A 72,089-nucleotide genomic window follows, 5' to 3' on the forward strand; every position below is an offset into this window, starting at 1 on the left:
GTGTACCTTACTAATACTCGCAGTAGCACCTGGGTATTTGATACTGGTTCTGTTGCTAATATTTGCAACTCAAAACAGGGGCTACGGATTAAGCGAAGTTTAGCTAAGGACGAGGTGACGATGCGCGTGGGAAATGGTTCCAAAGTCGATGTGATCGCCGTCGGCACGCTACCTCTACATCTACCTTCGGGATTAGTTTTAGACCTAAATAATTGTTATTTGGTGCCAGCGTTGAGCATGAACATTATATCTGGATCTTGTTTAATGCGAGACGGTTATTCATTTAAATCAGAGAATAATGGTTGTTCTATTTATATGAATAATATCTTTTATGGTCATGCACCCTTGAAGAGTGGTCTATTTTTAATGAATCTCGATAGTAGTGATACACATATTCATAATGTTGAAACCAAAAGATGCAGAGTTAATAATGACAGTGCAACTTATTTGTGGCACTGCCGTTTGGGTCATATCGGTGTAAAGCGCATGAAGAAACTCCATACTGATGGAATTTTGGAAACACTTGATTTTGAATCACATGGTACTTGCGAACCGTGCCTTATGGGCAAGATGACAAAAACACCGTTCTCCGGAACTATGGAGAGAGCAAAAGATTTGTTGGAAATCATACATACAGATGTATGTGGTCCGATGAATATTGAAGCTCGTGGCGGATATCGTTATTTTCTTACCTTCACAGATGATTTGAGCAGATATGGGTATATCTACTTAATGAAACATAAGTCTGAAACATTTTAAAAGTTCAAAGAATTTCAGAGTGAAGTTGAAAATCATCGTAACAAGAAAATAAAATTCCTACGATCTGATCGTGGAGGAGAATATTTGAGTTACGAGTTTGGTCTACATTTGAAACAATGCGGAATAGTTTCGCAACTCACGCCACCCGGAACACCACAGCGTAATGGTGTGTCTGAACGTCGTAATCGCACTTTACTAGATATGGTGCGATCTATGATGTTTCTTACTGATTTACCGCTATCGTTTTGGGGTTATGCTTTAGAGACGGCTGCATTCACTCTAAATAGGACACCATCGAAATCTGTTGAGACGACGCCTTATGAACTATGGTTTGGCAAGAAACCAAAGTTGTCGTATCTTAAAGTTTGGGGTTGCGATGCTTATGTGAAGAAACTTCAACCTGATAAGCTCGAACCTAAATCGGAGAAATGTGTCTTCATAGGATACCCAAAGGAGACCGTTGGGTTCACCTTCTATCACAGATCCGAAGGCAAGATATTTGTTGCTAGAAATGGATCCTTTCTAGAGAAGGAGTTTCTCTCGAAAGATGTGAGTGGGAGGAAAGTAGAACTTGATGAGGTAACTGTACCTGCTCCCTTATTGGAAAGTAGATCATCGCAGAGATCAGTTTCTGCGACACCTACACCAAGTAGTGAGGAAGTTAATGATAATGATCATGAAACTTCAGATCAAGTTATTACTGAACTTCGTAGGTCAACTAGATCAAGATCCGCACCAGAGTGGTACGGTAATCCTGTTCTGGAGGTCATGTTACTAGACCATGGCGAACCTACGAACTATGAAGAAGCAATGGTGAGCCCAGATTCCGCAAAATGGCTTGAAGCCATCAAATCCGAGATAGGATCCATGTATGAGAACAAAGTATGGACTTTGGTTGACTTGCCCGATGGTCGGCAAGCCATTGAAAATAAATGGATCTTCAAGAAGAAGACTGACGCTGATGGTAATGTTACTATCTATAAAGCTCGACTTGTTGCGAAAGGTTTTCGACAAGTTCAAGGGATTGACTACGATGAGACCTTCTCACCCGTAGCGATGCTTAAGTCTGTCCGAATCATGTTAGCAATTGCCGCATTTTATGATTATGAAATTTGGCAAATGGATGTCAAAACTGCGTTCCTGAATGGATTCCTGGAAGAAGAGTTGTATATGATGCAACCGGAAGGTTTTGTCAATCCAAAGGGAGCTAACAAAGTGTGCAAGCTCCAGCGATCCATTTATGGACTGGTGCAAGCCTCTCGGAGTTGGAATAAACGCTTTGATAGTGTGATCAAAGCATTTGGTTTTATACAGACTTTTGGAGAAGCCTGTATTTACAAGAAAGTGAGTGGGAGCTCGATAGTATTTCTGATATTATATGTGGATGACATATTACTGATTGGAAATGATATTGAATTTCTGGATAGCATAAAGGGATACTTGAATAAAAGTTTTTCAATGAAAGACCTCGGTGAAGCTGCATATATATTAGGCATTAAGATCTATAGAGATAGATCAAGGCGCTTAATTGGACTTTCACAAAGCACATACCTTGACAAAGTTTTGAAGAAGTTCGAAATGGATCAAGCAAAGAAAGGGTTCTTGCCTGTACTACAAGGTGTGAGATTGAGTAAGACTCAATGCCCGACCACTGCAGAAGATAGAGAGAAGATGAAAGATGTTCCCTATGCTTCAGCCATAGGCTCTATCATGTATGCAATGCTGTGTACCAGACCTGATGTGTCCCTGGCTATAAGTTTAGCAGGGAGGTACCAGAGTAATCCAGGAGTGGATCACTGGACAGCGGTCAAGAACATCCTGAAATACCTGAAAAGGACTAAGGATATGTTTCTCGTATATGGAGGTGACAAAGAGCTCATCGTAAATGGTTATGTTGATGCAAGCTTTGACACTGATCCGGACGATTCGAAATCGCAAACCGGATACGTATTTACATTGAACGGTGGAGCTGTCAGTTGGTGCAGTTCCAAGCAAAGTGTCATGGCGGGATCTACGTGTGAAGCGGAATACATAGCTGCTTCGGAAGCAGCGAATGAAGGAGTCTGGATGAAGGAGTTCATAACCGATCTAGGTGTCATACCTAGTACATCGGGACCAATGAAAATCTTTTGTGATAATACTGGTGCAATTGCCTTAGCAAAGGAATCCAGATTTCACAAGAGAACCAAGCACATCAGAAGACGCTTCAATTCCATCCGGGATTTAGTCCAGGTGGGAGACATAGAAATTTGCAAGATACATACGGATCTGAATGTAGCAGATCCGTTGACTAAGCCTCTTCCACGAGCAAAACATGATCAGCACCAAGACTCCATGGGTGTAAGAATCATTACTATGTAATCTAGATTATTGACTCTAGTGCAAGTGGGAGACTGAAGGAAATATGCCCTAGAGGCAATAATAAAGTATTATATATTTCCTTGTATCATGATAAATGTTTATTATTCATGCTAGAATTGTATTAACCGGAAACATAATACATGTGTGAATACATAGACAAACAAAGTGTCACTAGTATGCCTCTACTTGACTAGCTCGTTAATCAAAGATGGTTATGTTTCCTAGCCATAGACATGAGTTGTTATTTGATTAACGGGATCGCCTCATTAGGAGAATGACGTGATTGACATGACCCATTACGTTAGCTTAGCACCCGATCGTTTAGTATGTTGCTATTGCTTTCTTCATGACTTATACATGTTCCCATGACTATGAGATTATGCAACTCCCGTTTACCGGAGGAACACTTTGTGTGCTACCAAACGTCACAACGTAACTGGGTGATTATAAAGGTGCTCTACAGGTGTCTCCAAAGGTACTTGTTGGGTTGGCGTATTTCGAGAATATGATTTGTCACTCCGATTGTCGGAGAGGTATCTCAGGGCCCACTCGGTAATGCACATCACTATAAGCCTTGCAAGCATTGTGACTAATGAGTTAGTTGCGGGATGATGTATTACGGAAAGAGTAAAGAGACTTGCCGGTAACGAGATTGAACTAGGTATCGAGATACCGACGATCGAATCTCGGGCAAGTAACATACCGATGACAAAGGGAACAACGTATGTTGTTATGCGGTCTGACCGATAAAGATCTTCGTAGAATATGTGGGAGCCAATATGGGCATCCAGGTCCCGCTATTGGTTATTGACCGGAGAGGTGTCTCGGTCATGTCTACATAGTTCTCGAACCCAAAGGGTCCGCACGCTTAAAGTTACGATGACAGTTATGTTATGAGTTTATGTGATTTGATGTACCGAAGGTTGTTCGGAGTCCCGGATGTGATCACGGACATGACGAGGAGTCTCGAAATGGTCGAGACGTAAAGATTGATATATTGGACGACTATATTCGGACACCGGAAGTGTTCCGGAGAAGTTTCGGATTAAACCGGAGTGCCGGAGGGTTACTGGAACCCCCGGGGAAGTATTGGGCCTTAGTGGGCCTTGAGGGGAGAGAGAGGGCAGCAGCCAGGAGGTGGTGCGCCCCCTCCCAAAGGAGTCCTAGTTGGACTAGGAGAGGGGGGCGCAGCCCCCTTTCCCTCTCCCTCTCCCTCTCTTTCCTTCCCCCCTTCTTTTCCTAGTAGGACTAGGAAAGGGGAGTCCTACTCCTACTTGGAGGAGGACTCCCCCCCTCTCCTTGGCGCGCCCCATAGGCAGCCGGCCTCCCCCTTGCTCCTTTATATACGGGGGCAGGGGGGCACCTAAGAACACACTTGATATACGATATTTTAGCCGTGTGCGGTGCCCCCCTCCACCAGATTACACCTCGATAATACCGTCGCGAAGCTTAGGCGAAGCCCTGCGTCGGTGGAACATCATCATCGTCACCACGCCGTCGTGCTGACGAAACTCTCCCTCAACACTCGGCTGGATCGGAGTTCGAGGGATGTCATCGAGCTGAACGTGTGTAGAACTTCGGAGGTGCCGTACGTTCGGTACTTGATCGGTCGGATCGTGAAGACGTTCGACTACATCAACCGCGTTGTAATAACGCTTCCGCTGTCGGTCTACGAGGGTACGTGGACAACACTCTCCCCTCTCGTTGCTATGCATCACCATGATCTTGCGTATGCGTAGGAATTTTTTTGAAATTACTACGTTCCCCAACATATATCGCCCACAACTCACTTGTGCTCTACTCGTGCATATGACATCTACGCATAAAACCAGGCTCTGATACCACTGTTGGGGAACGTAGTAATTTCAAAAAAATTCCTACGCACACGCAAGATCATGGTGATGCATAGCAACAAGAGGGGAGAGTGTTGTCCACGTACCCTCGTAGACCGAAAGCGGAAGCGTTAGCACAACGCGGTTGATGTAGTCGTACGTCTTCACGATCCGACCGATCCAAGTACCGAACGTACGGCACCTCCGAGTTCAGCACACGTTCAGCTCGATGACGTCCCTCGAAATCCGACCCAGCCGAGCTTTGAGGGAGAGTTCCGTCAGCACGACGGCGTGGTGACGATGATGATGTTCTACCGGCACAGGGCTTCGCCTAAGCACCGCTACGATATTATCGAGGTGGATTATGGTGGAGGGGGGCACCACACATGGCTAAGAGTTCAATAGATCAATTGTTGTGTCTATGGGGTGCCCCCTGCCCCCGTATATAAAGGAGCAAGGGAGAGGCCGGCCTTAGAGGGGGCGCGCCAAGTGTGCGGAGTCCTACTAGGACTCCCAAGTCCTAGTAGGATTCCCCTTTCCTTTCCGGAGTAGGAGAGAAGGAAAGAGAAGGAAAAAGGGGCTGCACCCCTTGTCCAATTCGGACCAGAGGGGGGGCGCGCGCCTCCTTCCTTTTGGCCTCTCTCCTCTATTCCCGTATGGCCCAATAAGGCCCAATACTTCTCCCGGTGAATTCCCGTAACTCCGTGGTACTCCAAAAATACCCGAATCACTCGGAACCTTTCCGATGTCCGAATATAGTCGTCCAATATATCGATCTTTACGTCTCGACCATTTCGAGACTCCTCGTCAAGTCCCCGATCTCATCCGGGACTCCAAACTACCTTCGGTACATCAAATCACATAACTCATAATACAAATCGTCATCGAACTTCGTGCGGACCCTACGGGTTCGAGAACTATGTAGACATGACCGAGACACGTCTCCGGTCAATAACCAATAGCGGAACCTGGATGCTCATATTGGCTCCTACATACTCTACGAAGATCTTTATCGTTCAAACCGCATAACAACATACGTTGTTCCCTTTGTCATCGGTATGTTACTTGCCCGAGATTCGATCGTCGGTATCTCAATACCTAGTTCAATGTCGTTACCGGCAAGTCTCTTTACTCGTTCCGTAATACATCATCCCGCAACTAACTCATTAGTTACAATGCTTGCAAGTCTTATAGTGATGTGCATTACCGAGTGGGCCCAGAGATACCTCTCCGACAGTCGGAGTGACAAATCCTAATCTCGAAATACGCCAACCCAACAAGTACCTTCGGAGACACCTGTAGAGCACCTTTACAATCACCCAGTTACGTTGTGACGTTTGGTAGTACACAAAGTGTTCCTCCGGTAAACGGGAGTTGCATAATGTGATAGTCATAGGAACATGTATAAGTCATGAAGAAAGCAATAGCAGAATACTAAACGATCAAGTGCTAAGCTAACGGAATGGGTCAAGTCAATCACTTCATTCTCCTAATGATGTGATCCCGTTAATCAAATGACAACTCATGTCTATGGCTAGGAAACATAACCATCTTTGATCAACGAGCTAGTCAAGTAGAGACATACTAGTGACACTCTGTTTGTCTATGTATTCACACATGTATCATGTTTCCGGTTAATACAATTCTAGCATGAATAATAAACATTTATCATGATATAAGGAAATAAATAATAACTTTATTATTGCCTCTAGGGCATATTTCCTTCAAATATGGATGGTAGATATAGGTTTTTGTAATCTGAAAATATAAAAACAGCAAGGTATCAAGTGGTAAAAGTGAGCGTAAACGGTATTGCAATGCTAGGAAACAAGGCCTAGGGTTCATACTTTCACTAGTGCAAGTTCTCTCAACAATAATAACATAACTGGATCATATAACTATCCCTCAACATGCAACAAAGAGTCACTCCAAAGTCACTAATAGAGGAGAACAAACGATGAGATTATTGTAGGGTACGAACAACCTCAAAGTTATTCTTTCTGATCGATCTATTCAAGAGTCCGTAGTAAAATCACACGAAGCTATTCTTTCCGTTCAATCTATCCTAGAGTTCATACTAGAATAACACCTTAAGATACAAATCAACCAAAACCCTAATGTCACCTAGATACTCCAATGTCACCTCAAGTATCCACGGGTATGATTGTACGATATGCATCACACAATCTCAGATTCATCTATTCGACCAACAAAAAGAACTTCAAAGAGTGCCCCAAAGTCTCTACCGGAGAGTCAAGACGAAAACGTGTGCCAACCCCTATGCATAAGTTCAGAAGGTCACTGAACCCGCAAGTTGATCACCAAAACATACATCAAGTAGATCACGTGAATATCCCATTGTCACCACAGATAATCACATGCTAGACATACATCAAGTGTTCTCAAATCCTTAAAGACTCATTCCGATAAGATAACTTCAAAGGGAAAACTCAATCCATTACAAGAGAGTAGAGGGGGAAAACACCATAAGATCCAACTATAATAGCAAAGCTCGCGATACATCAAGATCATGCCAAATCAAGAACACGAGATATAGAGATCAAACACATAGCTACGAGTACATACCCTCAGCCCTGAGGGTGAACTACTCCCTCCTCGTCATGGAGAGTGCCGGGATGATGAAGATGGCCACCGGTGATGATTCCCTCCTCCGGCAGGGTGCCGGAACAAGGTCCCGATTGGTTTTTGCTGGCTACAGAGGCTTGCAGCGGCGGAACTCCCGATCTAGATTTCTTTTTGGGGGTTTCTGTATTTATAGGAATTTTTGGCATCGATCCCCATGTCAGGGGGGTCTCCGAGTCGTCCACGAGATAGGGGGCGCGACCTCCCCCCTCGTGGATGGCTCGGGACTCTTCTGGCCCAACTCTTTTACTCTGGAGGCTTCTTTTGGTCCATAAAAAATCCTCAAAAATTGGCACGTCAATTGGACTCCGTTTGGTATTCCTTTTCTGTAAAACTCAAAAACAAGGAAAAAACAAAAACTGGCACTGGGCTCTAGGTTAATAGGTTAGTCCCAAAAATAATATAAAATAGCATATTAAAGCCCATTAAACATCCAAAACAGATAATATAATAGCATGAAACAATCAAAAATTAAAGATACATTGGAGACGTATCATGCCTCCAACAAGGGAAGGTTATGCGCGGGTGCTACCCTCATCAGGTAGGACGGCATAAGCCTTGTGCGCCCGTAGTTGTTTTAGCCGGCTTGTCCCCGTTTGGGACCGTATTTGTTTTACCACGATGGTGGCCGTTGATGCCTTTGGTAGGCACGGGGCCACCCAGGACTTATCCCAGAGGGGAGTTGGTCGGAGTGGCCGGGGGCGTGTCATGGCAGTAGGACGGTTTTGTCGGAACGTCGTTGGTCCACCCGAATGGGAGTACGAGGCCATGGGTTCCATGGTGTGGGTATAGTGTGCTACCTCTGGAGAGTGTGTATTAAATCTATCGATAGCCGCTCCCGCCAATAAGGGCCCAGTTTGTAGTTGGTCACACTATTGGTCAACAGTAATAATAATAATGTGCTTAATAACAACCCTGGTCCGATGATGAGGAAGAGGTTGATTGTGATCGTGAGATGATCACCGTGGTATCGAAGATACCGAGTTGTTGGATATTTGTGGTGTTATGTGAGAGTCACGGGTTAAGGTCAAGCTCCTTGTGGTCATGAATGATTACTACAGTATTGTAATACCAAGCTTGATTGGATCCTGAGATGATCGTGTGATGTCCGTGATGGTAAGTTTGTGCATGTGATGGTTACGAGGTAACCCGAGCAGAGTAAGTTGGTGCATGGTAGCGTTATCATTTTGCATGTTAGTATCATCATGTTCATATGTTCATGCCATACTCGTATTGGTCTAGTTGTATCACGTTTATCTTGTTCATGCTATGATTAATCTAATAGTATCATGTTAATCCTTGTTAACCTGTAATTGCCATGCTGTTGTCTGTCTTGATTGCTCTTGGTTGCTGTGAGCTTGCAAGTACATTCAATGTACTGACCTGGCGTGTCATGCCAGTTTGCAAGTCATGCAGGATTTGATTGGTTGTCTGCCGTGGATTCCTTGTTTGCGAGATAGGATAAGTGTTCCTGTCAAACTCCTTGCGGAGTGGAGGTCATCACCGTCGTCGCTGTTCCACTGCTAGTAGTGATTCTGCTGCTTCGTGTTGTTCTGCTACTTGCATAGAGCAACCGTGGCCGGCGTAGTGTCGCCATGCCGATGTATCCCCTTGTACCCAATATAGATTGAAATAAAGAGCTGATTTGTTCTATGCTAAGCAGTGTCGTATTCCAAAAGACTTCTCCTCGATCTCTAGGCTGGAATACGGAGCGTTCCGGTTTCTCCGAGCCAGGCTTCCACAAGGCTTGGTATCAGAGCAGGTCTGGCTGTAGGACGCCCTAGCCCGTGCGAACGTTAGAATGCGGTAGTATAGAGCTTAGTTGGTTTGTTGCACTTGATTGCTGCATTTGTTTGTTGCATAGCATGCATATAGATTAGTATCTGGTTGCTGATAGTAATCTTGCGTACGTAGGTGGTTTCGGTTTCGATCCACTACCTACACCTTTCCTCTTTGCATACCCGGTCTTCGGTGTTCGGCGTCACCTTTGTCCCAGTAGGGTGATGCCCTGGTACCGAGTGTTCCAGACACCATTTGTAGGAGTTATGCTTAAATATCACGTCGATATCTTTCTACCATCCACCCATATTGTTTCGGTGATAGACATGTATCTATCCAGAATCGTGCTATCCATCTCGTCCCTTTGGCAACCCTTACTGATCTTTGTTATTACAAAAGGGTGATGCCAGCAAGCCTTGCTTTTCCTCCGCTATCCTACCCTGTCATTCCATTCTTTGGATGTGTATGATTCCCTTTCGTACGCTTGATGATGATGTGGTCGTGACCTTTGTGTCTCGCGATATGATCACCAAGTCCGTCCTCGCCTCCGTATCCATCTAGTTGCAACCAGAGTTCAGCCAGCGCTTGGTGTAGCCTTGGTTACACAAATTCCTTCCACACATGGATTTCACTTTTATGCACACCGCCACAGCATATTAGACCATAGTACCAGAGTTTTCGCGAGATTTGTGTGCTTCGAAATGCGTGCATATTATTGTTGTGAGTAGCAGTAATATGTGATGTTGCTCAATTATTTATATTATTAGTATGCTTGTGTGCTTTTGTTTTTGTCATTTATTTTGTTTCTTTCTTTGGGCCTTCGGTGTTACATATTTTCCCCTCATTAAAGTTGCTCGTCAACCGACACTGTCGGCGTCCTGGGAACGGGGGTACCCAGACTTGCCTGCCTGCGGCCCAGGGCGTGGCTCAGCCAATGGCCTAGTACGGCCCATCTTCAGCAGCAACCACAGAAGACCATCGCGAGGGGCCAAGCCTCGCAAGGCGGACGACGCCAAGACCTCCTCAGGGGTAGCCTCACTAGGTGGGATCGCGAGGAGCGGAGATATCTATGCAAGGGGCACCTCGCGAGGTGCGCGTGACGTGAGCCGTGACGGTCAAGGCCAGCCGGGCGCCAGCGGGCGCAGAGTACCAGTTGCCTCTTTGGTGCTAAAGGGGCAAGCGCACGCGAGGAGTCCCGAGGCATCAGGCAAAGGTTTCCATATCGGTGCAACGAGACCAAGACCAGCAGGACGGCAGGACGGAGGTCACCGCGGAGCCCACTACAACGTTACCACCAGAGCCTTTGGCAGGCAAAGACCACCTTTTGTCAGGATAACTGGTACTGGTTGTCTCCCTTCGAAATTGGCCATTGTGAGATCCCTTCCTGCCTAATATTTGGGAAGAGGACCGGGGCCTCTATAAATAGGGCTAGCCACCACCCTAGAGGGGACAGATCATTTAGACCATTGCCGGTGTCCTCGGAACGGGGGTCCCCAGACTTGCCTGCCTGCGGCCCATGGCATGGCCCCACCAGCGACCCCGTACGGCCCATCTTCACCAGCAAACACTCAAGACCCTCGCGAGGGGCCAAGCCTCGCAAGGCGGACGACGCAAGACCTCCTCAAGGGCGGCCTCACCAGGCTGGCTCGCGAGGGGTGGAGAGATCAAGGCGAGGGGCACCTCGCGAGGTTCCTATGACGTAGGCCATGACGACCGGGGCCAGGCGGGCGCCAGCGCGCGTAGTGTCCTCGTTTCCTCTTTGGTGCTAAAGAGGCAAGCGCAGGCGAGGAGTCCCGAGGCATCAGGCCAAGGTTTCCATATCAGTGCAACAAGACCAAGACCAGTAGGACAGAGGTCACCTTGGGGCCCAAGACGGTGTCACCACCAGAGCCTTTGGCAGGCGAAGACCACCTTTAGTCAGGATAACTTGTACTAGTTGTCCCCCTTCAAATTGGCCGTTGTGGGATCCCTTCCCGCCTAACATTTGGGAAGAGGACCAGGGCCTCTATAAATGGGGCTAGCCACCATCATAGCGGGGGACCGATCACGAGCCATTCAGATCACCCCCAACCACACAAGCTCACCGAGCACAAGAACACCTCTCCTAAGGAGGCTATTCTTCCCTTGTAATTGTTCATCCTCAGCCCGAGAGGCAATCCACCACACCACACTAGAGTAGGGTATTACACCACATCGATGGCCCGAACCAGTACAAATCTTGTGTCCCTTGTTCTGTGAGTTCGACGTGCCGATCTTTGAGATCGCGGTTAGGGCGTGAGCTAGGGGGAGGAGAGATCTTCATTCACACCCCAGTGTTCGAACCTCAAGGGTTTTGCCGGAACCCGAAATCCGACATTTGGCGCGCCAGGTAGGGGTGCGCCGAAGCCTTCCTTACGTCGATCCACGCTCCGCCATCACCGCGCCTTGCCCCCATGGCCGGCGTTGCTCTTCCGGCTGCGATGACGGATGCCCGTGGCGGGGCCCGGCGGCTCCGAGCCTTAGCCCCCCGCCTTGCGACGGGTGTAGTGTCCACCCAAGTTCAAGCCAGAGATGCCGCCGCGCTACAACAACGTGGCGGACCCGTAGGCCTTCATGCTGGCGTATGAAGAGGCCGTCCTGAAGGCTGGGGCGACGACAAGGTCATGGCCAATTGGCTTCCCATGGCCCTCACTGGTGCACCGCGCGCCTGGCTGCTCAGCCTCCCAGGATATACGGTGGCATCTTAGGAGGAGCTGTGTAACCTCTTCGCTGCGCGCTTCGCGGCACCGCCGCCCCCCGCCGTTGCGGCTCTCCTCGGCGGCTCGCAAGCGCCATCCTCGGACCGTCACACCAAGCCATTCTTTCGCCAGATCGGCGCCGCCTCTGCGCGGCAGGGGGCTCCCCCGGGTTGGGCGGCGCCCATGGCCGACCTGACATTCATCAGGGGATCACCCTGTCACCACCGTTGGCTCGGGCGTGCTCCCGATGCATTGCACACCCACCATCTGCAGCGTAGCTGTCACCGAGACCCTCATCAACGGCGGCGCCGGCCTCAACATGCTCTCTGTGGAGGCTTTTAGCCTCCTTCACGTACCGCTCAAGCGACTCCGCCCCAGCAAGCCCTTCTCCGGGGTCGGCGGCGGCTCCTCCAGCCCCCTGGGGCAGATCCGTCTTCCTGTGACCTTCGGCACCCGGGACAACTATCACACTGAGTTGATCGACTTCGACATCGCCCGCATCAGCCTCCCATACAACGCCATCCTCGGGTACCCGGCTTTGACTCAGTTTATGGCGGCAACCCATCGGGCCTACAACCTCATGAAGATGCCCGGGAGCAAGGGAGTCCTCACCATAGTTGGAGATACCAAGGAAGCTCTGGTGGCGCTCAAGCTTGCCCTCAAAACCGCCGCGGCAGCGCGACCGGCCGACGAAGTCATCTCCGGAGTTAAGGAGGCCGCACCAGCCAAGAAGAAGTAGCTGTTCACTCAAAACCGGGTCGAAAACAAGCAAGTACCGGTCGAGGAAGGTGAGCCCTCAGGAGCCTCCTTCACCATAGGCACCGACCTCAACCCAGATCAAGAGGAGGCATTGGTGAAGTTCTTACGCGTGAACAAGGAGGTATTCGCCTGGGAACCCAAGCAGCTGGTAGGGGTCCCGAGGGGGGTGATCGAGCATCACTTAAGGGTGTGCCCCAATGTGCGCCCTATGAAGAAGAAGGCGCGGCAGCAGTCCACAGAGAAGCAGTCCTTCATCGTCCAGGAAACCCGCAAGCTGGAAGCAGCAGGTGTCATCGTGAGGTTCCGTATCCCAAGTGGCCGGCGAACCCCGTCGTCGTGCCAAAGAAAGGCGGGAAGGAGTGCATGTGTGTCGACTTCACCAACCTCAACTAGGCCTATCCCCAAGATCCGTTCCCGCTTCCATGCATCGACCAGATTGTTGACTCCACCGCCGAGTGCGAGCTGCTCTGCTTCCTGGATGCGTTTTTAGTCTATTACCAGATCAAGATGGCGGTAGAGGACGTGGAGAAGACGGCCTCCTGACCCCGTGCGGGGTGTAATACTACACTTGCATGCCGTTCGGGCTGTGCAACGTAGGCGCGACCTTCCAACGGCTGATGCACATCGCCCTGGGTCAGCAGCTCGGGAGGAACGCTGAAGTTTACATCGACGACATTGTGGTAAAGTCTCGGGAGGCAAGAACTTTGATTCAGGACCTGGAGGAGACCTTCGCTAGCCCGCGCCAGGTGGACTTGCGGCTCAACCCGGAGAAGTGCGTATTTGGTGTCCCTTCCGACAAGCTGTTGGGCTTCCTCGTGTCCCACAGGGATATCGAGGCCATCCCGGAGAAGGTCAAGGCGATCGAAGACATGAGCCCACCGCAAACCCTTATGGGGATGTTGAAGCTTGTCGACTGTGTGACTTCGCTGGGACTCTTCATCTCCAAGCTGGGAGAGCGCTCCCTACCATTCTTCAAGTTGATGAAGAAGAAGGGCCCATTTGAGTGGACCCCGGAAGCTGACCAAGCATTTCAAGACCTCAAGAGATACCTGACCAGCCCTCCGGTGATGGTGGCGCCCCGCCCTCTTGAGCCCCTGGTGCTTTACCTTGCCGCCACTCCTTACTCCGCCAGCGCAGCTCTGGTGGCGGTCCGGGAAGAGCGCCAGGCCAAGGATGCGTCGCACCGAGCCACGCCCCCAGCCGGGGCGATACAAGACCCGGAGGACACCGCAAGGGCTGCAGCAACGCCAACGGATGACTAGGCTCAGCAAGACGGTGCCCTTGGACTTGCAGAGGCCCCAATGGGTGACCAGGCTCTGGGGGTCCCATCGCCTTAGGAGGCGCCTCAGCCTCCGACAGACGTAGGCCCCGTCGACGCGCCCGCCCTCGTCAAGCACCCAGTGTATTTTGTTAGCACGGTACTGCGGGATGCAAGGGCACGGTAGCCCATGCCTCAGAAGCTCTTGCTCGCGCTCTTGGTGGCCTCGCGAAAGCTACGGCACTAGTTTCAAGGTCACCCAATCAAGGTCGTCTCGGCCTACCCACTGGAGAGGGTACTCAAGAGCCCCAACGCTGCTGGAAGAGTCGCCGAGTGGAATATCGAGCTGCAGGCATTCCAGCTGGAGTTCAGCACAACCAGGCTCATCAAGGGAGCCGCGCTCGCCGACTTTGTGGCAGAATGGACGGACGCCCCGGGGCTTGAAGCAGGCGAGGATTGATCCCTCTCGCTGGGAAGTGAAGCGCCAGACAGCTGGGTTGTGTATTTCGATGGCGCATTTGCGCGCCAGGGCGCGGGGGCTGGAGCAGTGCTCATCTCGCCCACTTAGGACAAGCTCTACTACGCCGTGCAGCTCTGCTTCCAGCAGGGTGAGAAGGTCTCCAACAACATAGCGGATTATGAAGGCCTCATAGCCGGCCTTCAGGCTGCGGTGCCCCTGGGGTGAAGCGCCTCACCATCAGGGGCAACTCGCAGCTCCTCGTCAACTTCTTCAACAAGGTGTACGAGCCGAGGGACGAGCACATGGAGGCATACCTCGCGGAGGTACGCAAAATGGAAAAGCGGTTCTTGGGCCTAGAATTGCAGCACGTGCCCCGTGGCACCAACAAGGAGGCCGACGACATTGCCAAGAGAGCATCCAAGCGACTACCCCAAGAGCCTGGCGTCTTCGAGGAGCGGCTCTTCAAGCCGTCGGCAGCACCTCCGCTTTCGAGGCCGGCGCCGCGTTGGGAGGAGCTCCCCCAGCCACCTGCCTTGGGAGCCCCGGCCTGCGGCCCGACCTCGGGAGCGCGCCTACTCTTGGTGCTCGAGCCTCAGGAGGGGTGCTGGACCAAGGAGTTCAAGGAATACCTGACGCGAGGGACGCTGCCGGAGAAAGAGGAGGACGCGGTGCGCGTGGCCCGACAAGCCATGGCGTACTGCATCCAGGACGGTGAGTTATACAGGAAGCGGCCGAATGACATTTCCCTGCGTTGTATCTCCAGGGAACAGGGGAAAGAGTTGCTAGCTGACATACACGGCGGAGACTGCGGGCACCACTCGTCGTCACGAACCCTCGACGGCAAGGCGTTCTGCAGCGGGTTCTACTGGCCTACGACGCTCAACGAGGCGACTGCGCTGGTGAAGTCCTGCGAGGCCTGTCAAATCCATGCCAAGCAGATCCATCAGCCAGCTCAGGGCCTCCAGACCATCCCGCTCTCGTGGCCATTCGCAGTCTGGGGGCTGGATATCTTGGGCCCGTTCCCTCGGGCGCCTGGGGGCTACCGCTACCTCTACGTCGCCATCGACAAATTCACCAAATGGGCGGAGGTAGAAGCTGGCACCATCCCGGCCGGATCTGCGGTCAAGTTCATCAAGGGCCTAGTAAGCCGGTTCGGGGTCCCAAATCGCATCATCACCGATAATGGCTCACAGTTTACTAGCAATCTCTTCAAGACATATTGTGCTAACCTTGGAACGCAGATCTGCTATGCTTCGGTGGCACACCCTAGGAGCAACGGTCAAGCCGAACGCACCAACGCGGAGGTCCTAAGAGGCCTCAAGACCAGAACCTTCAAGAAGAAGCTCGAGGCCTGCGGCAGGGGCTGGCACGATGAGCTCTAGTCTGTGTTGTGGTCCATCCGCACCATCGCCACCAAGCCAATGGGCGAGACCCCGTTCTTCCTCGTCTATGGAGCAGAAGCGGTTCTCCAACACGAGGTCAGGCATCGCTCCGCGTGGGTCCTGGCATTTGATGAGACGCAGAAGGACGCCATGCGGCGGATGGACCTTGTGTTGGGGGAGGAACGCCACCGCGAAGCCACGCTTCGAGCAACAAGATATCAGCAGGCGCTGCGGCGGTATCACTCCCGCAGCGTCCGCTCCAGGACGCTCAAGGTGGGCAACCTCGTCCTAAGGCGGGTGCTCTCCAGGGAAGGGCTGCACAAGCTCTCGCCCATGTGGGAGGGCCCATTTAGGATCGCCCACGTCTCCAGGCCTGACGCCGTGCGCCTGGAGACGCAGGACGGGGTCCTCATCCAGAACGCCTGGAACATCCAGCACCTCCGGAAGTTCTACCCCTAAAGCAAGGCCCGACGCCTATGAAGGTCTCCGCTCATCACACTCTCACGTAATAATGAGTGGGGTTGTACACGCCCGGAGTCTCAAGAGTGCCGCCCTCGGGCCTCGGGGGCTCCCTCCCACGTCCTAGTGGCAGCACTTAGCTCCACGCTCGTGAGAAGACTAGACTAGGTGCCGGACACGGCTTTTCATTTGCTTTCCACAGTTGGCTTGCCCCTCTTTAATGAATTTTTGCTTTCTGGGGTTCCTTGCAAGTTTGGTTCCATCTCCTTTTGCCTTCGTTTTTGCCCTCGGTTCCTTGTTTTGACCCGTACTCTCTCTCGCGTGCCTCACGAGGGGGTTGGACAGGTGCCCTCGTGAGTGTTTTTCCTATTCTTCGCGAGGCACCCTCGCTTGAGCTCTCAAGCTGGCGCACATCTCTCAATCCGTGCCCCTCAGGTACCGCGATGCGAAGCGCTGGGTCGTGGCCGGCTGCGCCTGCGACCAGGGCTCGGAAGGGCTTAGAAGAATAAGAGTTTCCTAATGAATTTTTGCAGTTCCTAGACGCCTCCCAAGCCAAGGAGGCCTTGTCAGGTGCTGGGAAATGCATGCCTCACGAGGCGGAAACTACTTCAAGCGCGTCAAGCTAAGTTATTTCTACGCGCCTACATAAAACGTTCATGCTGCAACACAACACAGGAACGATAAACATAGCATAGCAACTTGGAAATCATGGTTCGTCGCACGCCCCTGCGGGGCCCCATACTTGTCTCTCTCTTAATGTAGGAAGAAAAGGAAAAACGAAACAAAAGTGGCGCGCGCTCCCGCGGCTGTTCGCGGGGATGGGCCCATGGCGCTCTCCTGGGCTCAGCCAGACCCCTCCTCGCGCTTCACTAGGGCGCGGCGACGAGACGACCCACTCCCACCCTCGAAGCGAGCGCGGCGGCTGGTCGTAGCCGCCACTGCTGGAGCTGTTGCCGGAAGAAGAGTCGCCGTAGCTGGACGAGTCATGGCCGACACCGAGGACAAGCCTGCCTTCACCCTCGTCGTAGCCGTCGCCGAGGCTGAGCACCTCACCACCATCGTTGTCCTCAGGGCAGCACCCGACGCGGCGACCATCTTCCCCGAACACCCTCACGTAGAGGGTCGCGTTGCCGTCGTACTTGAAGTGGAGGGTGCACCGCCGGCCTAGGCCGCGCACTCGGGCAGACGTCTAACAGCCGCGAGCCAGGGCCGCGTTGCCCGCGACGGAGACCTCCACCGCGACCCATGAAGCCTTGCTGCAGCAGCCATCAACCTGCAGCCAGAGCCCGCCTGGACCTATGGCCGGCAGCTTGCCGGCAAAGAAGCGTGGGAGCTGAAGCCAGGTGCCGGCCGGGTTCTCCGACCACACGATGAACTCCGGCAGCACCTCTGCCGAGTGGTGGCACGACCGGGGAGGCCACGCGACCATGGCACGCCTCCTCTCATCGACAGGGCCGCCACGACCTGGGCGACTCCCACCACACGAAGAGGCGCCGCCACGGCCGCGAGGGACCACGGCGGGGGTCGCGGTGTGCTTGCGGGGGCGGCCGCGCCCCCTCTTGGGCGGCGGTGAGCCGGGCCCCTCCTGGCGGGCCTTCCCCTTCTTTGCGGCCGAGAACCCCTTCGCAGGCGCCATGGGTGTCGCTGCCGGCAGCGAAGCAAGGGAAAAGAAACGAGCGGAGCAGGAAGAGATGAGCAACGGGGGCTCCGCCCCCTCCTCATTTATAGCGGAAGAAGGCCAACCGGTGATCCCCACGATCACAGGTAATGATGATTTTTCTCTGCATGCCGCTGGGACTCGTCAAGTTGGGCAGTTGCCGAGGTAGCGTGGGGAAGCAGAGACGCCCATGTCCAATCAATCGCCACGCGTCAAGCGAGGCCGCAGGCTGTTGGGGCCCGCGGCGCTCCGTACTTGCCCTTTGGCTTCGCCTCGAAGCCAAGAACGTGCGCGCCTTGGGCCCGGGGGCTACTGTCGGCGTCCTGGGAACGGGGATCCCCAGATTTGTCTGCCTGCGGCCCACGGCGTGGCCCCACCAGCGGCCCCGTAGGGCCTATCTTCACCAGCAAACACTCAAGGCCCTCGCGAGGGGACAAGCCTCGCGAGGCGGACGACGCAAGACCTCCTCGGGGGCGGCCTCACCAGGCTGGCTCACGAGGGGCGGAGAGATCGAGGCGAGGGGAACCTCGCGAGGTTCCTGTGACGTAAGCCATGACGACCGGGGCCAGGCGGGCGCCAGCGCACGCAGTGTCCTTGTTTCCTCTTTGGTTCTAAAAGGCAAGCGCAGGCGAGGAGTCCCGAGGCATCAGGCCAAGGTTTCCATATTAGTGCAATGAGACCAAGACTAGCAGGACAGCAGGACGAAGGTCATGTGGGGCCCAAGACGGCGTCACCACCAGAGCCTTTGGCAGGCGAAGACCACCTTTAGTCAGGATAACTTGTACTAGCTGTCCCCCTTCAAATTGGTCGTTGTGGGATCCCTTCCCGCCTAACATTTGGGAAGAGGACCAGGGCCTCTATAAATAGGGCTAGCCACCATCATAGCGGGGGACAGATCTCGAGCCATTCAGATCACCCCAACCACACAAGCTCATCAAGCACAAGAACACCTCTCCTCAGGACGCTATTCTTCCCTTGTAATTGTTCATCCTCAGCCCGAGAGGCAATCAACCACACCACACTTGAGTAGGGTATTACACCACATCGGTGGCCCGAACCAGTATAAATCTTGTGTCCCTTGTTTTGTGAGTTCGACGCGCTGAGCTTTGAGATCGTGGTGAGGGCGTGAGCTAGGGGGAGGAGAGATCTTCGTGTGCACCCTAGTGTTCGAACCTCGAGGGTTTTGCTGGAACCCGAAATCCGACAACCATACTCACACACACAATCTCACCGAGCTCAAGATCACCTCTCCTCAGGAGGTTGTTCATCCCTTGTACTTGTTCATCCTCAGCCTACAAGGCAATCCACCACACCACACTGGAGTAGGGTATTACACCACAACGGTGGCTCGAACCAGTATAAACCCTCGTGTCACATGTTCTTTGGGTTCGTCGAGTTAGGCCTTGAGATCGTTGCGAGAGCGAGCTAGGGAGAGAGAGATCTTCGTGGGCACCCCAGTGTTTGAACCTCAAGGGTTTGCCGGAACCCAAAATTCGACATTTGGCGTGCCAGGTAGGGGTGCGCTGAAGCTTTCCCCTCGTCGATCCACGCTCCACTGACTCCACCTCTCCGTTCGGTCCCCATGGTCGACGCCCCTCCTCTGATTGGATCGACAGACGCCCGCGACGGCGCCATGGGGCTCAGGGCCCTCACCCCCGCCTTACGGTGGGTGCAGTGGCCGCCCAAGTTCAGGCCGGAGATGCCACCCCGCTATGACGGCGCGGTGAATCCGTCGACCTTCCTGCTGGCATAAGAGGAGGCCGTTCTGGAGGCTGGGGGTGATGACAAGGTCATGGCCAACTGGTTCCCTAGGCCCTCGCTGGCGCGCCGCGCGCCTGGCTGCTCAACCTGCCAGGGTCCTCTGTGGCTTCTTGGGAGGAGTTGCGTGGCCTTTTCGTCGCATGCTTCATGGCGCCGGCGCCTGTCGCCATCGCAGTCCTTCTCGGTGGCTCATAGGCACCACCCTCGGACCGTCATGTCAAGCAGTTCTTCCGCCAGATCGGTGCCGCCTCTGTGCAGTAGGGAGCCCCTCCGGGATGGGCGGCTCCCAAGGCCGACCTTACCTTCGACTCAGAGGACCACCCCGCTACCACTGCTGGCTCAGGCGCGCTCCCAATGCTCTGCACGCCCACCATCTGCAACGTCGCCATGACCAAGACCGTCATCGATGGTGGGGCTGGCCTCAACGTGCTCTCTGTGGAAGCTTTTGGCTTGCTGCACGTGTCGCACGGCCAGCTCCGCCGCACCAACCCTTTCTCCGTAGTCGGTAGCGGATCCACCAGCCCCCTGGGGCAGATACGCCTCCCGGTAACCTTCGGTGCCTGGGACAACTACGCACCGAGCTGATCGACTTCGACATCGCCCGCATCAGCCTCCCATACAACGCCATCCTCGGGTACTCAGCTCTGGCTCAGTTCATGGCAGCGACCCATCCGGCCTACAACCTCATGAAGATGCCCGGGAGCAACAGCGTCCTCACTGTGGCTGGAGACACCAAGGAGGCCCTTGATAATCCCCAAGTGTAGGGAATCATCGTAGCAATTTCCAAAGGTGGAAGTGATAAGTATGGAGTGTCGAACCCACAAGGAGCTAAAGGTAAGATCAATATTCTCTCAAGCCCTATCTGCCACTGATACGACTCTACGTACACCGAACGTTTGCTTCCAACTAGAAACGAGAAATAAAACTATGTTGTGGGTATGAAGAGGATAACTTTGCATGATATCGGAGAGCTAAAATATAAAAGTAGGTGCTGTTATCATAAAGTTAGAATATATTACTAAATAATATAAATAGCGAGTGTGGAATAATGATGGATTGGTGTGCGGAATTGTCCTAGGCAATTGTTAACAAGAACGATAGTCATCATTGCAATTTCATATGAGGGAGAGGCATAAGCTAACATACTTTCTCTACTTGGATCATACGCACTTATGATTGGAACTCTAGCAAGCATCCAAAACTACTAAAGATCATTAAGGTAAAACCCAACCATAGCATTAAAGCATCAAGTCCTCTTTAATCCCATACGCAACAACCCCCTTACTCGGGTTTGTATTCACTCACTCACCAACCCACTATAAGCGAATCATGAACGTATTGCAACACCCTACAGCGGGAATCCCTCACGCTTGCGCGACACGGAGGGTACCATAGGAGAGCACCAAAATAAAACATACAACTCGTACCAATCTAGATCATCAATCAACCCAAAGACAAAGGATATCTACTCAAAACATCATAGGATGGCAACACATCATTGGATCATAATATGTGGCATAAAGCACCTTGTTCAAGTAGGGATTACAGCAGGGTGCGGGAGAGTGGACCGCGTAAAAGCGATGAGGATGGTGATGATGGTGGTGATGTTGATGAAGACGATCACCGCGGCGATGATTCCCCTCTCAATGGCACTCCGGTGCCACGAAGAGAGAGGAGGAGAGGTTCTCCCCCTTGTGCTTCCTCCTCCATGGCCTCCCCCCTAGATGGGGAAAGGTTCTCCCTCTGGTCCTTGGCCTTCATGGCGATGATGGCCTCTCCGGGATACTCCTCCATGGCCATCGGTGATGATGGCCCCCTTCGGCAGGGTGCCGGAGAGGGCCTAGATTGATTTCTCGTGGCTACAGAGGCTTGCGGCGGCGGAACTTCCGATCTAGGTTAATTTTCCGAGGTTTCTGTATTTATTGGAATTTTTTGCGTCGGTCTCACATCAAGGAGGTGCCCGAGGCATCCACGAGGCAGGCCCACACGCCTGGGGGGGCGCCCCCCACCCTCGTGGGTGCCCCGGGACTCTCCTGGCCCAACTCTTTTACTCCGGGGTCTTCTTTTGGTCCATAAAAAATTGTCAAAATTTGGCACGTCAATTGTACTCTGTTTGATATTCCTTTTCTGTAAAACTCAAAAAAAAGGAAAAAACAGAAACTGGCACTGGGCACTAGGTTAATAGGTTAGTCCCAAAAATCATATAAAATAGCCTATAAGTGCATATAAAACATCCAAGGTTGATAATATAACAGCATGAATACTTCATAAATTATAGATACGTTGGAGACGTATCAGCATCCCCAACCTTAATTCATGCTCGTCCTCGAGTAGGTAAATGATAAAAGAAATAATTTATGAAGTGTGAATGCTAGCAAGTGCATAAGTTTCATCAATGATAGTTCCAATCACTTTTTCTAGCATCATTATATAACATAACAGTAGCTCATTTTCATAAAACTTTTCATGATCAAGTAACAAGCTATTCACATGTTAAAGTATAAATCATAAACTCTCTTGAAACTAACAAACTATATCCTCGGTCATCAAACAATTGCAATTCATCTTATTTTTAGGAAGAGTCTATGTCAGAGCTTTGATTTAGCAAACTCCACATACTCAACTATCATTTAGTCTTTCACAATTGCTAACACTCACGTGATATTTCACGGAGATCGCCGCGTGGTCTTCCACCCCCCAGTGCGCGCTGCCACCCTCGTCGTGAACCGCTGGGCGCGGAGCGCGCTCTCTGCCGCCGTCGTGCCCGTGCGGCCACCCCACCATGGACCAGCGCCATTACGCCAAGACCGACCACGATTAGCGGGGGAACAGCACCAGTACACCTCACTGATGCTGCCTGGCCACCTAAACTCCTTGCCAAGCCGCTGCCTCGCCGTAATTGCTCGCCGGATCAACCCCGTTCACGGCCACCCCCTCGAGCCGCCTATAAATAGAGGCCCCGAGCTCCAGCTAGTACCCACATCACCTCTGCACTCCACCAAGACCCTGCCTAGCCACTGGAAGAGCCCCGAGGGAGTCTCCTTCCTCGACTCCGGCCGCCGCGACCCGCCACGGGATCCAGCTCGATTCGCTCCCGTGCGTGCACCTCTGCCTCCCATCTCTTGCCAGTAGCTCTCTAGTACATCCCTCCTTCTGACCCGCACTTCAATTCGAAGTTCGCAGCACACCACCGGAGTTCCCCACCATCGCGCGAGCCGCCGTCCTTCGGAGAAAGTGTCACCATCGACGCGGTGCTCCCCGACGCCCAAGTCCACCACCCACCGACGCGGAAGGGCACGCTGATACTCTTGGTACACTCCGATCTCCCTGACTCGCCGTGGTTCGACGCCGGCGACCTCCGCAGCCTTCGGGCGCCGGCGAGGTTTTTCAAACCTGACATGTGGACCCCCACGTCAGCCTCTCTTCTTTCACCCCCGAAGCGTTTTCTGTTGGCGCCTTCGGGCAGAGTGCGTTTTCTCTGTGGGCTGGCGCGTTTCTATTCGAACCGTTTTCTGTTTTCTCAGTTAAGCCCCTGGAACTTCTTTGTTTCATTACAGATGAGTCCCTGGACAGAAACCCTTATAACTTTTTAATAAAAAGTGATTTTTGAGTGATTCTTTTTCTGACAGTCTTATAATTTTGTCTAGTTTTTTTATGGGATTTATTTGGAAAAAATTTGGAACAACTTTTATGCACGCGTTGGTTTTCACGTTAGTATGCTTTTTCGCTATACCGTAGGTTCCGGAAGAGGTGACGGAGCTGCGAACTTCGCCGAGCTAGACTCCGACTTCTCCGAACCAGGCAAGCATGTTTGAACCTTTGATATGATAGGTGTTTTACGTGTTTGCGTGAAAGGTTGTGCGTGGCATATGAGTATCGGTGAGTATCTCGTTGCTTGTGAGGCAACTACCCGTGTGTTCCAAAGTTACTGTGATCTCTGATGAGAGATGGCCTAGTCATGTGGTGACATGAAGGGCAGTAAGGTGGTACTGTTGTAGCATGCCAGCCTTGCATCATCCGATAATTTCCGACGTTAACGTGGACGGAGTCACGTTATCGTTCTTCGCCCTTCCGTGCTACCACTTGTTTTCTGCCAGAATGCGGTTTAGTAAGTTGGTAACCTCTTTCCGTGTACACACCAAACAGAGGGGCCGGGATGATGGTTCCATGGCCCTGGATTAAAGCCAGCCATCCGGTCAGGGGGCATGGGTGTTTCCGGTTGGGACCGAGAGGGGGGCACCCCTTAGAGCGCGCGTATAGAAATTTGATCCCATGCTACGCGAGGTTGTAGCCTCCCCGTCTCAAGGTTTTTCTTGAACGTTGCCGAGGGTGATTCCTGGCTTCGGATTGTTGAATGGGTGTGTACTGGTTAGATGTGTTTCTTCCAAAACACCGTAAACGGAACTAGTCCCCGTGACTACTAAAATCCGTTGGCTGTGGTTAAAGTACAAACTCTGCAGAGTCAAATCCTTCCGAGTCATCGTATCCAAGGTCAAGTATCGTGCTCAGCGTATCCATGTCTATGTCATAACCTCGTGGTATATTCTTCTTTCCGGTAAGTGAGCTAGAGTAGTAATCTTGGCTGAACGTTATTCCTGTGGATGGACTAACCCTGTTGTTTGTCTCATGTCTGATTATTCTCTTGATATGATTTAAAATTCATGAGCTACTAAGTTATGAATATAAGCCCTTTATGTGATGTCGCTCAGACGTCCAACTGTGGCATGTTTGTCTCTTACTTTCAATATAAGCCCTTTTTGTGATGTCGCTCAGACGTCCGACCGTGGCATGTTTGTCTCTTACTTTCAATATAAGCCCTTTTTGTGATGTCGCTCAGACGTCCGACTATGGCATGTTTGTCTCTTACTTTCAATATGAGCCCTTTATGTGATGTCGCTCAGACGTCCGACTGTGGCACGCACTGTCTTTTATTTTCTGTTATAAGCCCTTTATGTGGTGTCGCCCCGACGCCCGACTGCGGCATTATTATTCTTGCAGTTTCCACTCGAGGAGTCATTCAGACCCTCGTTTGGCACCCAGTATTTATTTTTGGGATTTCGGGAGGACTACCGCCCGACTTCTCTGTTATTTTCCCATGCATTATTGTCTCTATGTCTGAACGCACTTGTTAATCTGTTCATATGCTTCATGTCTACATTTGTTACATCTTATGTCCGAACTGTCTTGCGAGTACTTTCTGTAGGGGAATGCAGCAGAAAACAAACAATTTCCGACCTACGCACCAGCCCAGGACCACTATGGAGACTGCATACAAGGTTTGATCTTTTTCGTTACCGACTCGTAGCGCAGCAGGAAGTAGAGTCGATGACGATCGGTGGTGCAGATCCCCGCAGCTAGGATTTACAACCTCCCAACCGCGAGGATGTATACCCTCATCTGCTTCTCAGACAGCCCTCCGGGAGGCGGTCGAACAGCCCCCCGGACGGTGTCGCGGACAGCCCTTCGGGAGGACCTTCGAAACTCGAACGGTCACTCGGATAGCCCTTCGAGAGGACCTTCGAAACTCGGAAGGTCACACGGACAGCCCTTCGGGAGGCACTCACGAACTAAGACCGAAACTACGATCTCTCTACAGAGTTGCACACATACGGTGTCATCTATCCAGCAGGGCTTCGTCGTCCAGAACTAGTTCCCACCGGAACCCAGACAGCCTTTCGGCTCTACGAAACTATTTCGCTGGGAGGGAGAGAGAAGCCAGATCATGCATGGCACTTGTATGTGAGAAGGGATGAGTGTGGAGGGCTGCCCCTCCACCTCTATTTATAGGAAATCCCAAGGGGGTAGGGTAGTTTCACAAAAAACCCAAAATGCACATGAATGAAGTCCTTCCACAAGGACCTAGGAGTGAAACCAAGGAACAAGAGGGTCCCCAAGGGGGGATACCCCATGTGGCCGGCCACACCCCCATGAGGGGCCCAAAAAATGGCTCCTATCCATCCATGTCATCCCCAAGATCTTTTGGAGCAAAGCCCCAAAAGGTGGCTTTCCATAAAGTAACCATAAAGCTGATTTTCACTATTCACGACGACATTTTTCAGCGTCTGATCGAACTGAAAATATTTATGTGGGCTAAGAACATTTCCAGTACCCACTAAAATGATTTTCAACGCGTTCCGAAACAATTCCGGTTTTAGTGATTTTCATCTGCGAAAGATATCTGAAGTGGCTCCGGCAGCTCCGAAACATTTCCGGTTTTTATCTCAGAAAATTCCAAAAAGCTTCCAGAATGATTCTGGCATCCTTCAAGAATTATCAGGTATGTGCCGAAACCAATTTGACTTAATGGTGTATCCCGAAACAACTTTTCGGTATCATCGAAACTTATCCGATGACCTCTCTCTGCGGTACGATTCCGCTGTCCGAAACTTTTCGGTGTCCGAAACTTTTTCGGTGATTTTCTCTCAGACTCCCTGTCTAGTATTCAGCAGATAGATGACCCTTAAGCGTGTGACCCTATAGGTTCAGTGAAGTATAGACATGACCCGGAACCCCTTCCGATCAATGATCAACATCGGAGCCGTGGACACCCATATTGACCCCTATACCCACACGAATAAATATTCAAGTGAACCTCCAGTTGCCGTGTGCTATTCCTGTTGCTTCACGATATGTTAGAAATACCCGAGGTGAGACATGTTGGCATTCCCGTGGATCAACGACTTGTCCACTATGCTAGTTGCCTCGTTACCGGTATTGTTCTCTTTTCTCGTTATCGTGTTCCGGCATCTCCGTGATCAAATCACAAAGTGTCTGGCCAGACGATGATGGATACCGTAACATCGAGAGGGCCCAGAGATATCTCTCCATCGTCGGAGGAGCAAATCCCAATCTTGAGCTATCAAGTTACTTGACACACTTTTCCATGAACCCGTAAGCCGCCGTAATAGCCACCCATTTACGGATGACGTTTAACAAACCCCAAAGTTCATGAAGCAAGCATGAAGAAACTCGATACTCTCATGGTCTAAGGAATCATGCAAACGTTAACCATCTCTGTGTTATGTACCAATAAACTTGTGACGAATGAATCTCATAGCATAACATCATGCCGGGTCGATTCAACACAAATGTTCTCTTAACATTATGCCCTCAAGGTTGGTGACATAGACATGCCCATGATCAGGAAAACATAACCATCATGCAACACTTGAGCGAGTCTTAGAGGCCAGACTAGGAATACATTTTACCGTTTATTATTCCACACGTGCATATGAGTCTTCCTCCGAGCCTCGTGGTTATTGCAGACTCGAGAACCATAGCAGTTATAGCATGGAACATAAACATAATTATGAACTCGGAGATAAATAATATCATTTATTATTGCCTCTAGGGCATATCTCCTACAGACTCCCACTTGCACTAGAGTCAATAATCTAGTTAATGCTAATGCACTTTACACCTGTGGCACACCGGTGTAAATATGCTTTGCTTGTGGTATAGCCTGATGTCCAACGGATCTGACGACTTCAGTTCCGTGTGTATCTTTGCATGTCCTCACGTTTTCACGTTTTCACAAAATTCATATTTTGTGTGGACTTGGCTTTGTATGTATGTGAATCACAGGTCGAACCTGGATTCCTCAGACTGAGTTATGGAGCAACTACCTGCAGCAGTGTCCCATTGTCAAAAGCCATCTTGGAACTATACTAAGTTCATGAATGAACTATATGACTCAACATCTTCTTTGTCGCTTCTAAAGCGTTAACATACTTAGCCCTTGTTATAGAATTCGCCACAGTAACTAGTTTGAACAAATTCCAACTAACTGTGCCACCACATTGTGTGTTACACAAAAACCTTTAACTTAAATCGAAAATCGCACGGTGAAAAGATGAAGACTATCGATGTAACATTTTACAACGAACTCTTCATGATCTCCGCTTGCAAGAAAACATATCATCAGTACTTACTCTAGTACTCAATGACATCTTTCACTGTTGTCCCACGATCAGTACTTTGATCACTTTAGTATCCATACTCGCAACACCTTGGGAGTATCGGACATATCTGGTTGTTTTACATACCATGGAATACATGATTAATCCAAACACAAAAGTGTGTGAAATCTGCATTATGTATTTTACTCATCAGTGTTTTGGGACACCGAGTCTTGCAAAAACTCTTTCCATGTGACTTTGGCAAGAATCACTCCTTGGCGTTTTCAATGCTAAAAGGTTTTAGCATCTTGTCAATATGTATTCATTGCTTAGCCCCATTAGGTAAATCTATCTCCATAGATCATCATGCCTAATATTGAGGCTATTTAGCCTAAGCACTTCATCGAAAAACTATTTTCAAATGAAGTCCTAATTCGTGTCAAGAAATTTATTTCCAATTACCAATGTGCCAAGCACATAAGGTTTTTAGAAATATTATTACGCTCCCACTTACTTTCTTGAATTACAAGCATCTTCGTTACCCATTGATGAAGTCAAAACCCCTTTGACCATTTCATCAAAACACGAAGATTCCAACTCCATTTTGCTCTCTTCTGTCCATTGCTAGAACTCTGAAGTTTGCATACCTACTAGCATCCTCTGGATCGACAAATTACTTTGGTCTGTATCATATACAAGTCCTAGCTTTCATTTCCATCAGATGGAAATCCTTTTGTCATCCATGTTTCGTATCTCATGATTGAAATATGTATTAATTGCTAGTTCAACCCGAACCGACCTTAAGCATCGCTACGATGAAAACAACCTCATCGTAGTCAACTCTTGAACTTGTTATTTCAACAAGTCGAGCTTTATGGATAAAACATTTTTATCCGTATCAGTTTTAAGTTCCATAAATATTCGTTAGACTCTAAGTCTTCCGAAAGGTGTATCAAGGTTTAAATCTTGAATCACTTATATGGAAACTAATTCGGGTTGTATTGGCATTTAGCCAATTCCGGAGTCAGGGCCCATCAACGCTTCCTTGTGTATCGTAGGTATAATGTTGTCTAACAACAATATCTCGTTTGCGCACCTGAGAGGTTTGCACGAGCCTTGCCTACGTGGTTCAGCTGCAAGTTCGACCGAAGTTCATACATTTTATTGTAGAGACTTCCGTATCAGTCGCAGTAGGAAACTCTGGAATTACTTCCAAGGTCTCTTTCCTTTGATCTGATGACGTAGATACTGTTTATCTCGTCGAGTTGCACTATTCTCCCACTCACCTTTTTGAAAGAACCATTCTCTTTAAAAGCACACCGTTTCGTGGCAAAACTATTTGCCTCGGTATAGTGAGGGAGGAATACCCAACATTTTGGTATAACCTACAAAGTAGCACTTGTCTGATTTGGAATAGGTTTGTAACCTTTTACACAAGCCCGATATTCCAAATGTTAAGAAAAGATATAACATGGTTGGGCGTACCATACCATGGCTTCATTTCAACAGACCCGATGTAGCTCTTTTTAGTGTAAAAGCCGCAGTCTTTAAAGCATCACTTTAAAAGGGATAATGGCAAATTTATTTATGTCATCTTTGACCTTACCATGTCATAAATGGTTTGATTACATCTCCACAGACTTTCCACTTGCAGTGGTGTTCCGGGAGGTGCAAGTTATGAAACCCCTTTCACAGCTCATCAGACATTCGCTAAACATGTAACTCAAATATTCCTTTGTGCAATCAAATTGCAGAAACATAATTTTCTTGTTACAATAACTTCTACTTCATTTTTGAAAACCTTTTGAATGATTTCAAAAGATCCAGACTTACGTCTCATCAAGTAAATATCCATATATCTACTTGAGTCATTTCTGAAGATAAATAAATCCACTACTAACAACACTTATCGGACTACACATCAAATGTATGATCACTAATAAGTTTGTTGTTCGTTCCTTATGGCCTGTGAACGGTATTTTAGTCACTTCACTTTTCGGAGGAAAGTTGCAAGTGTCAGATGATTCAAAATCAAAAAGACTTCAAAATCCATCATAATGGAACTTTCCATGCGGATTTCTCCAATGTGACCAAATGTAGTGCCACACTTGTGTGGTATTCTTTTAGTCTTGCGACATTTAGCGTCAGTGTTATGGATGTATCATATTTCCATCAATATTCATAACATACATGCCATCTTGGATGGAAGCATGGCCATTCATGTTATTCATAATACTTAACAACAATTGTTGTTTTTATGAACAACTCTTTTGCAACAAACATTGTGCAATGGGCTAGCGTGTATGAGACTCTAAAATGAATTATGAAAGTAAACCCAGAGGTATTGTATTATTATCAATATTCATAACATACATCTCATTCATAATGAAAGTATGGCCCTTGTGTTATTCATAACATCGAACATAAAAAGTTCTCTTATGAACAACCTTCTTGCAAGATACCTTATGCAATGGGATAGAGTTTGTAAAACTCTAAATGAATTATGAAAATAAATACAGACGGCAATACACCGATGGAAGGTATAGTAACATTTACTATGTTCCCTGTGTATACCTTAACCTCATTTCTAGCTAGTCTTTCAGGCCATAGTAGTTCTTACATCGAGTTGCAACAGAATGCAATCGAGCGGGCAATTTTGTGATGAACTCACAATACCCAAGAATTAGTGATTGACATGTTTAACCATAATTCGCAAGAACTATATCTTTGACCAGCCTTCTATACATGAAACTCTTGTATGACATTCATACATGAGCTGGATATTCCAGTCTTCTTTCCTTTTGCCTTTATACTTCTAACAGTTTAACTTTTAGTATTTCTCCTACTCTAAGAAGAAGCACCCAACTTAAGAGTGGCATTAGCCCCGGACTTCCTAGGCGTGTAAGTCATACTAACACCCTTTGGACACTTCCTTTCTCTTTAAGTTGTTGTTTTATTCACCTTTCATTATATGACAGGCGTTCTTCTGGATCCCTTTCCCAAAAGTCAAATGCATAGTAAACACTTTTACTAATACTTGCAAACAAACATTGCTTTGTTTGTATCTGAAAATAATTTTCAGTTCCATGAATATCATATAACTATCCCAACTTTCGAAGTTTGGGTTTCATGGAAGCAAACATATTCCACTTGACCGTAATAGAATTCTAGCTTTTGGATCGAAGGACGAGAGTCGCATGATCCATAGCATTAGCGGGAGGATACGGAAAGCATGCGATAGGACAAAGTCCTTCTCGGCACTTTTGAGGACAATCCTCATATTACGTTACCAATCGTAAAGTTTTAACCAGATATTAACAGCTATTCAATTTTAATAGGGAAGGTGGAAATGCAAGCCATTATTCTACAACTATTATGCAAGAAACACTTAGACAGTGTTCATAATTAATTGCACTGAGAATTAAACATGTTAATTCAACAGTGCGCTCCCACTCAAATCAATATCTCTCACAATTAATTTTGAGTGATACAAGATCCAGACTTCAATTCATCGCCATAGAATCATCATCTCATAACGGGAATTTTAATCGGTAGGCCAACTTGCCGATCACATCTCTATGTGACTCTTGCTCATCTTTCGATGCGTGTGTTCCGAGCTCAGGACGATCCTGCCATGAACGTCAAGACAACCAAGTGATCTTGCAGCGAGGTCTGACCTCACCCGCCTCACACTTCTCTAATCGTTCGTACCCATGCATCCATGGCGCACCCCAAAAAGATAGGTGCCGTGACGGTGCTACACTTGGGAGAACACTAACTACTTGATATTTTAAGTGAGAGATCACCCTAATAAAAGCGACTACCGCGCAATCAAGAAGGGTGCATCATAAGGGATAAACATCTCAGGCAATTCATAATAGCATGATATGGTATAGCCCTTTCTGACGGAGAAGTATTTCATTTCTTCGTCTTCGGCATTCGCGTCGGTGTTCACCTTCGCGAAGATTGCCACCACCTTGTCGATGCACCAGATAATATTGCTATCTCTATAGCTAACAAAATAATGCATTACAACAAGGTTGACACGCAGGTCATTAAAGTGCAATCATATGGCTCCAGCCATCATGCCGAATCATGACACGCAGGTCATGTTAATCAAATTACATCATATAGTCATCTCATACATAATCGAATTAGTATGAGCACTGCTATACCACATCACATGCACATCCTGCAAAACCAAGTTAGACGCCTCTAATCGGTTTATGCAAAAATTTATTTTACGTGGCTTCTAAGGTTTTGACTTAAACCGCAGCTACCAACGTTTTATCATCAAGTATGATTATTCAAGTTGCTAGATTAACATCTCGGGGTGTATGAAACATGAGATAATTAAATCTCGAGCCCCATACTAAACTTCGTCATACGCATGACCCCCATGCAGATCATATCTGCAATGCCCTTTCATCTGCGAATTTCATCTTTCTTTTGACTACGGCAGAACCCAAAGAACTGATAGCACTTCCATGATCAATCAGGATCATGGATTGCCAGAACTTTGTCAAATTCCACCATGCTGTCTCGAGATTGAGCAAACGCAAATTCTAGGGAAGCAACAAGAACGTCGGGTAACAGATTTCATCTGTCACCCGCATAAATAATTTTCAGCAATAGATCTCATCTACTACCTAATTATATAATGCAATACCCATACATCTCTATGTATTCTAGATCGAAACCTGCATCTACGCATAGCATGGCTCATGATGCCACTGTAGGGGAATGCAGCAGAAAACAAACAATTTCCGACCTACGCACCAGCCCAGGACCACTATGGAGACTGCATACAAGGTTTGATCTTTTTCGTTACCGACTCGTAGCGCAGCGGGAAGTAGAGTCGATGACGATCGGTGGTGCAGATCCCCGCAGCTAGGATTTACAACCTCCCAACCGCGAGGATGTATACCCTCATCTGCTTCTCAAACAGCCCTCCGGGAGGCGGTCGAACAGCCCCCCGGACGGTGTCGCGGACAGCCCTTCGGGAGGACCTTCGAAACTCGAACGGTCACTCGGACAGCCCTTCGGGAGGACCTTCGAAACTCGGACGGTCACACGGACAGCCCTTTGGGAGGCACTCACGAACTAAGACCGAAACTACGATCTCTCTACAGAGTTGCACACATACGGTGTCATCTATCCAACAGGGCTTCGCCGTCCAGAACTAGTTCCCACCGGAACCCAGACAACCTTTCGGCTCTACGAAACTATTTCGCTGGGAGGGAGAGAGAAGCCAGATCATGCATGGCACTTGTATGTGAGAAGGGATGAGTGTGGAGGGCTGCCCCTCCACCTCTATTTATAGGAAATCCCAAGGGGGTAGGGTAGTTTCACAAAAAACCCAAAATGCACATGAATGAAGTCCTTCCACAAGGACCTAGGAGTGAAACCAAGGAACAAGAGGGTCCCCAAGGGGGGATACCCCATGCGGCCGGCCACACCCCCATGAGGGGCCCAAAAAATGGCTCCTATCCATCCATGTCATCCCCAAGATCTTTTGGAGCAAAGCCCCAAAAGGTGGCTTTCCATAAAGTAACCATAAAGCTGATTTTCACTATTCACGACGACATTTTTCAGCGTCTGATCGAACTGAAAATATTTATGTGGGCTAAGAACATTTCCAGTACCCACTAAAATGATTTTCAACACGTTCCGAAACAATTCCGGTTTTAGTGATTTTCATCTGCGAAAGATATCTGAAGTGGCTCCGGCAGCTCCGGAACATTTCCGGTTTTTATCTCAGAAAATTCCAAAAAGCTTCTAGAATGATTCTGGCATCCTTCAAGAATTATCAGGTATGTGCCGAAACCAATTTGACTTAATGGTGTATCCCGAAACAACTTTTCGGTATCATCGAAACTTATCCGATGACCTCTCTCTGCGGTACGATTCCGCTGTCCGAAACTTTTTCGGTGATTTTCTCTCAGACTCCCTGTCTAGTATTCAGCAGATAGATGACCCTTAAGCGTGTGACCCTATAGGTTCGGTGAAGTATAGACATGACCCGGAACCCCTTCCGATCAATGATCAACATCGGAGCCGTGGACACCCATATTGACCCCTATACCCACACGAATAAATATTCGAATGAACCTCCAGTTGCCGTGTGCTATTCCTGTTGCTTCGCGATATGTTAGAAATACCCGAGGTGAGACATGTTGGCATTCCCGTGGATCAACAACTTGTCCACTATGCTAGTTACCTCGTTACCGGTATTGTTCTCTTTTCTCGTTATCGTGTTCCGGCATCCCCGTGATCAAATCACAAAGTGTCTGGCCAGACGATGATGGATGCCGTAACACCGAGAGGGCCCAGAGATATCTCTCCATCGTCGGAGGAGCAAATCCCAATCTTGAGCTATCAAGTTACTTGACACACTTTTCCATGAACCCGTAAGCCGCCGTAATAGCCACCCATTTACGGATGACGTTTAACAAACCCCAAAGTTCATGAAGCAAGCATGAAGAAACTCGATACTCTCATGGTCTAAGGAATCATGCAAACGTTAACCATCTCTGTGTTATGTACCAATAAACTTGTGACGAATGAATCTCATAGCATAACATCATGCCGGGTCGATTCAACACAAATGTTCTCTTAACATTATGCCCTCAAGGTTGGTGACATAGACATGCCCATGATCAGGAAAACATAACCATCATGCAACACTTGAGCTAGTCTTAGAGGCTAGACTAGGAATACATTTTACCGTTTATTATTCCACACGTGCATATGAGTCTTCCTCCGAGCCTCGTGGTTATTGCAGACTCGAGAACCATAGCAGTTATAGCATGGAACATAAACATAATTATGAACTCGGAGATAAATAATATCATTTATTATTGCCTCTAGGGCATATCTCCTACACTTTCATAGTACTCACCTGGCTTGTTGATTTGGCCAGATGTTGACGAAGGCGATCTCTTGTCTTAGAGTCCGACGCCTAGAGGAATCTCAGTCAGTCCTGTGCGATCCTGGATATTGGTCACTTGTATTATATACGCTTCCGCCACCCGCAATAAACCTCCTCGAGCTTCACCCCGACGCTCGAAGAGCTGTAGTTTGCAGGAGTCATATCACCCGCTCCGCTGTGATATTTCCACCACCGTTGTTATCGTGAGTTAGTAGTTATGCCACCATATCCGCCGTTATGTTTATTCGGCGTGCATGTAATAAATTGTTGAGCAGTCCCCGCTCAACCTTGTATTATATTCAGTACTCCTGGTATTTTTCTTCTGTGACCAAGATATTGTCTACCAGTGAGAAGGAATTCTTCTTTACTGGTCCGTAAAAGGGATTGGTCTCTCAATAAATATTTTATTGAAAAACCGGTCGTGACATCAAATCAGCAATAAGATGAATTGTGTGCCAGATCGACAGTATGTTATCAGTCAAAGGTATGGGTCAGATGCAAGGTTTGATTCTTCATTGAGGATTATTTTGAAACAAGATATACCTGGAAGCAAGTGAGAATGTGCCATGTATTAAATACTCAGAAAGAAGGATAGTCCAGCAAACCCAGTTGCAGACAAGTAATCAACAGCAGAAATATTAAGATGGTATGTGTATGTGGTAATCGCTCCGCATGTCACAATGAGAAGTTTCTGGTGTAAGCAACTCAGTCTTCCCTTGCAAGCTACCAGAGAAGCTTCCTAGGCAGGATTCATCTATCTTCCTCAGTATGATACCTGGATGACTTCCCGAGAAAGATACTCTTGATGGTTTCCAGCATAAGCCATCCAATCGTCCTCAGTACGGCTTTGGTACAAGATAGTACACTGTGAATTGACAGCATATGGCAGTGCATCCCAAGAATCAGATCCACAATAGTTGTTCACAAGCAAGAATCAGTCAGAACACAAGTCTGCCTCGGGAATCAGATTCTCAGATATATGTGAAGGAAGCCAGATATACACCTTAGTGTGACAAAGGACTATGAAGATTAACGACAACACTGAGCTCTGTACAAGTACCGGTGAACCTGGAATATGATCCTGATGAGCGCTTGTCTGCTTTTCTCCAGTGCCGGCACCACGCCTGTGATCTAAGCTGTTTTTTGCCATATGGGGTGGATGCCGACTTTATGTTTCTCTATTCAAAAACTGTCATGAGTTCTGAGCTGCTTTCCGGCCGTCTCGTACAGCTGTTGAGTTTCTTTTTGTGGCAGTGGCCCTTTGCTATGAGCTGCTTTTCGGCCATCTTAGGGAACTGCCACGTTCTTCTTATCAACACGGTCTCATGCTCTGAGCTGCTTTTCGGCCGTGTTGAGCCGTGGTTTAGTTATTTCAGTGATGTCCCAGATTTGAGTTGTAAAGACCATTCTGGTGGCTACTAATTTATTTGTCGATTTCTTGCAAGGTTTCGGATGATCATTTCCCCTACGGTTAAAGCTTGAAGACGATGAGCCGGCAATTTGAATGATGCCACCATGTCAGGAGAGGAGGATAAAAGTACGCTGTCAGAATATTGCAATCGACAGAACCGATGGTCACAAGAAGAAGCAATATGACCAATCTCTTTCAGCAAAGGACCCAGACAAGGAAAACAGTAATGAAGGAGCACGACCGGTGATGCAGGTGTGAAAATTGTTGCATGAACCACATGGTGCAGATACCCCGGACAGTCTGAGTCAGCATTCATCACCAGGAATGCTCACCCAAGGGGTCTACTCAATTTTGGTAAGGACCCCATATCAATGAAAAACCCGCTCAGTTAACAGTGTATGCTCAGATTTGTCAGTATCAAATATCCGAGTCTGTCAAGTCAGACCAAATGCCAATACAACAGTTGACCTCAGTGACCTTGGTAAAGCATCACACAGCCTCCTATCCCCATGGACATACCGACAGAATGAATAATTAAGATGATGAATAACAGTCTTGAGGTATGTGCCCTCACTTATGAGGATCATCAAAGGATAGACTGTCATGAACAAAATTCTTCTGTCAGAACCACCGTCAGTCAAGTTTGCGGATACTATCATATAAGGCTGTACCCCTTTATGATGGCCACGACAGGTGACAACCAACTATTTGGTATGTATCCGACACTCAAAACAATGGAGCCAGTCAAGATGATTCAGAAACTCCATGAGAAATCAACATCAGTCAGAAGAACGGTTATGAACCACCTCACTGTTTGAACCTGGAGGACCCACAGTTAGTTGAGAAACCCAATGAAAGGAGTAAAAAGATTGGGTGTCCACCAGGGAAAGATGTACCCAACGTCAGTAAAGATTGTCAGTGCTGGATAACACATCCATCAAAAATCACTCCTGGACTTGTGAGACGGACAGATGTTTCAGTCATGATAATCTATCACACTCAGCTAAGTCAGCAGATATGAAAAGAATTGGAGCCAAGATAAGCATGAACATGTAAGGTAAGTTCTGCATAATATGGATACAATAAAGCAAACCACCCCAGAGCCAGCCAGTCAAGTCAGATGAAGAAGTCAGTAGGAACAATCAATAAAGGAAAAAGGATACCTGAGTTGGAAATGGTTTCCTTAAGGTCAGATATATTCATACTTGTTCCCTGAGCAACCAAATCTCGAGGACGAGATTTCTTTAAGGGGGGGAGGTTTGTCACAACCTTAATTTTGGCCCTTTCATTTTCTTTTGATTTTCTGAGATTTTTGCTTGAGTTTTATTTTTCCGTGGCTATGTGGTCTGGAAATTGAAGAAGATGACCTCTTCTTTCTTTCCAGAGTGGCTTGTCATCCTCATATCCTTCCCAAGACCTCGCCATTTCCATCTTGGACCAACCCCAATAATCTTTGCCTTGGGAATATTCCTTTTTCTGTTAAAGGAATAACCCAATTTGCTCTAGGTTGTGAAGCAGCCAATATTTCCATCACTCCTAAAATTCCCAAATAATTCTCATAAATTATTTGGGTCATATCTTCCTCAAATATGGCAAAATATTTCATTGGCCATATTTCCCACCACGCTCAATTAATTCATTCCTATTTTGTCCTAAATGGCACATTGTGAAGCAAGTGGTATTTACCTTTGCCCAATTGACCCCAAACTTTTTGGACACCTTTTCATGTCCAAATAATTGCCTCATGACAAAATTCAACTTAGTTTGCCTAGTAAATATTCCTGAGCAATTTTACAAAGTTCTTGTCTGAGGGAATTGTTTGTGAAGGAAGTACTAGCTAGGTTAACCCAATTGAGTTGAAAATTTTCATGCTCCTTGATATCATCAAATCAAAGCCCTCCTCAAGATTTGAGCTCATGCAATGCAGCCTTGTGAGCTGAGCATCAATTCTTTGTTTCTGTCCAAATTTTCAGTTAGTGAAGCAAGTATATTTTATCTTGCTCCATTCTGGCTGAAACTTTTCCACGACCTTCTCCTATCCATATAACCTATCTTCACAAGATTTGGGATCATTCCATCTAGCCATTTTCCCTTAGGATTTTTCCTAAGTTTCTGTCCAGAGAGGTGCTGTATGAAGGAAGTACCATTTTGGCTTGGCCAAATGGCATGAAATTTTTATAGCACTCTCATATGATCATATAACCCTGCCATGTCCATTTTTAGCTTAATTCAACACTCCTAGTGAGTGCTCCTTCCCGTTCTTGCTTCTGGACCAATTTATGCAGTTGCTAAGCAACTGTATTAATCCTTGATCCAAATCCCTCCATAATTACCAGTATTGTAGTCCTCCTTATCCTAAACACCACTGACATCATTTGTACCTCAGTGGATATCTCCTGTCACCTCAACATTTGCGACAAGTTTGCTGCAGCAAACTTGTGATGCTTGTTTCCATCTACCCACAGTGCCACTAATCGATTCATCACTTCAGTTATGATCTATCCTGGAGAGACAACACTCTAGACAGCTCGGGGCAGTCTCTTGCGTCCCCTTCTTGCCAAGCATAGTGGTGACTGCGCCACTTGCATGGACATTCACGCACTCCGGCTGCATCGAGCGCGCTCTGCGTGTCGTGACTCGTCGTGTAGCTTAGTCTCGGTGGTTTCTGCGCGTCTCAGCATGCCGACCTGACTCCCCGTGCCTCACCCGTCGCCCTCCGCCCTCTACCCCCTCTCGAAGCCTCCTCACTGGCGCTCGTCGCCGTGCGCCCACGGACGCGCTGTAGCCGACCGTCGTTTCCTTCTCAGTGTCCTCTTCCTCTTCTTGTCCCCGAGCTCTGCTCATCTCCGTGACCTCTGCGGCTCGTCCGTTCCCTCCCTCACCGCTTTCCCGCGCCCTCCCGTGATTGCTGCCTGTCGCCAGGGCCTCGGCTGGACGCGAGCGGCGGCACCCAAGCCAACTGCCTTGCCCAGCTATTTATAGCCAGTCCCGAGCCCTGCCGAGCCCTCCACCAGCATCCACCCACTCCCAGTTCTCTCCCCGACCCCTCAAAGTCTCGCTGGAGCCCTCTAGCTCCACCATCGCCGCCACGGCCGCCGGCCTCCTCCTCCTAAATTAGAGCGAGTCGAGCCCTCCCCCTCCTCATGGCCACCACCAGAGCTTCCTCCACACTTCCACTAACCCCCCGGTACCTCATCTTCCCCTCGCTGCAGCCGTGCCATCCTTCCCACCGGCGGCCAAAGCCATCTTCCGCCGCAGCCAGTATTTCTCTCATCTCCGAGTGGCTCGGCGACCAAGCGGTGCACCAAGGGGTCCGTCTAGTCCTCCCGATCACTCCGGTAGGTCGAACGCCTCGAGCGGTGGCCGGAGTCGCCGGCTAACGCCATCAGGGCTCGCTGCCCCTGCGGCCTGGCGCGTGCGTGAAGGAGCGAGGAAGAAGAAGGCGCTGACCTGGCCAAGCGAGCCCCGTTTCGCCTCGACCCCACCCGTCGGCGACACACGCCCCTGCCACGTAAGTTAAGTGGAAACGTATTTCCACATTTGCGTTTCGATAAGAGAAAGCGTAAAGTACTGCAGCCTTTGCCCAGAATACGTTTTCCTTGTTCAAAAGCGTATTCCGTTTCCACTGCATCTGAAAGTACGCTTTCCCTATGCAGAAGACGTATTACCTCAAAGGCATTTTCTGTTTTCTCATTCATGGGCCTGTTTGTAGAAATATTTTACAGATTGGTCCCTGGACTTCGTTGGGCTATAACTTTTTGCTCGAGACTCTGATTGAGGTGAATCCAACGCCCACATCTTCGTCTCGTCGAGCTCTATCCGTTGGTGTCATTTTGAAAAAGTTGTCACATAGTGAAAATGACCTTTTTGCCATTGCCCCTAATCAGCCCCCTCCGAGGGAGAAACTTTTCCGGCGATTCCCTCCGCGATCTTTCTGCACTACTTCTAGGAGTATTCTTCATCCCCAGGCAAGCCACAACCACCATTTGCATGATAGCCATGCAGTAGTATTGGTTTTCAACTTGAATTTTAAATAACTATCTATTTGTTTTGCTACTGCTATTGTTGTTTCAGTTATGCTTTGGATCTGTGTTTACTTTCATGATATGTTTTATACACCTGGTTATCATGCACTAGTTGCTAGTATTTCTGTCATATGTCATGTTTTGTAGTATTTCATGTTGGTGTTGGTCATGTACTTCGAAGCATGACTATCGTCTGCTACCGAGTATCGTGATTAGGCATGTTCCATTGCATCTAGATGGTTATATGCTTCTTGGTAGTATTGTTGATATGTTCTTGATTAGTATTTATTGTTTATGCTAGTGGTCATGTTATGCTATGCGTATTGTTATGCTTGTGATATTCATGCTCGTCAATATGCCATACTCATTCGGATATACGATTCATTGTTGATATGGTTGATAGTTATGTTGCACCCCATGCTTATATCATGCTCATGCATTGTAATTGCATCATGTTATTTTATCATGGCTCAGCATCTTGCATTCAAGTTTAGCCGGATTAAATTGAACTTGAACAACTATTGGCTGAGTCATGGTGCCACCATAACGAGCTGACCAGGGCAACCACATTTACCTTTAATGGGGAGGTCCTAACTGGGTCTATTGTCATGCCTCTCGCCGGTGCCTCCAATGAGGGAAGGTTATGCGCGGGCGCTACCCTGATGAGGTAGGACGGCATAAGCCTTGTGTGCCCGTAGTTGTTGTAGCCGGCATTTCCCCGTTTGGGACCGTTTTTGTTTTGCCACGACGGTGTTCGTTGATACCTTTGGTAGGCACGGGGCCACCCAGGACTTGTACCAGGGGGGAGCTGGCCGAAGTGGCCTGGGAAGTGTCATGGCAGTAGGACGGTTTTGTCGGAACGCCGTTGGTCCACCCGAATGGGAGTACGAGGCCATGGGTTCCGTGGTGTGGGTACAGTGCGCTACCTCTGCACAGTGTGTATTAAATCTATCGATAGCCGCGCCCGCGGATAAGGACCCAGTTCGTAGTTGGTCACACTATGGGTCAACAGTAATAATAATAATGTGCTTAATAATAACCCAGGTCCGATGATGAGGAAGAGGTTGATTGTGATCGTGAGATGATCACCGTGGTATCGAGGATACCGAGTTGTTGGATATTTGTGGTGTTATGCGGGAGTCACGGGTTAAGGTCAAGCTCCTTGTGGTCATGAATGATTACTACGTTATTGTAATACCAAGCTTGATTGGACCATGAGGTGATCGTGTGATGTCCGTGATGGTAAGTTTGTGCATGTGATGGTTACGAGGTTACCCGAGCAGAGTAAGTTGGTGCATGATGGCGTTATCATGTTGCATGTTAGTATCATCATGTTCACATGTTCATGCCATGCTCGTATTGTTCTAGCTATATCATGTTATCTTGTTCATGCTATGATTAATCTGATAGTATCATGTTAATCCTTGTTAACCTGTATTGCCATGTTGTTGTGTGTCTTGATTGCTCTTGGTTGCTGTGAGCTTGCAACTACATTCAATGTACTGACCTGGCGTGTCATGCCAGTTTGCAGGTCATGCAGGATTTGATTGCTTGTTTGCCGTGGATTCCTTGTTTGCGAGCTAGGATAAGCGTCCCAGTCAGAATCCCTCCGGAGTGGAGTTCATCACCGTCGTCGCTGTTCCGCTGCCAGTAGTGATTCCACTGCTTCGTGTTGTTCTGCTACTGGCATAGAGAAACCGTGGCCGGCGTAGTGTCGCCATGCCGATGTATCCCCTTGTACCCAATATAGATTGAAATAAAGAGCTGATTTGTTCTATGCTAAGCAGTGTCGTATTCCAGAAGACTTCTCCTCGATCTCTGGGCTGGAATACGGGGCATTCCGGTTTCTCTGAGCCGGGGTGCCACAATGATGCAGCAAAGCAGCGGTAGGTATTTCCCTCAGTGATGAAACCTGGGTTATCGAACCAGTAGGAGAACCAAGCAACACAACATAAACAACACCTGCACACAAATAACAACTACCCGCAACCCGACGTGTTAAAGGTGTTGCCAATCCTTTCGGGTAACGGCGCCAGAAATTGGCAAACGGACGTGAGGAAATTGTAGTAGATTGATAGATCGAACGCCAAATAAAATAAATAAGAATAAAATGCAGCAAGGTATTTTTGTATTTTTAGTTTAATAGATCTGAAAATAAAAGCAAAGGAAAAGTAGATCGCAAAGGCAAATATATGAGAAAGAGACCCGGGGGCCGTACGTTTTACTAGTGGCTTCTCTCGAGAAAATAGCAAACGGTGGGTAAACAAATTACTGTTGGGAAATTGATAGAACTTCAAATAATCATGACGATATCCAGGCAATGGTCATTATATAGGCATCACGTCCAAGATTAGTAGACCGACTCATGCCTGCATCTACTACTATTACTCCACACATCGACTGCTATCCAACATGCATCTAGTGTATTAAGTTCATGGAGAAACGGAGTAATTCTATAAGAACGCTGACATGATGTAGACAAGATCTATCTATGTAGAGATAGATCCCATCATTTTATCCTTAGTAGCAACAATACATACGTGTCGGTTCCCCTTCTGTCACTGGGATCAAGCACCGTAAGATCGAACCCACTACAAAGCACCTCTTCCCATTGCAAGATAAATAGATCAAGTTGGCCAAACAAAACCCAAATATCAGAGAAGAAATACGAGGCTATAAGTAATCATGCATATAAGAGATCAAAGGAACTCAAATAACTTTCATGGATATAAGAAGATAGATCTGATCATAAACTCAAAGTTCATCTGAACCCAACAAACACACCGCAAAAAGAGTTACATCATATGGATCTCCAATAGACCATTGTATTGAGAATTCAGCGAGAGAGAGGAAGCCATCTAGCTACTAACTACGGACCCGAAGGTCTACAAAGAACTACTCACGCATCATCAGAGAGGCACCAATGGAAGTGGTGAACCCCTCTGTGATGGTGTCTAGATTGGATCTGGTGGTTCTGGACTATGCGGCGGCTGGAATTGATTTTCGTAGACTCCCCTAGAGTTTCTAGAATATTGGGGTATTTATAGAGCAAGGAGGCGGTACGGGGGGCACCCGAGGTGGGCACAACCCACCAGGGCGCGCCCGGGCCTCCTGGTGCGCCCAGGTGGGTTGTGGTCCCCTCGGAGCACCCCCCAGGCGCAGCCTTGCCCCATTAGGTGTCTTCTGGTTCATAAAAATTCTCCGTGAAGTTTCTTTGCATTTGGACTCCATTTGGTATTGATTTCCTGCGATGTAAAAAACATGCAGAAAACAACAATTGGCACTTGGCACTATGTCAATAGGTTAGTATCAAAAAATGATATAAAATGACTATAAAATGATTATAAAACATCCAAGATTGATAATATAACAGCATGGAACAATCAAAAATTATAGATACGTTGGAGACATATCAGCATCCCCAAGCTTAACTCCTGCTCGTCCCAAGTAGGTAAGTGATAAAAACAGAATTTTTGATGTGGAATGTTGCCTAGCATGTCATCTCATATTCTTTTGTTTATAGCATGGCCATTTGGACTTTTATGTGATTCAAAGCAATAGTCTAGTTTTGACATAATGACTTAAATACTCATGCATATCAACAAGCAACCATGTCTTTCAAAATATCAACTCTAAAATAAGTTATCCCTAGCCCATCATGCTCAATCATTGATCCATTCATGAAACACACTCGCATATTAGCTACACCCAATACTCAAGTACGATCATATTGCCTCCTAGTTGGTGCTTTTATAAGAGAAGATGGAGATTCAAATTCAAAATAAAAAATGCATAAAGTAAAAGAAAGGCCCTTCGCAGAGGAAAGTAGGGATTTGTAGAGGTGCCAGAGCTCAAAGCGAAAAACTTAGAGATAAAAACATTTTGGGAGGTGTGTCTTTCCCACCAACGAAAACGACTTAGAGTTCCCAACACTTTCCATGCTAAATATATCATAGGCAGTTCCCAAACAGAAAATAAAGTTTATTCCTTTTTCCACCATACTTTCACTTTCCATGGCTAGCCGAATCCACGGTTGCCTTCCATACTAACACTTTCCAAGGAATTTATTATTTGACAATATAAAGTAAATTCATTTTTCATTTCAGGACTGGGCATCCCTAATACCTTTGCCTTACTCTCGTGCAATGACAAGTGAATAAACACTCACCGTGAGAATAACACATCAAGCATGGAAAATATTAGCCACCCCTCACCGCTCTGCGAGCAGTACGAACACACAAAAGAGAAGTTTATTTTGAAAAGTAGAGATGGCACATACAAATTTGCTTAGAACGGCAAAATAATACCGCATATAGGTAGATATAGTGGACTCATGTGGCAAAACTGGTTTAAAGGTTTTTGGATGCACAAGTAGTGATCATAATTAGTGCAAAATGAAGGCTAGCAAAAGATTGATAAGCGACCAACCAAGAAACGAATAATCTCATAAGGAAGCATTAAGCATAATTAAGATCAAATAATGCACCACAAGTAGGATATGATTTCATTGCATGACTATTGACTTTCGTGCTTGCATAGGGAATCACAAACCTTAACACCAACATTCTTACTAAAGCATAATTACTCATCAACATGACTCACATATCACATCATCATATCTCAAAACTATTACAAGGAATCAAGTTTATTTTGTCCAATGATCTTCATGAAAGTTTTTATTATATCCTTCTTGGATATCTATCACTTTGGGACTAATTTTCACGTCTTGCTTTTGATAAGCTGAAGCAAATATAAGTGAGATTTTTTATGGACCAGAAGGAAGATATTGGGCCCTGGTTGCACCTGGGGGGAGTCCCGAGGAGGGGACAACCCACCAGGGCGCGCCAGGAGGCCCAGGCGCGCCCTAGTGGGTGTGCCCACCTCAGGTGCCCCCGGACCGCCTCTTTGCTCTATAAATACCCCAAAAATCCCAGAACCCTACGGGAGTCGACGAAATATTCATCCAGCCGCCACAGAGTCCAGAACCACCAGATCCAATCTAGACACCATCTCGGATAGGGTTCACCACCTCCGTTGGTGCCTCTCCGATGATGCGTGAGTAGTTCTTTGTAGACCTTCGGGTCCGTAGTTAGTAGCTAGATGGCTTCCTCTCTCTCGCTGAATTCTCAATACAATGGTCTCTTGGAGATCCACATGATGTAACTATTTTTGCGGTGTGTTTGTTGGGATCTGATGAACTTTGAGTTTATGGTCAGTTATATCTTTTTATATCCATGGAAGTTATTTGATTTTCTTTGATCTCTTATATGCATGATCTCTTATAGCCTCGTATTTCTTCTCCGATATTTGGGTTTTGTTTGGCCAACTTGATCTATTTATCTTGCAATGGGAAGAGGTGCTTTGTAGTGGGTTTGATCTTACGGTGATTGATCCTAGTGACAGAAAGGGAAACGACACGTATGTATCGTTGCTACTAAGGATAAAACAATGGGTTCTATCTCTACATAGATAGATCTTGTCTACATCATGTCATCGTTCTTATTGCATTACTCCGTTTTCCATGAACTTAATACACTAGATGCATGCTGGATAGCGATCGATGTGTGGAGTAATAGTAATAGATGCAGGCAGGAGTTGGTCTACTAATCTTGGACGTGGTGCCTATATAATGATCATTGCCTGGATATCGTCATAATTTTTTGAAGTTCTATCAATTGCCCAATAGTAATTGTTTACCCATCGTTTGCTATTTTTCTCGAGAGAAGCCACTAGTGAAATCTACGGCCCCTTGGTCTTCTTTCTTATACTTGCCTTTGCGATCTACTTCTTCCTTGCATTTATTTTCAGATCTATTAAACCAAGAATACAAAAATAACTTATTGCGTTTTATTTCTATTTATTTTATTTGGCGTTCGATCTATCAATCTACTAAAATTTATCTCACGTCCGTTTCCTATCTTGAGGCGCCGTACCCCTGAAGGGATTGACAACCCCTTTAACACGTCGAGTTGCGAGGATTTGTTATCTGTGTGCAGGGGCTGTTTATGTTGTGTTGCTTGGTTCTCCTACTGGTTCGATAATCTTGGTTTCATATCTGAGGGAAATACCTACCACCGTTGTGTTGCATCATCCCGTCCTCTTTGGGGAAATACCGACGTAGCTTTAAGCGACATCAAAAGGAATTTCTAGCGCCGTTGCCGGGGAGGATCAAGTCAAGATAGTCTCCCGGCCACGTGCCTTTCTGGTGCCGTTTCTGGGGAGGATCTTCAACATATACCAGGTTCCTAATCACAAATCTCATCTCCTCGCAATTTACATTATTTGCCATTTGCCTCTCGTTTTCCTCTCCCCCACTTCACAAAAAATTGCCATTTTATTCGCCTCACTTTTTCGTTTGCCGTCTTCTTGCCGGATCTGTTTTTGAGTGCAATCTTGTTGTGTGGTCATCATGACTCAAGAGAACACCAAGTTATGTGATTTCTCAAATACCAACAACAATGATTTTATTGGCACTCCGATTGCTCCTCCCGCCACTAGTGCGGAGTCTTATGATATTAATACTGCTTTGTTGAATCTTGTTATGAAAGATCAATTTTCCGGTACTCCTAATGAGGATGCCGCGTCCCATTTTAATACCTTCGTGGAATTATGCGATATGCAAAAGAAAAAAGATGTGGACAGTGATGTGGTGAAGATGAAATTATTTCCGTTTTCTTCGCGTGATTCTGCAAAAAATTGGTTCTCTTCTTTGCCTCGCAATAGTATCGATTCTTGGAATAAGGGAAAAGATGCTTTCATCACTAAGTATTTTCCGCCCGCAAAAATTATTTGCCTTAGAACCCAGATCATGAATTTCAAGCAACTTGAACATGAGCATGTTGCACAATCTTGGGAAAGGATGAAAATGATGATAAGGAATTACCCAACTCATGGGTTAAATCTTTGGATGATCATACAAAATTTTTATGCGGCGTTGAATTTTGTTTCTCGTAATCTTTTAGATTCCGCCGCGGGTGGTACTTTTATGGTAATTACTTTGGGTGAAGCCACCAAATTGCTTGATAATATCATGGCAAATTATTCACAATGGCATACCGAAAGAGCTCCTACTAGTAAAAAAGTTAATTCGGTTGAAGAAATTTCTTCTTTGAGTGATAAAGTTGTTGCTCTTATGAAAATGGTTGCTAGTAAAAGTGCTCCTATTGATTTCAATGATATGCCTTTGTCTACTTTGATTGAGCAAAATAGTGATGCCATAGATGTGAATTTTATTTCTCGAAATAATTTCAATAACAATGCTTATAGAGGTAATTTTAATCCTAGGCCTTTTCCTAGTAATTCCTCTAATAATTATGGTAATTCCTATAGAAATCAATCTTATAATAGTAATAGGAACACCTCTGATCTTGAGAATAATATTAAAGATTTTATCAACACACGAAAAGTTTTCAACACTACCATAGAAGAAAAGTTGAATAAGATTGATGATTTGTCTGGAAGTGTTGATAGAATTGCTGTTGATGTGGAGAATCTCAAGTTGGAAATTTTTGTGCCTAAATTTGATGAATCAATTAAATCTGTTTATGTTTCTATGGACGAAAGTAAGAAAAGAACCACTATGCTTAGAGCTAAAAGAGAATTTTTAGCAAAAGCGTTTTCTAGTGATTACTTTCGCAAAAGTGATGAAGATCTTAAAATGATTGGTGTTTCTTCTATTGATTCCTTGTTTAGTAAAGTTAATATTGATGAAAAAGGGACTGGAGAAGAGTAAGCTTTAGGTAGAAGGCGTCCCAATATTTCGGAGGGTGAAAATGTTGTTGAGAAAATTGATGAAAGTGGGTTTGGAGAGGTCAAAACTTTAACTAGTGATGTGCCAACTCTTTTGGATTACAAAGACTTTAATTATGATAGTTGCTCTTTGATTGATTGTATTTCTTTGTTGCAATCCATGTTAAATTCACCCCATGCTTATGAACAAAACAAAGATTTTACTAAACATATTGTTGATGCTATGATGAAAGCTTTGGAAGAAAAGTTGGAATTAGAAGTTTCAATTCCTAGGAACTTGCATGATGAATGGGAACCTAGTATCAAAGTCAAGATTAAAAATTATGAGTGTTTTGCTTTATGTGACTTGGGTGCTAGTGTTTCTACAATTCCGAAATCTTTATGTGATGTGCTTGGTCTTACTAATATTGAAGAATGTTCCTTGAATTTGCACTTGTCGGATTCTACTATTAAAAGGCCTATGGGAAGAATTAATGATGTTCGTATTTTTGCAAATAGGAATTATGTTCCCATAGATTTTATTGTTCTTGATATTGATTGCAATCCGTCTTGTCCAATTATTCTTGGTAGACCGTTTTTACGCACCATCGGTGTCGTGATTGATATGAAAGAAGGCAATATTAAGTTCCAATTTTCTTTGAGGAAGGGTATGGAACACTTCCCTAGAACAAAAATTAGGCCACCATATTAATCAATCATGAGGGCATCTTACGGATCTCGAACCAAAGATGACAAAACTTAGATCCTTGCTTTATGCCTAGCTAAGGGCGTAAAACTAAAGCGCTTGTTGGGAGGCAACCCAATGAATAAAATTTATTTTGCCTTTTTGCTTTATGTTATTGTGTGTTTGCACAATTATGCTACTACTATGATTGTGTGTTTTGTGTTTTAATTAGTTTTTGTGCCAAGTAAAGCCTTTAGGATCTTCTTGGGTGATAGTTGTTTGATCTTGCAGAAAAACAAAAACTTTTGCACTCACGAAAATAATTTTCATAAATCACAGAAATGTGCTTTTATCCTGATTCTTTTTGCAGTAGATCAATATACAAATTACCCTGGTCGTCCTAATTTTTCAGAATTTTTGGAGTTACATAAGTATTCGAAAGTATCAGATTGCTACACACAGTTCTGTTTTGACATAAGTATTCGAAAGTATCAGATTGCTACAAAGTATCAGATTGCTACACACAGGACTTGCTCTAGTGCTTCACTAATATCTTTTTGAGCACGGTGTGCTAAGTATTTTTGGAGAAATACTCTCTTGCTTCACTTAGATTTATTTGAGAGTTAGTAAATTTTTTAAGAAATTCTCTCTTGCTTCACTTAAATTAATCTGAGAGAAAGAAAAATTTATGCTCATGATCTTCACTTATATTTGTTTGAGCTTATGAAAAGCAACACATGAAAATTAGTCCCAAAGTGATAGATATCCAAGAAGGATAAGTAATAAAAATTCATGAAGATCATTGGACAGAATAAACTTGATTCTTAGTAATAGTTTTGAGATATGATGATGTGATATATGAGTTATGTTGATGAGTAATTATGCCTTAGTAAGAATATTGGTGTTAAGGTTTGTGATTCCCTTTGCAAGCACGAAAGTCAATAGTCATGCAATGAAATTATATCCTACTTGTGGGTGCATTATTCGGTGTTAATTATGCTTAATGCTTGCTTATGAGATTAGTCATTTCTTGGTTGATCGCTTCTCAATCTTTTTGCTAGCCTTCATTTTTCACTAAGTATGACCTCTACTTGTGCATCCAAAATCCTTTAAACCAGTTTTGCCACATGGGTCCACTATATCTACCTATATGCGGTATTCTTTTGCCGTTCTAAGAAAATTTGCATGTGTCATCTCTAATTTTCAAAATAAACTTCTCTTTTGTGTGTTTGTTTCGCTCGCGGAACGGTAACGGGTGGCTAATATTTTCCATGTTGGATGTGCTATTCTCACGATGAGTGTTTATTCACTTGTCATTGCACGAGAGTAAGGCAAAGGTTTTAGGGATGCCCAGTCCCGAAATGCAAAAATGAATTTACTTTATGTTGTCAAATAATAAATTCCTTGGAAAGTGTTGGTATGGAGGGCAACCGTGGATACGGCTAGCCATGGAAAGTGAAAGTATGGTGGAAAAAGGAACGAACTTTATTTTCTGGTTGCGAACCGCCTATGGCATATCTAGCATGGAAAGTGTTCGGAACTCTAAGTCGTTTTCGTTGGCGGGATGGATACACCTCCCAAAATGTTTTTATCTCTAATTTTTCACTTCGAGCTCTCGCACCTCAAAAAATCCCTACTTCCCTCTGCGAAGGGCCTTTATTTTACTTTATGCAATTTTTATATTTGAATTTGAGTCTCCACCCTCTCTTACAAAAGCACCAACTAGGAGGCAATATGATCGTACGTAAGTATTGGGTGTAGCTAATATGCGAGTGTGTTTCATGAATGGATCAATGTTTGAGCATGATGGGCTAGGGATAACTTATTTTAGCGCTAATATTTTGAAAGACATGGTTGCTTGTTGATATGCTTGAGTATCTAAATTATTATGTCAAAACTAGACTACTGCTTTGAACCACATAAAAGCCCAAATGTCCATGCTATAAAGAAAAGAATATGATATGACATGATAAACATCACTCCACATCAAAAATCTGTTTTTATCACTTACCTACTCGAGGACGAGCATGAGTTAAGCTTGGGGATGCTGATACGTCTCCAACGTATCTATAACTTTTGATTGTTCCATGCTGTTTTATTATCAATCTTGGATGTTTTATAATCATTTTATAGTCATTTTATATCATTTTTTGGTACTAACCTATTGACATAGTGCCAAGTGCCAGTTGCTGTTTTTGCATGTTTTCTACATCGCAGGAAATCAATATCAGATGGAATCCAAATGCCACGAAACTTTACGGAGAATTTTGATGGACCAGAAGGAAGATATTGGGCCCTGGTTGCACCTGGGGGGAGTCCCGAGGAGGGGACAACCCACCAGGGCGCGCCAGGAGGCCCAGGCGCTCCCTGATGGGTTGTGCCCACCTCGGGTGCCCCTCGGACCGCCTCTTTGCTCTATAAATACCCCAAAAATTCCATAACCCTACGGGAGTCGACGAAATATTTTCATCCAGCCGCCGCAGAGTCCAGAACCACCAGATCCAATCTAGACACCATCTCGGATGAGGTTCACCACCTCCACTGGTGCTTCTTCGATGATGCGTGAGTAGTTACTTGTAGACCTTCAGGTCCGTAGTTAGTAGCTAGATGGTTTCCTCTCTCCCGCTAAATTCTCAATACAATGGTCTCTTGGAGATCCATATGATGTAACTCTTTTTGCGGTGTGTTTGTTGGGATCTGATGAACTTTGAGTTTATGATCAGTTATATCTTTTTATATCCATGAAAGGTATTTGAGTTTCTTTGATCTCTTATATGCATGATCTCTTATAGCCTCGTATTTATTCTCCGATATTTGGGTTTTGTTTGGCCAACTTGATCTATTTATCTTGCAATGGGAAGAGGTGCTTTGTAGTGGGTTCGATCTTACGGTGCTTGATCCCAGTGAGAGAAAGGGAAACGACACGTATGTATCGTTGCTACTAAGGATAAAACGATGGGGTCTATCTCTAGATAGATAGATCTTGTCTACATCATGTCATCGTTCTTATTGCATTACTCTGTTTTTCCATGAACTTAATACACTAGATGCATGCTGGATAGCGGTCGATGTGTGGAGTAATAGTAGTAGATGCAGGCAGGAGTCGGTCTACTAATCTTGGACGTGATGCCTATATAATGATCACTGCCTGGATATCGTCATAATTATTTGAAGTTCTATCAATTGCCCAATAGTAATTTGTTTACCCAGCGTTCGCTATTTTTCTCGAGAGAAGCCACTAGTGAAATCTACGGCCCCCGGGTCTTCTTTCTTATATTTGCCTTTGCGATCTACTTTTTCCTTGCATTTATTTTCAGAGCTATTAAAACAAAAATACAAAAATACCTTGCTGCGTTTTATTTCTATTTATTTTATTTGGCGTTCGATCTATCAATCTTCTACAATTTATCTCACGTCCGTTTGCCTATCTTGAGGCGCCGTACCCCGGAAGGGATTGACAACTCCTTTAACACGTCGGGTTGCGAGGATTCGTTATCTGTGTGCAGGGGCTGTTTACGTTGTGTTGCTTGGTTCTCCTACTCGTTCGATAACCTTGATTTCATATCTGAGGGAAATACCTACCGCCGCTGCGCTGCATCATCCCTTCCTCTTTGGGGAAATACCGACGTAGCTTTAAGGGATTGACATCAGCTGCTACGGTGTTTCCTCAAGTTTGTTATTTTAACCTTCTTCAAGGACTGGCCGAAGTCAAATCCGATTCAACTAAAGTAGGAGAAACACACACCCGCCAGCCACCTTTATGCAAAACTAGTTGCATGTCAGTCGGTGGAACCGGTCTCATGTGCGTGCACATGTAAGGTTGGTCCGGGCCGCTTCATCCCACAATACCGCCGAATCAAAATAAGACGTTGGTGGTAAGCAGTATGACTATCACCGCCCACAACTTTTTGTGTTCTACTCGTGCATATCATCTACGCATAGACTTGGCTCTGATGCCGCTGTTGGGAAACGTTGCATGGAAAACAAAAGTTTCTACGCACACGCAATGATCTATCCATGGAGATGCATAGCAACGAGGGGAAGAGTGTGTTTACATACCCTCATAGACCGAAAGAGGAAGCGTTTGACAACGCGATTAATGTAGTCGAACTTCTTCTAGCTCCGACCGATCAAGCACCGAACGTACGACACCTCCAAGTTTTGCACACGTTCAGCTCGGTGACGTCCCTCACCTTCTTGATCCAGCACGGTGTCGAGGTAGTAGATGATCAGCACGGCGGCATGGTGACGGTGATGGTGCAGTGATCCACGTAGGGCTTCACCTAAGCACCGCGAGAATATGACCGGGGGTGTAAACTGTGGATGGGGGCTCCGCACACGGCTAACAATTGATGTTGTGTGTTCTAGGCGCCTCCCTCCCCACATATATATAGGTGGGAGAGGAGGAGAGGCATCCAGGGGGCGCTCCAAGTAGGATCCGAATCCTACTTGGGGTTTCCCATGTGGCGCCCCCTTTCCTTTTTCCATCGAAGAAGAAAGGAAGGGGGGCTGAACCCCCTTTTCTCCTTCTCCTATTCGGCCACCTGCCATTGGGGGGCGCACCACCCCTTGTGGGCTGGTGTGCTCCCCTCTCATGGCCCATATGGCCCATATATCTCCCCGGGGGTTCCGGTAACCCCCCGGTACTCCGATAAATTCCCGATACACTCCGGAACACTTTTGGTGTCCGAATACTATTGTCCTATATATCAATCTTTACCTCTCGACCATTTTGAGACTCCTCGTCATGTCCGTGATCTCATCTGGAACTCCGAACAATATTTGGTCACCAATCACATAACTCATATAATACTATATCATCATCGAACGTTAAGCATGCGGACCCTACAGTTTCGAGAACTATGTAGACATGACCGAGACACCTCTCCGGTTAACAACCAATAGCGGAACCTGGATGCTCATATTGGCTCCTGCATATTCTACGAAGATCTTTATCGGTCGAACCGTTATGACAACATACGTTATACCCTTTGTCCATCAGTATGTTACTTGCCCGAGATTCGATCATCGGTATCTTCATACCTAGTTTAATCTCGTTACCGGCAAGTCTCTTTACTCGTTCTGTAATACAATATCCTGCAACTAACTGATTAGTCACTTTGGTTGCAAGGCTTCTTCTGATGTGCATTACCGAGAGGGCTCAGAGATACCTCTCCGATACTCGGAGTGACAAATCCTAATCTCGATCTATGCCAACTCAACAAACACCTTTGGAGATACCTGTAAAGCATCTTTATAATCACCCAGTTACATTGTGACGTTTGATAGCACACAAGGCATTCCTCCGGTATCCGGGAGTTGCATAATCTCATAGTCGAAGGAATATGTATTTGACATGAAGAAAAGCAGTAGCAATAAAACTGAACAATCAATATGCTAAGCTAACGGATGGGTCTTGTCCATCACACCATTCTCCTAAATCCTAATGATGTGATCCCGTTATCAAATGACAACTCATGTCCATGGTTAGGGAACCTTAACCATCTTTGATCAACGAGCTAGTCAAGTAGAGGCTCAATAGGGACACAGTGTTTGTCTATGTATTCTCACATGTATTTAGGTTTCTGATCAATGCAATTCTAGCATGAATAATAAACATTTATCATGAATAAGGAAATATAAAATAACAACTTTATTATTGCCTGTAGGGCATATTTCCTTCAGTCTCTCCTCAATTCTCTTTCTTTTTTCTATCCCGTTTACAGAAAATAGAGAGAAGGAAAAAAGAGGAAAAAGAAATAGTGAGGGTGGTTCGAAATTTTTGAAACCTTTTATGAAGATCCTTAGATTTATAGTTAGCCCAAAAAAAGGATTTTCACCGAAAACTAGACGTATGAGTTAGAAGTGCAAAAAAATCATTAAATGATGAAAGAATTTGTGGCAAATTTTGGAGGCCAAGCTTGAATTAGAAAAGGAGGATTTGGGGAAAAGTTGGAATGGAATTGAGAAAAACAATAAAAAATAAAAACAGATGTGCGGGCCTGGCATCACAACCCCGTGTGCCCGGCATGGCCCGTCTAGGCACGTGCCGTGCTGGGCCTATGATGGGCCAAACACGTGTGCTCATGGGCAGGTTTTTACCAGCGCTGCTCCCTGCTTCTTGGCTTACTCAGGTGATCTAATTAATGGCAAGCCCCACTCAAAGCAATTCAGTCCCGGAGCTCTTTCTTCTAAATGCGGATTCAGCTCGTGCCGGGAACCAGATGCCTGATTCTGCGAGTGATCATGCAGAAAGAAAGATTCTGGCATTATTCATTTGATCGGAAAACTAGGACTACATTGCGTGGTTACACCTGTGTGGGCCGGTTTGACTGGTCCAGTCCAAGAGTCGAAGACATTCCATGTGCAGAGGGATTAATTCATACTGGCACTAACTGCTACTCCACTAGTAGATGCAACTGTGGGTCGTGCGTGCTCCTAAATGAACAAATCAATGCACCCCCACGAGCAGTCCCCGGAGCTGTCAGGGTGACGAAACGAGGATTTGCCGAAAGCGAGTCCACATGAGAGATCCACAATAGAACCGACTCCCGCTTCTTCCCCCTTCGGCCGCTTGCGTAGGCCCAAGAGAAAGGCCGAGCGGTGCGGGCAGGCAAAATTTCGTGTTTCGACTCTTTTCTGAAACCTATTCAACATTTGATCCTAGTTTGATAAAATTTCGAAATCTGACAATTTTGCTACCATGGCGGTAGGGTATAACAACCAACCGCCAGAGACCTTGGCGGTAGGAAACAACCCTATCGCCAAACGAACTGCGGTAGTCTGTACAACTCTATCGCCAAATTGCTTGACGGTAGGCACGAGCACGTACTGCGTTCAACACTTGGCGGTAGGGTACGCAACCCTATCGACAGGGACCTTGACGGTAGGCTGTTAGACCTTATCGTCATGGACCCAGCAAAAAGGGCCAGATCTCGAAATTTTATTAAAATAGGATCAGATGTCCAATGGGTTTCAGAAAAATGTCAAAACACGAAATTTAGCCGTCCAGGCATGGTGGCCACGCAACGCGAGCGAAGCTAGCCTAGCAGCCCTAGTAGTAGTAGTCTCAGGGAAGCGTCATCAGCGGCAGCACAGCAGAGCAAATCATTCATCCGATACGCGCGCTTCAATGCGAACCAAACAGAGCTCTCACATTGGCCCGCCCGCAGCGCAGGGCAAGCAATCACCCGGCGGGGCCCTGCCCGTGACATGACCAAACATAGCACAGCCCCTGGCCCACGGCCCGTCTCGCCATCGGCGTCTCGGCCCCCGCGCACCCACTCCCTCCCACGCTTCGAGGCCTCGACACGCCGACAGGTGGCCCCCCGCCGATTCCCGTCCCCGTCTCCGGCTCTGTGGCACGGCCGGAGCGCGGAGAACCGCCGCGCGATTGCACGCCGCGGCGCTTCCCGGGATACCGCCGTTACGGAGCAGAGCTGGGCGCCGCGCGTCGGCCAGCAATAGGCCGCGCCATGATTAGCAGCCACGTAATGTCAGGGGAAGCGACTTGGCCACTGTTCCCGTGAGCCAGCAAGTCAGCTCTAGCTTCACGTCCATCTATCCACTCATCAGCTGTCCGTCCGTAGCAGGGGGAGAGGGGAGTGGAAAGATACGTACGAGGCGTACGAAAGCCGAAAGCGCGGTACTGGGCGACGGAACAACAACTCCTCCGGGGTTATGCTTTTGTTGTTACGTACTCCTTTACTTAGTCTAGGGTTCGTTCTCTCTATCGTATAGGGTGACTAGCTAGCATCGGCTTGCATGCACGCAGACAGACGAAAGCCAAGCAAAGCCCTGAATGCGCACAGTGGCAGGACAGTGGCGAGGGGAGGGCGAGGGCGCGGGCCGGTCCACCAGTGTCACTTTTACGACTGTGCTCCTCCTCTATCTTCCATGCGAGCACATGCGGGAGCCGCACGCTTTCGCCCGTTCGGACACTGTCGCGTCGGGCTCGACGGTTTTTCCGTCGGTTTTCTTCGTACAATGGCTTGTAGCAGCGAAGCTCGAATCTTGGCCAGTCCATTCCTCCGCGGCTCCGCCAGTACCCGGTAGCAATAGGCAGCAGTAAGTATAGACATATGATTTTAATTTTTTATGATAATACGTGTCTCACGTATATCATACAAGTCACATACACATCGACCTGAAAAATTAAAAAACAAATAGTAAAACGCTAGCCTTTGCGCAAAGAAACACCAGCAAGATGGGAAAATACAATCAAGACCGAAAAATCCTTTGGCCTTGACACCAACGTCCATCACATATCTCTGACACCACCACCGTAGCCTCCAAAGGACAACGGTGGACGCGGCTTCATCGCTGATAGGCAGTTTTGCAGACCTCCAAAGTGGCTCACCAAAGACGAAGCCATTAGAACGAATCAGACCGGGGCAACACGCCAAACACGCCATCGAATTCCAAATCTGACACCCCGCAAGACTGAAACGTCAAAAGAGAAAAGCATACCTACCATCCACGAACCACGAACCCAACACACGATCCATCACCTTCCAGATGCCGTCGATGCACCATAATATGCATCCACTCATGGACTACCTCTCAGGCTCCGCGCTGACGCTGAAGCAAGCATCGTCGCAAAGGCGGATCCCAACAACACAAGTCCGCCACGAGGATGACGCCGCCGCCACGCGATCCTTGCTTGAACATATTAATTTTTAAATACATCTCCAACCATAGGACGGATCTCCAATACATCTCAAAGTTGGCTCTCTTCCAAAATAGTGCGATTATCATTAATTAAAGTCATGACCTTTACAAACCCACTTTTATCAAAAATTTCATAAGATTGAATATTCTCCAAATATGTAGGATTTAAAGTCGATACTCTTCCAAACCCACTATCAATATTATTGCAAACATTATTATCAATCTCATATTCATCATGGGGCTTAAATAAATTTTCGAGATCATAAGAAGAATCACCCCAAGCATGATCATTGCAACAAGTAGTGGACGTAGCAAAACTAGCATCCCCAAGCTTAGGGTTTTACATATCATTAACACAATTCACATTAATAGAATTTATAATAACATCATTGCATGTTTTTCTTTCAAGGAACCATCGCGATTCACTTCATAAATTTCTTCTTTTAACACTTCATCACAACTTTCAGATTCACGAATTTCAAGCAAAACTTCATAAAGATAATCTAGTGCACTCAAATCACTAGCAATTGGTTCATCATGATTGGATCTCTTAAAAATATCAGCATGGGGATGAGGATCCATAACTGTAGATTTTTAGCAAGCGAAGATGCAAGAAAATAGAAGGCACATGGCAACACAAGAAAAGATAGCAAACGAGCAAAAAGGCATACGGAAAGAAGGGCGAATAAAAAGGCAAATCTTTTCGAAAACCGTTATATAAGTGGGGGAGAGGAAAACGAGAGGCAAATGGCGAATAATGTAATGCAAGCGATGAGAGTTGGGTACTTGGTATGTCTTGACTTGGCGTAGATCTCCCCGACAACGGCGCCAGAAATTCTTCCTGCTACTTCTTGAGCTTGCGTTGGTTTTTCCCTTGAAGAGGAAAGGGTGACGCAGCAAAGTGGAGATAAGTATTTCCCTCAGTTAGAGAACCAAGATATCAATCCAGTAGGAGACAACGCACAAATCACCAATACCTGCACAAACAATCAAACACTTGCACCCAACGCGATAAAGGGCTTGTCTATCCCTTCACGATCACTTGCAAAAGTGAGATCTGATAGGGATAGATAAAACTAAACAAAAGATAAAGTAAATATTTTTGGGGGTTTTTGGTTTATAGACCGGAGAGTAAAAGATTGTAAAATAGTAGATCCGAAACTTATATGATGGAAAGTAGACCCGGGGGCCATAGGTTTCACTAGAGGCTTCTCTCAAGATAGCAAATAATACGGTGGGTAAACAAATTAATGACGAGCAATTGATAGAAAAGCGCAAAGTTATGACGATATCTAAGGCAATGATTATGAAATATAGGCATCACGTCCGTGTCAAGTAGACCAACTCCTTCCTGCATCTAGTACTTTTACTCCACACATCGATCGACTCCTGCTTACATCTAGAGTATTTAGTTCATGAAGAACAGAGTAACGCTTTAAGTAAGATGACATGATCTCTCAATGGCAACAATACAATACGTGCCTCGCTACCCCTACCGTCACTGGGTGAGGACACCGCAAGATTGAACCCAAAGCTAAGCACTTCTCCCATTGCAAGAAAAACCAATCTAGTTGGCCAAACCAAACCGGCAGTTCGAAGAGAATTACAAAGATATCAAATCATGCATAAAAGAATTCAGAGAAGATTCAAATAATATTCATAAATAAGCTGATCATAAATCCACAATCATCGGATCTCGACAAACACACCGCGTAAGAAGATTAAATCGGATAGATCTCCAAGAACATTGAGGAGAACATGGTATTGAAAATCTAAGAGAAAGAAGAAGCCATCTAGTTACTAGCTATGGACCCGTAGGTGTGTGGTAAACTACTCACACTTCATCGGAAGGGCAATATAGTTGATGTAGAAGCTCTCCGTGATGGAATCCCCTCTGGCAGGATGCTGGAAAAGGCCCCTAGATGGGATCTCACGATAACAGAAGGTTGCGGCGGTGGAAAAGTGTTTTCGTCGATGCTTCTGGTGGTTTGGGAATATATGTGAATATATAGCAGGAAGATCTAGGTCAGGGGGACATCGAGGGGCCAACAAGGTATGGGGAGCGCCCTAACCCCTAGGCGCGCCTTCCACCCTTGTGGCTGCCTCGTGGCTCTTCCGACTTGCACTCCAATTCCTGGGTGTCTTCTGATCCAAGAAAAATCATCACGAAGGTTTTATTCCGTTTGGACTCAGTTTGGTATTCCTTTTCTGTGAAGCTCAAAAACAAGGAAAAAACAGAAACTGGCACTAGGCTCTAGATTAATAAGTTAGCCCAAAAATAATATAAAATAGCATATTAATGCATATAAAACATCCAAAACAGATAATATGATAGCATGGAACAATGAAAAATTATAGATATGTTGGAGACGTATCTTGTATCTATAACATTCCTCCTTGGTTGTGCATGAAGCGGAAGTTCATTATGATGCCAATGCTCATCCTGAAGGAAATATGCCCTAGAGGCAATAATAAAGTTATTATTTATTTCCTTATATCATGATAAATGTTTATTATTCATGCTAGAATTGTATTAACCGGAAACATGATACATGTGTGAATACATAGACAAACAGAGTGTCACTAGTATGCCTCTACTTGACTAGCTCGTTGATCGAAGATGGTTATGTTTCCTAGCCATAGACATGAGTTGTCATTTGATTAACGGGATCACATCATTAGGAGAATGATATGATTGACTTGACCCATTCCGTTAGCTTAGCACTCGATCGTTTAGTATGTTGCTATTGCTTTCTTCATGACTTATACATGTTCCTATGACTATGAGATTATGCAACTCCCGTTTACCGGAGGAACACTTTGTGTGCTACCAAACGTCACAACGTAACTGGGTGATTATAAAGGTGCTCTACAGGTGTCTCCGAAGGTACTTGTTGGGTTGGCGTATTTCGAGATTAGGATTTGTCACTCCGACTGTCGGAGAGGTATCTCTGGGCCCTCTCGGTAATGCACATCACTTAAGCCTTGCAAGCATTGCAACTAATGAGTTAGTTGCGAGATGATGTATTATGGAACGAGTAAAGAGACTTGCCGTTAACGAGATTGAACTGGGTATTAAGATACCGACGATCGAATCTCGGGCAAGTAACATACCAATGACAAAGGGGACAAACGTATGTTGTTATGCGGTTTGACCGATAAAGATCTTCGTAGAATATGTGGGTGCCAATATGGGCATCCAGGTCCCGCTATTGGTTATTGACCGGAGACGTGTCTCGGTCATGTCAACATAGTTCTCGAACCCGTAGGGTCCGCACGCTTAACGTTACGATGACAGTTTTATTATGAGTTTATGAGTTTTGATGTACCGAAGGAATTCGGAGTCCCGGATGAGATCGGGGACATGACGAGGAGTCTCGAAATGGTCGAGAAGTAAAGATCGATATATTGGACGACTATATTCGGACATCGGAAAGGTTCCAAGTGATTCGGGTATTTTTTCGGAGTACCGAAGAGTTATGGGAATTCGTATTGGACCTTAATGGGCCATACGGGAAAGGAGAGAAAGGCCACAAAGGGTGGCCGCGCCCCTCCCCATGGACTAGTCCGAATTGGACTAGGGAGGGGGGCGCCCCCTTCCTTCCTTCTCCTTCTCCCTTCCCTTCTCCTACTCCAACAAGGAAAGGAGGAGTCCTACTCCCGGTGGGAGTAGGACTCCCCCCTTGGCGCGCCCTCCTCCTAGGTCGGCCGCCTCCCCCCTTGCTCCTTTATATACGGGGCCAAGGGGGCACCCCATAGACACAACAATTGATCTATTGATCTCTTATCAGTGTGCGGTGCCCCCCTCCACCATATTAGACCTCGATAATATCGTAGCGGTGCTTAGGCGAAGCCCTGCGTCGGTCGAACATCATCATCGTCACCAGGCCGTCGTGCTGACGAAACTCTCCCTCAACACTCGGATGGATCGGAGTTCGAGGGACGTCATCGAGTTGAACGTGTGCTGAACTCGGAGGTGCCGTGCGTTCGGTACTTGATCGGTCGGATCGTGAAGACGTACGACTACATCAACCGCGTTGTGTTAACGCTTCCGCTTTCGGTCTACGAGGGTATGTGGACAACACTCTCCCCTCTCATTGCTATGCATCACCATGATCTTGCGTGTGTGTAGGAAATTTTGGAAATTACTACATTCCCCAACAGTGGCAACCGAGCCTGGTTTTATGCGTAGATGTCATATGCACGAGTAGAACACAAGTGAGTTGTGGGCGATATAAGTCATACTGCTTACCAGCATGTCATACTTTGGTTCGGCGGTATTGTTGGATGAAGCGGCCCGGACCGACGTTAGGCGTACGCTTACGCGAGACTTGTTCTTCCGACGTGCTTTGCACAGAGGTGGCTGGCGGGTGTCAGTTTCTCCAACTTTAGTTGAACCGAGTGTGGCTACGCCCGGTCCTTGCGAAGGTTAAAATAGCACCAACTTTACAAACTATCGTTGTGGTTTTGATGCGTAGGTAAGAACGGTTCTTGCTATGCCCGTAGCAGCCACGTAAAACTTGCAACAACAAAGTAGAGGACGTCTAACTTGTTTTTGCAGGGCATGTTGTGATGTGATATGGTCAAAGCATGATGCTAAATTTATTGTATGAGATGATCATGTTTTGTAACCGAGTTATCGGCAACTGGCAGGAGCCATATGGTTGTCGCTTTATTGTATGCAATGCAATCGCCCTGTAATGCTTTACTTTATCACTAAGCGGTAGCGATAGTCGTAGAAGCATAAGATTGGCGAGACGACAATGATGCTACGATGGAGATCAAGGTGTCGCGCCGGTGACGATGGTGATCATGACGGTGCTTCGGAGATGGAGATCACAAGCACAAGATGAAGATGGCCATATCATATCACTTATATTGATTGCATGTGATGTTTATCTTTTATGCATCTTATCTTGCTTTGATTGACGGTAGCATTATAAGATGATCCCTCACTAAATTATCAAAGTATAAGTGTTCTCCCTGAGTATGCACCGTTGCGAAAGTTCTTCGTGCTGAGACACCACGTGATGATCCGGTGTGATAGGCTCTACGTTCAAATACAACGGGTGCAAAACAGTTGCACACGCGGAATACTCAGGTTAAACTTGACGAGCCTAGCATATAACAGATATGGCCTCGGAACACAGAGACCGAAAGGTCGAGCGTGAATCATATAGTAGATATGATCAACATAGTGATGTTCACCATTGAAAACTACTCCATCTCACGTGATGATCAGACATGGTTTAGTTGATTTGGATCACGTGATCACTTAGATGATTAGAGGGATGTCTATCTAAGTGGGAGTTCTTAAGTAATATTATTAATTGAACTTAAATTTATCATGAACTTAGTACCTGATAGTATCTTGCTTGTCTATGTTAATTGTAGATAGATGGCCCGTGCTGTTATTCCGTTGAATTTTAATGCGTTCCTTGAGAAAGCAAAGTTGAAAGATGATGGTAGCAATTACACGGACTGGGTCCGTAACTTGAGGATTATCCTCATTGCTGCATAGAAGAATTACGTCCTGGAAGCACCGCTGGGTGCCAGGCCTGCTGCAGGAGCAACACCAGATGTTATGAACGTCTGGCAGAGTAAAGCTGATGACTACTCGATAGTTCAGTGTGCCATGCTTTACGGCTTAGAACCGGGTCTTCAACGACGTTTTGAACGTCATGGAGCATATGAGATGTTCCAGGAGTTGAAGTTAATATTTCAAGCAAATGCCCGGATTGAGAGATATGAAGTCTCCAATAAGTTCTATAGCTGCAAGATGGAAGAGAATAGTTCTGTCAGTGAGCATATACTCAAAATGTCTGGGTATAATAATCACTTGATTCAACTGGGAGTTAATCTTCCGGATGATAGCGTCATTGACAGAATTCTTCAATCACTGCCACCAAGCTACAAGAGCTTCGTGATGAACTATAACATGCAAGGGATGAATAAGACGATTCCCGAGCTCTTCGCAATGCTAAAGGCTGCGGAGTAGAAATCAAAAAGGAGCATCAAGTGTTGATGGTCAATAAGACCACTAGTTTCAAGAAAAAGGGCAAAGGGAAGAAGAAGGGGAACTTCAAGAAAAACAGCAAGCAAGTTGTTGTTCAGGAGAAGAAACCCAAGTCTGGACCTAAGCCTGAGACTGAGTGCTTCTACTGCAAGCAGACTGGTCACTGGAAGCGGAACTGCCCCAAGTATTTTGGCGGATAAGAAGGATGGCAAGGTGAACAAAGGTATATGTGATATACATGTTATTGATGTGTACCTTACTAATGCTCGCAGTAGTACCTGGGTATTTGATACTGGTTCTGTTGCTAATATTTGCAACTCGAAACAGGGGCTACGGATTAAGCGAAGATTGGCTAAGGACGAGGTGACGATGCGCGTGGGAAATGGTTCCAAAGTCGATGTGATCGCGGTCGGCACGCTACCTCTACATCTACCTTCGGGATTAGTTTTAGACCTAAATAATTGTTATTTGGTGCCAGCGTTAAGCATGAACATTATATCTGGATCTTGTTTTATGCGAGACGGTTATTCATTTAAATCAGAGAATAATGGTTGTTCTATTTATATGAGTAATATCTTTTATGGTCATGCACCCTTGAAGAGTGGTCTATTTTTGTTGAATCTCGATAGTAGTGATACACATATTCATAATATTGAAGCCAAAAGATGCAGAGTTGATAATGATAGTGCAACTTATTTGTGGCACTGCCGTTTAGGTCATATCGGTGTAAAGCGCATGAAGAAACTCCATACTGATGGACTTTTGGAACCACTTGGTTATGAATCACTTGGTACTTGCGAACCGTGCCTCATGGGCAAGATGACTAAAACACCGTTCTCCGGAACTATGGAGATAGCAACAGATTTGTTGGAAATCATACATACAGATGTATGTGGTCCGATGAATATTGAGGCTCGTGGCGGATATCGTTATTTTCTCACCTTCACAGATGATTTGAGCAGATATGGGTATATCTACTTAATGAAACATAAGTCTGTAACATTTGAAAAGTTTAAAGAATTTCATAGTGAAGTTGAAAATCATCGTAACAAGAAAAATAAAATTTCTACGATCTGATCGTGGAGGAGAATATTTGAGTTATGAGTTTGGTCTTCATTTGAAACAATGCGGAATAGTTTCGCAACTCACGCCGCCTGGAACACCACAGCGTAATGGTGTGTCCGAACGTCGTAATCGTACTTTACTAGATACGGTGCGATCTATGATGTCTCTTACTGATTTACCGCTATCGTTTTGGGGTTATGCTTTAGAGACGGCTGCATTCACGTTAAATAGGGCACCATCAAAATCCGTTGAGACGACGCCTTATGAATTGTGGTTTGGCAAGAAACCAAAGTGGTCGTATCTTAAAGTTTGGGGCTGCGATGCTTATGTGAAAAAACTTCAACCTGATAAGCTCGAACCCAAATCGGAGAAATGTGTATTCATAGGATACCCAAAGGAAACTATTGGGTACACCTTCTATCACAGATCCGAAGGCAAACTTTTGTTGCTAAATTCGGAATTTTTCTGGAGAAGGAGTTTCTCTCGAAAGAAGTGAGTGGGAGGAAAGTAGAACTTGATGAGGTAACTGTACCTGCTCCCTTATTGGAAAGTAGTTCATCACAGAAACCGGTTTCTGCGATGCCTACACCAATTAGTGAGGAAGTTAATGATGATGATCATGAAACTTCAGATCAAGTTATTACTGAACTTCGTAGGTCAACCAGACTAAGATCCGCACCAGAGTGGTACGGTAATCCTGTTCTGGAGGTTATTTTACTAGACCATGACGAACCTACAAACTATGAAGAAGCGATGGTGAGCCCAGATTCCGCAAAATGGCTTGAGGACATGAAATCTGAGATGGGATCCATGTATGAGAACAAAGTATGGACTTTGGTTGACTTGCCCAATGATCGGCAAGCCATTGAAAATAAATGGATCTTCAAGAAGAAGACTGACGCTGACGATAATGTTACTGTCTATAAAGCTCGACTTGTTGCGGAAGGTTTTCGACAAGTTCAAGGGATTGACTATGATGAGACCTTCTCACCCGTAGCGATGCTTAAGTCTGTCCGAATCATGTTAGCAATTGCCGCATTTTATGATTATGAAATTTGGCAAATGGATGTCAAAACTGCATTCCCGAATGGATTTCTGGAAGAAGAATTGTATATGATGCAACCGGAAGGTTTTGTCGATCCAAAGGGAGCTAACAAAGTGTGCAAGCTCCGGCAATCCATTTATGGACTGGTGCAAGCCTCTCGGAGTTGGAATAAACGCTTTGATAGTGTGATCAAAGCATTTGGTTTTGTACAGACTTTTGGAGAAGCCTGTATTTACAAGAAAGTGAGTGGGAGCTCTGTAGCATTTTTGATATTATATGTGGATGACATATTGCTGATTGGAAATGATATAGAATTTCTGGATAGCATAAAGGGATACTTGAATAAGAGTTTTTCAATGAAAGACCTCGGTGAAGCTGCGTATATATTGGGCATCAAGATCTATAGAGATTGATCAAGACGCTTAATTGGACTTTCACAAAGCACATACCTTGACAAAGTTTTGAAGAAGTTCAAAAGGGATCAAGCAAAGAAAGGGTTCTTGCCTATGTTACAAGGTGTGAAGTTGAGTAAGACTCAATGCCCGATCACTGCAGAAGATAGAGAGAAGACGAAAGATGTCCCCTATGCTTCAGCCATAGGCTCTATCATGTATGCAATGTTGTGTACCAGACCTGATGTATGCCTTGCTATAAGTCTAGCAGGAAGGTACCAAAGTAATCCAGGAGTGGATCACTGGACAGCGGTCAAGAACATCCTGAAATACCTGAAAAGGACTAAGGATATGTTTCTCGTTTATGGAGGTGACAAAGAGCTCATCGCAAATGGTTACGTCGATGCAAGCTTTGACACTGATCCGGACGATTCTAAATCGCAAACCGGATACGTGTTTACATTGAACGGTGGAGCTGTCAGTTGGTGCAGTTCTAAACAAAGCGTCGTGGCGGGATCTACATGTGAAGCGGAGTATATAGCTGCTTCGGAAGCAACAAATGAAGGAGTCTGGATGAAGGAGTTCATATCCGATCTAGGTGTCATACCTAGTGCATCGGGTCCAATGAAAATCTTTTGTGACAATACTGGTGCAATTGCATTAGCAAAGGAATCCAGATTTCACAAGAGAACCAAGCACATCAAAAGACGCTTCAATTCCATCCGGGATTTAGTCCAGGTGGGAGACATTGAAATTTGCAAGATACATACGGATCTGAATGTTGCAGACCCGTTGACTAAGCCTCTTCCACGAGCAAAACATGATCAGCACCAAGGCTCCATGGGTGTAAGAATCATTACTGTGTAATCTAGATTATTGACTCTAGTGCAAGTGGGAGACTGAAGGAAATATGCCCTAGAGGCAATAATAAAGTTATTATTTATTTCCTTATATCATGATAAATGTTTATTATTCATGCTAGAATTGTATTAACCGGAAACATGATACATGTGTGAATACATAGACAAACAGAGTGTCACTAGTATGCCTCTACTTTACTAGCTCGTTGATCAAAGATGGTTATGTTTCCTAGCCATAGACATGAGTTGTCATTTGATTAACGGGATCACATCATTAGGAGAATGACATGATTGACTTGACCCATTCCGTTAGCTTAGCACTCGATCGTTTAGTATGTTGCTATTGCTTTCTTCATGACTTATACATGTTCCTATGACTATGAGATTATGCAACTCCCGTTTACCGGAGGAACACTTTGTGTGCTACTAAACGTCACAACGTAACTGGGTGATTATAAAGGTGCTCTACAGGTGTCTCCGAAGGTACTTGTTGGGTTGGCGTATTTCGAGATTAGGATTTGTCACTCCGACTGTCGGAGAGGTATCTTTGGGCCCTCTTTGTAATGCACATCACTTAAGCCTTGCACCAAAAATTCTTAAATATTCAGAAAAAATCATATAAAATTTTCAGGGCATTCTGAGAACTTTTATTTTTGGGTCATTTTTTATTGCACGGGAAATTCAGAAAACAGACAAAGCATGGCATTTTATTTTATTTAACTAATAAAAGCAGAGAATAAAAAGTAGGGACAGAAAGTAGTGCTTACCAAATTCAGCAACTTCATACCGTTCAAAAATGATTCATTAATTTATGTTGATCAGGTCTTACTAACAATCACTTCCGATTAGCATGAAACCGAAGAACTTTCGTAAATCACTAAGTTACCTCAATGGGGATATGCATCTCCCCAACAATAGGCATTTCGTATTTCTTTTTGACAGTACGTAGAGGTATTTGAAAACTTCCAATAGTGATTGTCGGAGATTTTTCAATAACATTAATACCATTGACTTGAAATTGTTTCTTTGGAAAGTGCACCGTATGCTCATTACCATTAATATGAAAAGTGACCTTGCTTTTATTGCAATCAATAACAGCCCCTGCAGTATTCAAGAAGGGTCTACCAAGGATAATCGACATGTTGTCGTCCTCGGTCATCTCAAGTATAACAAAAGTCAGTCAAAATAGTAACATTAGCAACAACAACGGGCACATCCTCACATATACCGATAGGTATGGCAGTTGACTTGTCAGCCATTAGCAAAGATATTTCAGTAGGTGTGAGTTTATTCAAGTCAAGTCTTTTATATAAATAGAAAGCCATAACACTAACACCAACTCCTAAATCACACAAAGCAGTTTTCACATAATTCTCTTTGATAGAGCAAGGTATAGTTGGCATACCCGGATCTCCAAGTTTTTTAGGTACTCCATGAACCTCGTCATGAACCTCATCATTGTCTTTTTCATTATCACTAGGTGAGTGTTCATAACGAGACTGAGTTTCAGCATCAGCGATAGAGGTTTCATTTTCATTATGAGGAGGTTTTTCTATTTCAGGTTCACTAGAAGCATGCAAAGTCCTATCATTTTTCTTCTTCCTTTTCTTTTTAGAAGAACTAGGTGCACTAGTGTTGTTTCTTTGTGAGTCTTGTATAATTCTTTTTGGGTGTCCCTCAGGATAAAGTGGTTCCTGAGTCATTTTACCTCCTCTAGTTGCGACTCTAACAACAAAGTCATGCATATTATGATTCATTTCAGCAAGTAATTCTCTTTGTGATTTAGCAACTTGTTCTAGTTGAGTTTGAACCATAGAACCATGTTTTCCAACACCTCTAACATCATTTGAAATTCTAAATAACAAGTCACTCAAGCGAGCAATCATATCAGAGTTATATTTCAATTGTTTCATAACATTTGCATTGAAGTGATCTTGTTTTGTAATATAGTTTTCAAACTCATAAATGCATTGACTAGGATGCATATTGTGGGGGCTATCATTTTCATTGAATTTCATAAGAGAATTTACCTCTACCACCTCAGGCAGTGGTGGTGTATTAAGCCCATGTATTTCTTCAATAGGAGGTAAATTTTTAACATCCTCAGCTTTAATACCTTTTTATTTCATACATTTCTTGGCCTCTTGCATATCTTCAGGACTGAGATATAATATACCCCTATTCTTTGGAGTGGGTTTAGCCGGTGGTTCAGGAAGAGTCCAATCATCATAACTTTTCAATATGTTATGTAATATTTCTTCAGCTTGAGCAAATAGTTTGTTCCCTGAAAACACAACCATCACAACCATCTAGGAAGTCCCTAGAAGCATCGGTTAGTCCATTATAGAAGATATCAAGTATTTCATTTTTCTTAAGAGGATGATCAGGCAAAGCATTAAGTAACTGGCAAAGCCTCACACTTTGCTATATTTCCTGTAAGGCAGCTTGTTTCTTATGAGCAGGAAAATATTTTTCAGCAAAGTAATAAATCATATCCTGAGGACTACGCACACAACCCGGAGTAAGAGTATTGTACCAAGCTTTAGCATCACCATTTAATGAGAAAGGAAATAATTTGCGAATAAAGTAATAGCGAGTTTTCTCATCATGAGTAAAAAAGGGTGGCTATGTCATTCAACTTAGTAAGATGTGCCATAACCATTTCATTTTCATGACCATGGAAAGGATCAGATTCAACCAAAGTAATTAACTCTGGGTCACATTTCATTCTAGCATTCAGAGATTTTTCTTAGGATCATATTTCATTCTAGCATTCAGAGATTTTTCATTCTAGCATTCAGAGATTTTTCTTTATACTTTTGTAGTAATTTCTCTAGGTCATCTCTATCATTGCAAGCAAGAATATCTCTAGTTGCTTCTTCACTCATAACATAACCTTCCGGTACCTTAGGCAATTCATATCTAGGAAGGCTAGTTCTAGCACGTGTTTCAGGAGTTCAGTTTCAAGCTCATCATCAGATTTAACAACATCATGTTGTATTACTCTAGCAATTTGTTCATCAAGAAATTCACCAAGTGGCGCATCATCATTATCAAGCAAGGTGCTAGCATCATTCAAAGCAGAAGTAGCATCATCAATAACTTGTGACATAGTAGAATTCATAGCATGTGGTCGTGTTGCAAGTTTACTCATAACAGAAGGCGAATCTAAAGCAGAACTGGATGGCAGTTCCTTACCTCCCCTCGTCTTAGAGGGATAAATCTTAGTCTTTGGATCCTTCAGATTCTTCATATTGATAATATGATAATAAATCCAAGTGACTCAACAAGTATTGCTATTCTCCCCGGTAACGGCGCTAGAAAAAGATCTTGATAACCCACAAGTATAGGGGATCGCAACAGTTTTCGAGGGTAGAGTATTCAACCCAAATTTATAGATTCGGCACAAGGGGAGCCAAAGAATATTTGAAGGTATTAGCAGCTGAGTTGTCAATTCAACCACACCTGGAGATTAATTATCTGCAGCAAAGTGATCAGTAGCAAAGTAGTTTGATATTTTTGATAGTAGTGACAGGAGCAACGGTAACAGTAACAGTGATAGCAGTAATTTGTAGCAAGTGTAAGAGTGATGATAGAAATAGTAACGCAGCAAGATCAATATAAAGAAATTCGTAGGCATTGGATCAGTGACTTGTTGGATGATATTCATCATGTGACAGTCATAACCTAGGGCGATACGGCACTAGCTCCAGTTCATCAATATAATGTAGGTATGTATTCCGTAAATAGTCATGCGTGCTTTATTAAAAGAACTTGCATGACATCTTTTGTCCTACCCTCCCGTGGCAGCGGGGTCCATATTGGAAACTAAGGAATATTAAGGCCTCCTTTTAATAGAGAACCGGAACAAAGCATTAACACATAGTGAATACATGAACTCCTCAAACTACGGTCATCACCGGGAGTGGGCCCGGTTGTTGTCACTCCAGGGTTGCCGGATCATAACACGTAGTAGGTGACTATAACTTGCATGATCGGATCTAAAACATGGATATAATGATGAATTCATAAATGGTTCAGATCTGAGTTCATGGCACCCGGGCCCAAAGTGACAAGCATTAAGCATAGCAAAGTCATAGCAACATCAATCTATGAACATAGTGGATACTAGGGATCAGGCCCTAACAAAACTAACTCGATTACATTGAATCTCATCCAACTCCTCACCGACCAGCGAGCCTACGAAGGAATTACTCACTCCCGGTGGGGAGCATCATGGAATTGACGATGGAGATTGGTTGGTGATGATGAAGAATGAAGACCCCCCTCTCCGGAGCCCCAAACGGATTCCAGATCTGCCCTCCCGAGGAAGAATAGGGTTGGTGCCGGCTCTGTCTCGTGAAACGCGATAATTCTTTCTCCCTGTTTTTTTCTGGAATAATGTGATTTTATAGTATCAGGGGGTCGTCGGCGGGGCCCCCAGGTGGGCACAACCCACCTGGGCGCACCAGGAGAGGGTGCGCCCTCTGGTGGGTTGTGCCCACCCAGGGCCCCTCTCCGGTGGTTCTTGGCTCCAAAAATTCTTATTATTGATATAAAAAATCCTCAAAAAGTTTCGTTCCATTCCGAGAACTTTTATTTCTTCACAAAAACAACACCATGGTAGTTCTGCTGAAAACAGCGTCAGTCCGGGGTTACTTTCATTCAAATCATGCAAATTAGAGTCCAAAACAAGAAGGAAAGCGTGAGAAAAAGTAGATACGTTGGAGACGTATCAGATACCAAAAGTATATATTTGGATAAAGGTAAGAAAAATGTGTACCTGGGATATCGTCGATTTCTTCCGATCAAGCATCTCTTAAGAAAGAAAGGCAAGCATTTCAAAGGTGAGGCAGATAACTGGAAGAAGCCTCACCACCGTACTGGTGATGATATACTTGATATGGCCAAGGATTTAAAAGTAATCTTTGGAAAGGGTCCTGGCGGACAATCTGTTCCAAATGATGCTAACGGACACGCACTCATGTGGAAGAAGAAATCTATATTTTGGGACCTACCCTATTGGAAACACCGAGAGGTCCACTCTGCAATCGACATGATGCACGTGACAAAGAATCTTTGCGTGAACCTGCTAGGCTTCTTGGGCGTGTATAGGAAGACAAATGATACACCGGAGGCACGGGAGGACCAGCAACGTATGCACAAAAAGATGGCATGCATCCAAAGAGTATCAAGGTCCTGCCAGCTACGCTCTTACCAAAGAAGAGAATGAAATCTTCTTTGAATGCCTACTAAGTATGAAGGTCCCATATGGCTTCTCATCGAATATAAAGGGAATAATAAATATGGCAGAGAAAAAGTTCCAGAACCTAAAGTCTCATGGCTGCCACTTGATTATGACGCAATTGCTTCCGGTTGCATTGAGGGGGCTTCTATCGGACAACATTCGATTAGACATTGTGAAGCTATGTGCATTCCTCAATGCAACCTCTCAGAAGGTAATCGATCCAGAAATCCTACCAAGGGTACAAAATGTTTTGGTGCAATGTCTTGTCAGTTCCGATTTGGTGTTCCC

Source organism: Aegilops tauschii, chromosome 3, assembly GCF_002575655.3.
Source record: "Aegilops tauschii subsp. strangulata cultivar AL8/78 chromosome 3, Aet v6.0, whole genome shotgun sequence".
Lineage (NCBI taxonomy): Eukaryota > Viridiplantae > Streptophyta > Magnoliopsida > Poales > Poaceae > Aegilops > Aegilops tauschii.